The sequence below is a fragment of the Peromyscus eremicus genome, chromosome 19, assembly GCF_949786415.1.
Source record: "Peromyscus eremicus chromosome 19, PerEre_H2_v1, whole genome shotgun sequence".
Lineage (NCBI taxonomy): Eukaryota > Metazoa > Chordata > Mammalia > Rodentia > Cricetidae > Peromyscus > Peromyscus eremicus.
This window is the reverse complement of record NC_081435.1, coordinates 34,861,227-34,913,960: the sequence shown is the minus strand read 5'-3', so window position 1 is coordinate 34,913,960 and position 52,734 is coordinate 34,861,227. Positions and strand designations below refer to the sequence as shown.

The 52,734-nt window shown below is 40.2% G+C and overlaps 1 protein-coding gene across 1 annotated transcript; it reads left to right on the top strand.

Annotated features, from left to right (window-relative positions):
* The first annotated feature begins 18,366 nt into the window (after positions 1-18,366).
* On the top strand, positions 18,367-51,162 carry Ccdc112 (coiled-coil domain containing 112). The gene is made up of 10 exons (XM_059246466.1): positions 18,367-18,578; positions 31,187-31,296; positions 35,960-36,081; positions 40,277-40,366; positions 42,118-42,193; positions 43,253-43,643; positions 46,621-47,034; positions 48,457-48,552; positions 49,516-49,634; positions 50,626-51,162. Exons 1-10 carry the CDS (start codon positions 18,462-18,464, stop codon positions 50,654-50,656), a joined length of 1,566 nt encoding a protein of 521 aa, XP_059102449.1. The 5' UTR covers positions 18,367-18,461; the 3' UTR covers positions 50,657-51,162.
* The last annotated feature ends 1,572 nt before the right edge of the window (positions 51,163-52,734 follow it).

Below are 52,734 nucleotides of genomic sequence, written 5' to 3'. Positions count from 1 at the left end.
TTCTTCAAAGAGCTTCCAAAGTGAAGAAACACATTAGCTATATAAAGGTACAAATGAGTTCCTATTGGACTTCTTGGCGGCAATACCATATAGACAAAATGAACAACATCTCTATTCTTTCCTATGTGAAATTTTGAGTGGTGGGGGAAGCATGAACATGGAAGAGGATGTCCTGGTTAGGCTTTTTGTCAGATTGACACAAATCTGGGTCATCTAGGGAAAGGGAATTTCAATTGAGAAAATGCCTTCATCAAATTAGCCTGTAGGAAAGTCCATGAGGACACTTTCTTGATTAATGATGGATGTGGGAAGGTCCAGCCCATTGTGGGCAGTGCCATCCCTGGCCAGGTGGTCCTGGGGTGTAGAAGAGAGCAAAGGAGGCCAGGAGGAGCCAGGAGGAGCCAGGAGGAGCCAGGAGGAGTTAGGAGGAGCCAGGAGGAGCCAGGAAGAGCCAGTAAGTAGTGTTCTTTTATGGCTTCTGCTTCAGTTTCTGCCTCCAAGTTCCTGCCTTAAGTTCCTGTCTCAGCTTTCCTTCATGATGGACTGTGGGCTCTAAGATGAAATAAACCCTTTCCTCCTGAAGTTGCTTTTGGTCATGGTGTTTATCACAGCAATTAAAAAAACCTAACTAAATCATGTGGTTACTAGGAAAGTTGAATAGAGTTATGAGGAACATGATAAGAGAAGGTAATGGAAGGGCAGATATAATCAAAGTACATTGTGCATATGTATGAAAATATTAGTGAAACCCATTATTTCACAGAATTGATACATACTAACAATATGTTCAGTGTTCTGAGGGCAATTTTATTTCTGCCTTATTTACTCTTTCTACTGAGCAAACGTTCCTTCAAATCTGAGTAAAAAATAACATATTTTCAGACTTGTATGTGTATGAATGTTAACCTTGCATGATTCTTCTTTAAAGCAATAACTAATTTAAAATGTTGTCTTTATTGAACTCGAATCTATCGCATTTCTGTTTATAGAGTGTGTGTGTGTTCCAAAAAATACTTGTTATAGCCACTCAAAATTACTGCACAGTAGCCCAGTGTGGTGGTGCATGCCTTTAACCCTAACACTCTGGAGGCAGAGGCAGGAGGACCTCTGTGAGTTCCAGGTCAGTCTGTTCTATATAATGAGTACCAGGACAGCCAAAGGTAAGTAGAGAAGACCTGCCTCAAAAAAAAAAAAAAACTTTTTAAAAATACTGCATTGTTTTATGAAATTTTCTGAATATTTTTGTTTGAATATGTTTTCTTATAAGCTGTAGACCAACTTGTCTATTTGTTTTCTGTTTGGAGCTGGGACCATAGCTCAGTGGCACAGAACTCGCACAGTACGTGCGAAGCCCTAGGTTTGATCCCCAACACTGCAAACTATAAATAAATATAAACAAACATATTCGGCTTTGATAGCTTCATTTTATTCTTTTACATATTCAGAAAATATAATGGTGAACAAGTAGACAATGTCCTTCTAGAATGGAGATTTTTGCTTCAATTTATTCTTAGGTATCTTCTTTTTAGATATATCAAATTGGATCTTTATTCCAATTATGTCTTATTACTGTGGCAATTGATTTTTTTTCTTTTTCTTTTTCTTTTTTTCTCCTTTGAGATGGGGGCCTCAGCATATTTCCCAGGACGGTTTCGAACTCATGACCCTCCTGTCTCAGCCTCCCAAGTAGCTGAAATTACAGACACATTGACTTCCACAGGCAAATTTTGTTTCCATTGATCCCATATGTCCTTGCATTGTTTGCAATAGATTTATATCAACGTTACTGAATTGTCCAGGTATACAACTATTCACAAACAGTGATCACTGCACCAACTCCTAGTGTTTACGATCTTTTCTTATCTGATTCCATTGGTTAAATTTTGAGAAGTTTGCTAAGTGAAAGTGAACACTGTAGAAGTAGATGTTTCTTCACTGAGCAGAAGAATGGCCTTTGACAAATATTGATCTTTTCTACTTTGTATCAAGATTGTTATAAAATCAAGTATGTCAAAGGTCACTGAATGCTTTTTTTGGACTTATTTGGAGAAAATCATCTCCCATTCTTCAGTGACTTTTACCAGGCAGGTTCAATTGCAGAAAACAGAAAGAGATTTACAGACTTAAGGATTTAAGAATTTAAACAGGGATTCGATTGCTTTTGAATTACAAGTGAGCAGAAGTAGGCTGATTACACTGTAGAATGGGCCCACCAGGGCCATATGTTCCTGTCAGAATGAGAAAGTTGTGCTCCTAACCAATAATTGCTGAGTATGCCATCTTTGTATCATCTAAAATGAGAACTGAAAAGGTCTTCTTGGCACATAATAATCAAAAACTAAATGTACAGAACAAAGAAAGAATATTAAAAGCTGTAAGAGAAAAAAGACCAAGTAACATATAAAGGCAGACCTATTAGAATTACACCTTACTTCTCACTGGAGGCCCTAAAAGCCAGAAGGGCCTGAACTTTTGTTCTGCAGTCTCTCAGAGACCACAGATGCCAGCCCAGACTACCATACCCACTAAAATTTTCAATCACAATAGATGGGGAAAATAAGACATTTTATGATAAAAAACCAAATTTAAGCAGTATCTATCTAAAAGTCCATCCCTGTAGAAGGTGCTGGAAGAAAAACTCCAACCTGAAGAGGGTAGCCACACCCAAGAAAACACAAAGGATAAATATCCCAGACCAGCAAATCAAAAGAGGGGAAACACACACACACACACACACACACACACACACACACACACCACTATAACAAAACAGCAGAAGCCAACAAACACTGACCATAGATATCTTTCAACACCAATGGTCTCAATTCCCCAATAAAAAGACACAGACTAACCAAATGGATGCTGTAATAGGATCCACCCTTCTGCATCCAAGAAACACACCTTGTCATCAAGGATAAACATCAACTCAGAATAAAAGAATGGAAAGCAATATCTCCAAGCAAATGTATTTAAGAAGCAAGCTGGTGTGGCCATTTTAATATCTGACAAAATAGACTTCAAACCAAAATGAATTAGAAGAGGTAGTGAAAAACGCTACATACTCATTTAAAAAAAAAAATCCAAGAGGACATTACAATTCTTAACATCTATGCACTAAATACAAGAGCAACCATGTTTGTAAAAGACACACTACTACAGCTTAAATCACACATTGACCCTCGCACACTGACTGTGGGAGATTTTAATATCCCACTCTTGCCAAAATGTCATTCAGACCAACACCAACTGGCCCAACAGAGCAGTTCATCTAAACACAAAAGAATACACCTTCATAGAACTTTTCCCTAGATTGACTACATACTCAGAAACAAGTCTCAACAGATACAAAAAAAATTGAAATAACATCCTGCATCCTATCAGACCACCAGGGATTAAAGCTGGATACCATCAACAACAGAAACAACAGAAAGCTTACAAACTCATGGAAACTCAACAACTCACTACTGAGTGAAAAAAAAAGGAGTCAAGACAGAAATTAAGAAAGAAACGAAAGACTTTCTGGAGTTGAATGAAAATGAAAACACAACATACCCTAACCTGTGGGACACAATGAAGGTGAGTCTCAGAGGCAAGTCCACAGCACTAAGTGTCGACATAAAAGAATTGGAGAGATCCCATCCTAGTAACTTGACAGCATACCTGAAGCCTCTAGAACAGAAAGAAGAGATCACAACCAAAAGGAGTAGATGACAAGAAATAATAATCAAATATAAGGCTGAAATCAATAAAATAGAAAACAACAACAACAAAAATAATACAAAGAATCAATGAAACAAAGAGGTGGTTCTTTAAGAAAAATCAGTAAGATTGACAAATCCTTATCCAAATTTACTAAAATGCAGAGAGACTATCCAAATTAACAAAATTAAACATGAAAGGGGGGACACATCACAACAGACTGAGGCAATCCAGAGAATCATAGGACATACTTTCAAAACTTATATTTCACCAAATTGGAAAAATCTAAAAGAAATGATAATTTTCTTGATACACACCACTTATCAAACTTGAATCAAGATCAGATAGGCAATTTAAATAGACCTATAACCCTTAGTGAAACAGAAGCAGTTATTAAAGATCTGTCTACTAAAAAAGCCCAGCCAGATGGTTTTAGCACAGAATTCTACCAGACTTTCAAAGAAGTTAATGCCAACTCCTCAAATTATTTCATGAAATAAAAACCAAAGGAACATTTCCCACTGCATTTTATGAGGCCACAATTGCTGTGACTGATACTGAAGTCACATAAAGACCCAGAAAAGAAAGAAAATTACAAACTAATTTCCCTTATAAACATAGATGCAAAAGTTCTCAATAGCCAGATTAAAGGTGGCACACACCTTTAATCCTAGCACTCGGGAGGCAGAGCCAGGCAGATCTCTGTGAGTTCGAGGCTAGCCTGGGCTACCAAGTGAGTTCCAGGAAAAGGCGCAAAGCTACACAGAGAAACCCTGTCTCAAAAAAAAAAAAAAAAAAAAAGAAAAAAAAAGTTCTCCATAAAATACTTGCAAACTGAATCCAAGAACACATCAAAAAGATCATTCTCCATGATCAAGTAGGTTTCATCCCAGAGATGCAAGGATGATTCAACATCTGTAAATCGATAAATATAATCCACCATAAACACAGAAAAGGCCTTTGACAAAATTTAACACTCCTTCATGATAAAAGTCTTAGAGAGATTAGGGATACAAGGGACATATATCAACACAATAAAGGCAGTTTATAGCAAGCCCATAGCCAACATAACTTAAATAGAGAGAGACTCAAAGCAATTCCACTAAAATCAGGAACAAGACAAGGTTTTCCACTCTCTCCATACCTATTCAATATAATACTTCAAATGAAAGACTTGTATGATAAAAACTCTAAGATATCAAAGAAAGAAATTAAAGATATCAGAAGATAGAAAGGTCACCTGTGCTCACGAATCAGTAGGATTAATAAAGTAAAAATGACCACTCTGTCAAAAATAATCTACAGATTAAATGCCATCCCAATCAAAATTCCAACACAATTCTTCACAGATCTTGAAAAAACAGTTCTCAACTTTGTATGGAAACACACAAAAATTCAGGATAGATTAAACAATCCTAGATAATAAAAGAACTGTAGGAAGTATCACCACCCTGATTTCAAGTTGTATTACAGAGCTATAGTAATAAAAACAGCATGCTATAGGCATAAACACAGACACATGGAATTGAGTTGAAGACCCAGACATAAATCTACATACCTTATTTTTGATAAAGAAGCCAGAAACACACACTGGAAAGAAGACAGCATCTTCAACAAATGTTGCTGGTCAAACTGGATGGATGCATGTAGAATAATCAAAATAGATCCATATCTATCTCCCTGTACAAAACTCAACTCCAAATGGATCAAAGACCTCAACATAAAACTGGATACACTGCACTTGACACAAGAGAAAATGGGGAATAGCCTTGAACTCATTGGCACAGGAAAGGAATTTCTGAACAGAGCCAGTACAGACTTTCTGAATAGACTAGAACTTAGTGCCGTTAGCACAGGCACTAAAACCAACAATTAATAAATGTGACCTTGTGAAACTGAGAAGCTTCTGTACAGCAAAGGACACTGTCACAAGGACAGAGCGGCAGGCTATAGAATGGGAAAAGATTTTTAACAACTACACATCTGATAGAGAGCTAATGTCCAAAATATATAAAGAACTCAAAAACCTGATATCAAGGAAACAAATAACCCAATTAAAATATGAAGTATAGCTATAAACAGAAAATTATTAAAAGAGGAATCTGAAATGGCCGAGCAACACTTTAAGAATTATGTTTAACATTCTTAGTCATCAGGAATGGAACATACAAATCAAAACCACTTTGAGATTTCCTCTTACACCCATTAGAATGGCTACAACCAATAAAACAAGTGACAGTTCATGCTGGGAAGGATGTGGAGTAAGGGGAACACTGATCCATTGCTGGTGGGAGGGTGGATTTGTATAGCCACTAAGGAAATCAGTGTGGTGGCTCCTCAGAAAGATGGAAATTGATCTACCTCAAGATCCAGCTATATCACTCTTGGGCTGATGTAGGGATGCTTCATCCTACTATAGAGACCTTGGTCAGCTGTGGTCATTGCTGCTCTGTTCATAATAGTCAGATATTGGAAACAACCTAGATGTCTCTCAACAGAAGACTGGATAAAGAAAATATTGTATACTTACACAATGGAGTATTACTCACCCATTAAAAGAAATGAAATCATGAAATTTGCAGGTAAATGGATGGAACAAGAAAAAAATCACCCTGATTGAGGGAATCCAGATTCAGAAAGACCAATGTGGCGTGTATTTTCTTGTATGTAGATATTAGCTGTTAAACCAATGATAACCAAACTACAATCCATAGTAACACAGAAGTTATTACGTATAGAATAAGGGACCTAGTGACAGATAGATCTTGTTAGGAAAGGTAAATTAAATAGACAGTTATGGATGAATGGAGGGGACTGGTGTAGCGGTTTGTTTTTGCTCTTTTGGGGGGGCCCACTACCCAGCTCCCAAGTAAATCACACACGGAGGCTTATTATTACTTACAAATGCTGACCTTAGCTTGGCTTGTTTCTTGCCAGTTTTTCTTAACTTAAATTATCCCTTCTACCTTTTGCCTCTGGGCTTTTATCTTTCTCTATTTCTGTATATCTTACTTTCACTCTTACTCCATGGCTGGCTGTGTGGCTGGGTTGCTGGCCCCTGGCATCCTCCTCTCCTTGTTCTTGCTCCTTCTTCTTCCAGATTTCTCCTTCTATCTATTCTTTCTGCCTGCCAGTCCTTTCTATTTCTCTCTCTCCTGACTCACCATTGGCCATTCAGTTCTTTATTAGACCTTCAGATGTTTTAGACAGGCACAGTAACACAGCTTCACAGAGTTAAACAAACGCAACATAAACAAAAGTAACGCACCTTAAAATGATATTCTACAACATTTACCCCTTTTTATCTAAATAAAAAGAAAGGTTTTAACATAGTAAAACTATATACAACAAAAACATTACCAAGTAGAAATTACATTTACAATATTTTGTCCATTTATAGTTAGCATATTCAGGGAAAATAATGCATTATCTATCCCATCGTAGTGAATGCGAAGTTTTACAACTAATTTACTTTCTATCATAACTAAAGAAAATTGCAGCTATAACTATTGTAGATATAACAGTCTTATTAAATAAGAAACACAGAGCCAAATGCAGAGTTAAAAGCCCAAGAGGTCAGAGCAGTAGCTGAGAGCTGAGACTAAAAAACCTTCCTTACCCTTCGCTGCCGCTATCGTCCTTCCCCTCAGAAAGAGACCTACTTCCTGTGTATCTGTCTTTTTATTGACTTTCTGTTCTGCCTTCTCATTGGTTGTAAACCCAACCACATGACCTCGTCATCATTGCCTGTCTATACAGACCTCCAGGTCTTCTATTGGTTGGTATTGAGATTAAAGGCGTGTGTCTCCATGCTGGTTGTATCCTTGAACACACAGAGATCTGCCTGTCATGTGATTGGGATTAAAGGTGTGCGCCACCACTGCCCGACTCCTGCTATGGCTTGCTATTAGCTCTGACCCCCAGGAAACTTTATTTATTAACATACAAATAAAGTCACATTTCAGTACAAATAAAATATCACCATAAACTATCTATTCTTCAACTCCATCAAAGACCCAGAAGGACATAATATTAACTAACAACAGAGACAGTTGGCTGCCTGGACCATCACCCAAAGTTCCTCTGCAATGTTGGGGCATCTATCTTCAGCCTACAGGCCCACAATATCTGGCAAACTTTTCAGTGAAGCAGGAAATTTGAAGGACTGTCCTGCTTTGTTTTGGCAAAGTCCAACAGTCTTTTTCCTGTGTGTCCTGCATATCCAGTCTGCACAGCGCATTGTCAGCAGTCAAAGGCAACAGCAGTTTTTTGGTTTTTTTTTTTTTTTGCCCAGTGGCTAATCTTACCACAATGAAGCAAACTACATAAGGAGTTTCTTCAGTGCTCATCATCTCTGAAGCAAATTGGTGCTGCCAGGAGCAGATGTGTCTCATTGTCATGAAAAACCTTAGGTTAACAAAAAATTTTAAATGCCATAATCTGTAGGTCTTTGAAGTGTTTGAAAATCACTTATTTATTGAAAATATACCTATTTAACCTAGAAAACATACTAATGTGACTACAAGTTTGATTATTATAGATTTACTACTACCCTCATTTTTCACTTATACATTGCATTTTTAAATGAACTGTATGAGCACAATACCCCAAACAAGAGTAGAAATATATATACAGCATAACAATATTAACTTTAAATTTGTATCAATATACCCAAATCCTTTAAATAAGAGTAGAAACATATATACGGTGTGTTGTAACAAAAATTACCCTGAATTTGTATCAATATACAAAAGTCCTTACAAATACAAAATATTTGAGATTCATAGTTGTTTTAGTTTACAGTAGATTCAATAATCTACCCTTTTATCTTATTGTTCTTACATTCCCCTAAATGATAACAAACATCCATAGCCCACCCAGTGACCAAAAGCCTCTCATAACCCAACTCATGGGAACCTGGATGTTGTTTTCTCTAGACTGCTTCCTGTGGTCTGTGGGCGAAGGAATCTTTCTGGGCCCCTGAGAAAATCTGAGATAACGACCAAGTCCTGGGAAGATCAGCAGTAACCTTTGTTGATAGATATCACCTGTCAAGATTCAGGAAGTCTCCCCTAATCAATCATGATCAATATCATTCTTGAAGGAATCCACAGCCTCTCATCTTCTGTAGAAACAAAAGCAAAAACTCTTCTCTAAAGTACTTTTGACTTCTTTTTCAAGTTAAGGCATTCCTAAAGTATCTAGGTTGGTTCAATTTTGCAGTCTTGTTCAAAATCTCATGCCTCTTAGCAGCTATTGCTTGTTTATCAACAATCAAAAAATTCAAAATTAACACAATAACATACAGGGTTGAGACTCCCTGTGTATTTCCCATCTCTATATAGCTTATTCTTTTTTAAATTATTTTAATTCTCTCTTTAAAGACTTTATTGTTTTTAAGCTATTTCTATCTTTCTATGACTGTCCATACCCCTTTTCTTTCTTTCTTAAGCCTAAGCACATTGTAAAACACACTGGAACCTGTTTACAGGTTTTTCCATCTGGACCTCTTTTACTGCATATCTCTGGTCCTTTTTGACCCCACGAGCAAACTTCAGACTGTTAAGCTACACCTGGATCCTCCACACAATTCTCGTGGCTGGCTTTACCCACTTTTAGGTTCGTGAGAGCCAGGCCTAAAGCTTGAGGCCCCGTTGGAAGTTTGCTTGACCTGGAACTGCATTTCATACACACACACACACACCAGCTATGGAATGACAGTGCCCTGAACCATGGCAGGCATTTTTTTACTTAGTTTTTATTTTTATTTATTTATTTATTTATTTATTTATTTATTTATTTATTTATTTATTTATTTTGGTTTTTCAAGACAGGGTTTCTCTGTGTAGCTTTGCGCCTTTCCTGGAACTCGCTTTGGAGACCAGGCTGGCCTCGAACTCACAGAGATCCGCCTGCCTCTGCCTCCCAAGTGCTGATATTAAAGGTGTGCGCCACCACCACCGGGCAGTTTTTATTTTTATTTAGCATGGAAAAAGCTCTTTATGTGCTCTGCTGTATTGCAGAACTTCTAAAAGGAGCCATATCTTTTTTTTTTTAATTCTTTTCTTTTCAAACTTTCTCAGGCCCTATGGAAATTCGCGTCCCATATTGGCCATCAAAATGTTGTTGGCTGTTTTTACTCTTTTGGAGGGCCCACTACCCAGCTCCCAAATAAATCACACACAGAGGCTTATTTGCTTGTTGCTAGCCAGCTTTTCTTAACTTTAAATTATCTCAACTACCTTTTGCCTCTGGGCTCCCCCCTCACCTTACTTCTGTATATCTTACTTTCACTCTTACTCTGTGACTGACTATGTGGCTGGGTAGCTGGCCCCTGGCACCCTCCTCTTCTTGTTCTCTTGCTCCTTCTTCTTTTTTTCCTTCTAGATTTCTTCTTCTATCTATTCTCTATACCTGCCAGCCCTGCCTATTTCTCTACCCTGCCTTGCTATTGGCCAGTTCTTTATTAGGCCATCAGATATTCTACACAGGCACAGTAACATAGCTTCACAGAGTTAAACAAGTGCAACGTAAACAAAAGTAACACACCTTAAAATAATATTCTACAACAGACTGGGACAGGTGGACCAAGCGTGGAAGGGAAGGAAGAAAGAGGAATGATAGAGGGAATATGGAAAGAAACAACTAAAACTAAGGGTCATTTTGAGGGGTGGTAGGTATGGAACCCTAATAAGTAGAAGCTTCATAAAATATATAAAACATAATCGAAATGAAATCACCAAGTAACAGGGAGACAGAGTCTCAACTGGACATCTCTTGTCATCGAATGAAGCTTCCAGTACCAGGATTGTGTTACATCTAATTGAGTTGTTGGCCAAAGGGGTCCTACGGGAATTCCCAAACAACCCAGGCTGTAGCCAAGACTATAGTGTGAAAGACTAGGGTCAAAGAGACCACTGACACTGAAATGAGGAACAGGAAAGAACTCAGCTTATTTGGGAAGCAGAGAGCAGAATCTTTATTCTTAGCCCTATTATTCTGTTGTAGCTCAGATTACAAAATACATAGCGCCATAAGATACCAATCTGTAATGTTTGTATTTTTCTTACTGGACAAAGATCAGCTCCTTATATGTTACTAATTGTACTTTTTCTTAGAAGATAAATGCAAAGACCATGACACCTGACCAAGGACTCCTTGTTGGAGTGTGAAGGCAATGTTCTGTTAAAACCCTGCAGTTATCCTCTTGTTTTCAAGGGACATCTGGCAAGTGCATTGTCCTGGCCTCACACTAGTTCAGTAAATCTCCTGCGTTTCCCACTTTTTATTTAGCTATGTTTTGTAACATAAAGTTGAATACAGCTGCTCAGTGCTGAGTCGTTTTTGATGTTGGGTTTTTTTCAGACTATTAAAAAGCAACAAAAACAAGCAACAAGTCAATATAAACATTCAAGCATAGGAGGAACTTGCAATCTTAAGTTGATTAGATGGATTTAATTTCCCCAAGCTATCAGGAATACCTTTTAATAATCCATCCCCAGATAGTCCATGCAACTGTTCTGCAAATGTGTGATTAATATCAGACTGCAATTTCAGTATTTCCTGAGTCACATTACCACGATTTAATAAATGTTTTCTAACCTTATCCCAAGGGATCAGGGTCTCATTCTAATACCCAGGAATAACACGGAACTGAATCATAACTTAATGACATCTTAATGATAATTGTCTTTGTAAGCTAACAACTTGATTACCTAACATACCACAGCCCATCCTAAATCAGCGATTTCAGCATGCAGCATACTATTTATACGTCTTTGAGCATTCCATAATTTTCCTGAATCAAAACGCTGTTTTTGAATGTAATGTATATTTTGGATGCTTTGATGTAGGGTTACTCCAGCAGCAGCAGCAGTGGTGGTAACAGCAGTAATTCCTAATGCAATGGCAGTAATTAGTTCAACCATTCTTTTAGTATTTTTTTTTATTTGATCCAATGTATGATATAAAGCATAGACATGGAAGGAGATTATTCCCTAGCTTGATCCATCTGTACAGGCATCCAAACATCAATCCAAGCTCAAAGTACATAAATCCTCTGGGAGCTCAAATCAACAGGAATGCTAGAATTTACACATGTATAAAAAGAATAACTAGAACAAGACACATACCATTCAGATCAATTCTAAGTAGTTTCTCCAGTCATAAACAAGTAAGGAAGATGAACACATGCTATGCTACTATGAGATACATTTTAAAAAAGAGATCATAGTCTTATTACTAGAAGTATTTTCCCATATATTTCCTTTCCAGGCTCAAATGTTACCCAATGATGATAATTTCCAAAAATGTTCTTGAGTAGCTCTTCTCTCCATATGAGAACAGAGGGGACAGCCTGTCCTGTGCCATACTAACTGCTTAGACCCATTGCCATGGATGGTGATAGTATTATTATTACAGAACCATCTTGTATCTTTGCCTTTCTGGCTGGTGTGGGCAGAACCCACAGGGTTCCAAATATCCTGTTGTTTATCAGTCAAAAGGACAGCTATTTGAGTGGGGTCTTTTACTTAACAGAGAACGGCATTGTAGCCTACCTATTAATATTAATTAAGAAATTTTTATCAGGATAAGGGTGTAGTGGGTAGCCATTCCAGCTTTGGTCTGGAAGTTCCAACCCCCATTGAGGCTTTGGTAACTATCACGCCTACAAGGTGGGGCCAAGGGAGGGCCCTGAAGACCCGAGATCGGGATGCGCTGCGCTCTCTGTTCCTGGACCCTGGACGGTGGAGGTAGACCGTGCAGAGCTCCAGAGAACACTGCTGGACTGCAATACACCTTCCCCAGACCCTGTGACCTACCTATCCCTTCATTTGTAAGTTGCGCCACTAATAAACTTTCCTTTTAACTACGTGGAGTGGCCTTAATAATTTCACCAATATAAGGGACTAAGTTTTTTTTGACTGTTTTATTAGGTAAAAATAGCCATTCAATGATTGTATCATAATTTTGGTAAAATATACCTGTTGGAGGATGATGAGATGGAAAAGTCATGTATTCTGATACTTGTTGGGTAGATAGTCATTTGTAAATGTTTTATCTCTTGATCTATTGACCCACTATTACTAGAAAATATTTTTTGCTGTCTCTAGTATTTTTGTCATAAAATCTAAAGGCTGTTTTTCTGAAATTAATGTATCCATTTCAGCCTTGTTATGGCTGCTATTTGTATGGTAATCCTTTCCTAGCCACTCACTTTCAAGCTATTTTGCATCCTGTAAGCAAATGCTCATGTCTTACAGAAAGTACACATTTAGGTATTGCTTTTTTGCCTCATCTGACAATCTTGATCTTTCTACATAATTATTAAAATAGCCGGACTTGAATCTGTCATTTATTATTTACCCTCTATGTCTCATTTTTTTTTTTTTCAAGACAGGGTTTCTCTGGGTAGCTTTGCGCCTTTCCTGGAACTCACTTGGTAGCCCAGGCTGGCCTCGAACTCACAGAGATCCGCCTGGCTCTGCCTCCCAAGTGCTGGGATTAAAGGCGTGTGCCACCACCGCCCGGCTTATGTCTCATTCTTATTTGGTTTTTCTGTTCTCTTTTTTACTGACTTCCCTTGCCTTATTTATTTATTTTTGATTATCTTAGTTAAGATTACTACTGTTGGTGAAACACCATGACCAAAAGCAGTTTGGGGAGGAAAAGGCTTATTTGGCTTTATACTTCCACATCGCTATTCATTATCAAAGGAAGTCAGGACAGGAACTTAGACAGGGTGAGGACCAGGAGGCAGGAGCTGATGCAGAAGCCCTGGAAGGGTACAGCTTAATGGCTTGTCCCCATAGCTTGCTCAGACTGCTTTCTTATTGAATTTAGGACCATCAGTCCAGGGATGGAACCACCCACAATGGGCTGGCCCTGCCCCATCAATTACTAATTAAGAAAATGACTTATAGCCGGATCTTATGGAGGCATTTTCTCAGTTGAGGTTCCCTCCTTTTAGATGCCTCTAGCTTGTGTCAAGTTGACCTAAGACTAGCTAGCACATCCCCACTGCTGAAGACAACACCTACACAACTTATTGAACATGGATAAGTCAAGCTGGTGCCTACATAGAGCCTTCACCCCTACATTGTATCATTTATGGTACAGGAAAATACTCTGCAGGCTTTGAAAAGAAAAACGGAAACACCAATCCAGACACAAACTCTGATTTGCAATGGTGTCCTGCCTTCAAGATATGCTAGTGCAACAGTGGCACAGAGCTTGTGGGAGTAACCAACCAATGTTGGGTCTGAGATGGAACCCATACGTTACACTGCTCAAGTCACCAAGAACCTATGACTAGATAGCTCAAGGACCCAGGACTATTGTTCTAAAGAACAAAGAAGAACAACAACAACAAACATAGCAATACAATGACATTCTGTTATATTCATAGATCAGTGCCTTGGAAGGCTGTCTTCAGAGGAGCTTCCTCCTGCAGGAGATGGAAACAAACACAAAGACCTACAGCCAGACATTATGCAGAGAATGAGAGACTTTGGAATGCATATTCCTGAAGGGGATGTCTCCATCAAATTCCTCTCTTCAGAGCTCAGGGAACCCTGTGGAAAAGGAGGCAGAAAGAATGCAAGAGCCAGAGGGGATAGAGGACATCAAGAAAACAAGACCCTCTAAATCAACCTGCACAAAGCACATATGAACTCACAGAGACCGAGGCAGCATACAGAGGGCCTACAGAGTCTGTACCAGGTCCTTTGTGTATATATTATGGCTTCTAATTTATTGTTTTTATGGTGTCTTTGAGTGTGAAAATGAGTGGGTCTCTGTTTCTTCTGCCTTCTCTTGGCCTATCTTCCTTCTGTCTGTCTGTTTTGTCCAATTCCAATGTGCTAGTTCTCATTTTATCTTATTTTTTTTAAAGATTTACTTATTTTTTATGCATAGCGTTCTGTCTGCATGCATACCTGCATGCCAGAAGAGGGCATCAGATCTCATTACAGATGGGTGTGAGCCACCATATGGTTGCGGGAATTGAACTCAGGACCTCTGAAAGAGCAGCCAGTGATCTTAACTGTTGAGCCATCTCTTCAGCCCCCACTTATATTTTATTTTATTTCTATCCCTAGGAAGCCTGTTTGTTTTCTACTGAGAGTGGATATGGATGAGAGGGGAGGTTGGGAGGACCTGAAAGCTGAGGAGGGAAGAGAAATCGTAACCAGGATATACTATATGAGGGGGAAAAAATCTATTTTCAATAAAAGGAACAAAAATGAGAACCTGCCACCTCAACTCTCAGAAGGAACACACCTTCTTATCTGTTACCTCTGGATCAGGAAGGAGACACAATACCTGTTGGTCCCAGAGTCTCACTGGGCATGCTACTAGCTATCCCAGAATGGATGCTTCAGGTAGCACCTCTTACCTTATTTACTTGTTCTGAAATTAAAATTTGCACAAGTGCGTTTATCCATTCCACAAACAATCTACTTTGAGAACCCTAGCTGCAAAGGATCCTTGGAGGTAAAGATTCTAAACATTCTACCTCTGTGGTAATGGAGACTAAAATAGCTGGGTGGTGGTGGTGGTGGTGGCGGCGGCGGTGGCGGCGGCGGCAGCAGCAGCAGCAGCGGCAGTGGCACACGCCTTTAATCCCAACACTTGGGAGGCAGAGCCAGGCAGATCTCTGTGAGTTCAGGGCCAGCCTGGTCTACAGAGAGAGATCCAGGACAGGCACCAAAACTACACAGAGGAAACCCTGTCTCAAAACAAATAAACAAACAAACAAACAACAACAACAACAAAGACTAAAATAGGCACTGCGTGAGGAGCTGTCTCTACCAACCACTCTTGATATAGTGGATGCTACTAGATTTATACCCAAAGAAAACAAGTCTTTATACCAAAAGATACTTGCACCTTAGCAGCATTCATAATAGCCAGAACCAGTCTAGATGCCCTTCATTGGATGGGTGGAAAAACAAAGCATGGTATATTTATGGAATGGAAAAATACTGCATCAGATAAAAGAACGAAATCCTGTTATTTGTGCCAACATGGATAGAATTGGAGAACAATATGTTGAGTGAAACATGCCAAACACAGAAAGACAAGTGGCATATGTTCTCACTTATGTAACAGAGACCTGTAAGTCAATCTTGTAGAAGTATGAGATGGAACAGCAGATACAAGAGACAAGGAAAGGGGAAGAGAAAGGGAAGAGAGAAAGAAATTAAGATGACTTTCAGCAAGAGGAAGAGAAGGAGAAAGAAGAGGAGGGGGAGATAAGCAAAAGCTTCTGAGAGGGTAGCCAGTCCAGTTGTTCATATTAATATGTAATAGTTAAAAAATTCCAACATTGCTGGACCCCCTGACACCCTTGCCTTTCCGTTTTTGCTTTTTCTTTAAACAAGTCTTGCTGTATTAGCTCAAGTTGTCTTGGAATTTATAATCCTTCTGCCTCAGTATGTCAACTACAGTGGTTACTGGCTTGCACGAGCAAACATGGATATCATTTTCTCAGTGTACAAGTTCTTAACTTGTGCGTTTATATAAAGGATGTGGCTTCGATTTGAAATTCTCAGACAAGAGTATTTTAGTGGAAAGGGGTTTGGTTTTGTTTTACCTAGGAGCTGACGCTTCTGAGTAGTTTTCTGTGTGTCTAATAGAATATATAGATGGTATTCAGGCTTATTGTTCTATCTAACCATAATATCAAGAACTCTCAGAGTACTGTCTGAAACTCCTTTGGAAGCGGTGGACTCAAGTTCATAATTTAGGATGGAATTATTAAGTGGTATGGTCACAAAATTACAATCCACACCAAAGATGTGTCCTAGTTAGCTTTGACTGTCAACTTGACACAGCCTAGGGTCATCTGAGAGAGGAAGTGTCTAGATCAGATTGGTCTGTGGGTGCGTCTGAGGGAGATTCTTGACTTTTAATTAATGTAGGAGACCCCATTTCACTGTGGGTAGCACTATTCCCTGGGCAGGTGGTCTGGGTCGTACATGAAACTAGCCAAGCATGGGTCTGTGAGTCAGCCTTGCCTGTGTCCTGGGCTCCACCCCTGTGTCCTGGGCTCCACCCCTGTTCCCTCGGCTGGCTCCATCTCTTTTGCTTTCCCATGGTTTTGGTTGCTGTTCTTTTCTGCAGCACCAAACTTCTGCTCTTTATTGGGTCATTTGCAGCAGTATACAAATGCTAGTCTCCTAGTCCTTACCGAAAAACCCAGCGAAGTCTCTCCCATGGCTACCACATCAACCCTGGGATCATCTGTACTCCCAAGTCTTCGACTCACTCAGACAGGCTTTGTTCTCCACCACCCACTGGTTCTGCTTTTGTTCTGATGGCCCCCAGCCTCCTTTTTTGACAAAACCAACTGTCATTTCTCTGTCTTGTCACTACACTGCCAGGCTGCAGCTCTCAGTGCTGATATACATCTCCTTCTATGAACTCCCCAAACCAGACTATTTCTTCAGGCTGTTTCCTGTCTGCAGCAGCCGACTTAGAAGGTTCTAGACCCAGTCATCAGACTTCAGTTTATGTCCTTTCCAGAAATTCATCAAATCTTACTCAAAATAATCTTTTTTTCTATGTTATAATCTTCTTTGTAATGTAGATGAAGGTTTAATCCACACCTTTGGAGATGCACACGCATCTCACGGACAGCCTGTTTAACGGTTCTTCCTGTAGGCTCTGGAGTCAGGGACCTGAGTTTGTATCCTTGTCTCTTCCTATGCAGACTAGTCTTCCTTAACTTTCTCTGTGAAATGGAGACAAAACTTGCATTACACAGCTAAACCTAGCTGTTTGTGGGGATGAACTAGAAATGCATAGGCAAAGCACCCACAACAGGACTGTCACGGTACTTGCTCTTAAATGCAGGGCTTGTTTACTTGTTTATATTCCCTCCTAGAAGTCATGAGAGGAAGAATCATGCATATGGAATTCAATCAAGAATTCCCCGGATCCAGAACCGCTCCTGGCATACAACAGGAGCTGGAATGGCGAATGCATTCACTTAAATGAGGAACAGAAGTATGTATAAAAGCTAGCTCCATTGCCACTGGTTGCTTCTGAGAGGAAGACTGATTTTTCTCAACTTCCCACACAGGGTCTTTCCTCTTACGAATAAATCCTAGGAAGCAGCTATGGTGTTCCTGGCTCTGACACCTGCTTCTGCGGGGAATGATTTTTCTTTGAAAATACAGAATACATGTATCCCTAGAATTCCACCACATGCTTTAATCGTTTACTAAGTTTCATCGGCACTTACAGAAATAGAAAACAGTTCTATCGTATGAAAAACACATATGTTCGTATAACACGAATGCAATTTAAAGGAAGACAATGCATTTCTCAGCAGTTATGGGCGTGGGCGAACAGAACAGACCACCAGCACTAGCAAAGCTCATATAAATACAAAACTGAACAGAGCCGCGCTGCGCCACACCACCCCAAGTCCACCTTGCCCCCCTAGCCAGGTCCAGTACCCTCATCTCCATCCCACAAGCCGGCGTTGGCCCCGCCCCTTCCGAGCTCCGCCTTTAACTCTGTCCTGCCCTGCGCTTCCACCGGTGTTCTCAGCAGCCACGCCCTGGCATAGCCCCGCCCTCGAGCTGCCCGTCCCCACCTAACCACGCCCACTTAAGCCACGCCCCCGGAGCTGGGCGGGGTCGGCTTCGCGCCCCGCCCTAGTGGTCCAGCAGTTGGGAGCCGTCGGCGGAGCGTGGGTGAGCGCCCACTGGAGCCGATCTCGCGCAGAGGTGCGGGAGTCTCGGCGAGGGAACATGGCGGCCCTGACGACCGTGGTGGTGGCGGCGGCGGCCACGGCAGTTGCCGGGGCGGTGGCGGGGGCAGGCACGGCTGCGGGGACCGGCGTGGGAGCGGCGCCGACGCCGCAACAGGTAACGGCGGAGCCTCAGGCCTTGCTCTCGGGCGAGCCTGGCGTTTGATGGCACTTAGAGCCGGGGCCGTGCATTGGGTTCTGGGGTCGGGCCTCAGTGGACGCCCCGGCCGCCGCTTCCTCGCGCCGTGTGATAGGGACTCCCTTTCTTCAAAAATAGGAGCCAGTGATGGGAGCTCTGGATATTAAGTCGGCAGTGACCCAGGGCTACAAGCAAGCTGGCTTGGAGAGAGTCTGAGCACCAAGAGGTTGGATCTGTTGATTGCATCGGTGCAAGAAGGGACTTGATAGGTGTTTACCAAGATGGGGGTCTTAAGGACCCCATCTCTGCAGGGTGGCATGGGAATCTTTCGTTCGGATGACCAGACCCCTTTTTCTGCATGGGAATCTTTCGTTCGGATGACCAGACCCCTTTTTTTTTCTGCTTCAGTTTTTCTCTGTAGCACTTAATACCACAGGCTATGTTCCATATTTTATTCCTGTTTTAACATTATCTTTCTGCCTCCATGGAAATGAAGGGTAGGCATTTTTGGAAGCTTTAGTCTATTGTATTACTAGCTCCAAGGACTGTGCCTATTGTGTGCCCAAGACGGTGCCTTCGCGATAGTAGGCACTTACTAAATATTTGTGGATCAGTCGAGACGTGAAGGAAGGAAAGCTACTGTGAGCCGAGGACTGGCTCCATCTTCCTTTTCTAAGGGAATACGGTGTTTTTTCTAGTATGAAGTTAAGGAAATTCCATGTAGTGGAAGATTTTCATACACATCCTTTGTTTTTCTCCTTATTCTCTCTATATAACCCTCGGAATAACATATTTTAAGATGAAGTATAAAATAAAAATTTAAAATTGGTTATGTAAAATGCTTTTAAGCATATATTTTAAAAACGCATGACCATTTGGTTGTGGTACATCCCTGTAATCCCAGCATTCAGAGGCAGGGGTGGGAATGTCAGGAGTTAGAGGCAGTACGGGCTGCACAATGGGAACTTTTCTAAAAAACAAAGCAACACAAACAAACAAAATACCAAAAATAAAAGATAGCCTGATACCAGTTGTTTAATCATGTTGAATGTCTTGTCCATGAAAACTTTCTGCCATATTGTAGTTCAACATGATTTCCCCACCTACATCTATATAGCCATGTTATACATGCTGATGTACCTTTCTTACCAACTTCCTAATGCTCTTATTGCCATACACTATCATGATTCTGCTTCGGTGATTCCCTAATGTTGTATTCCCCTTTACAGAAGGTTGGATCAGAATGTCCTGTGGGTCTATTTCACTATATGACATTTAGCAATTCCTGGAGACATCATTGGTTGTCACAACAGGCAGGATGTGCTACTAACTACTAACTACTATTACTACTAAAAGGTGCTACTAACACCTAGTAGAGATCGGAAGACAGTCCCCCACTGAAAATTTTGAAAAATTATCTGTTTGGTAATGTCAATATATTGAGATTGAAAAACTCTAAACTATATACCTCATAGCTGAGACTCACAGTAATGATGAAACAGAATTTCTCGAGAATATTAAGAGTTTTGTTTTTGTTTTTTGGTTTGTTTTTCTTAGTTAAAATAGGGGCTTGGGGCCGGGCGGTGGTGGCGCACGCCTTTAATCCCAGCACTCGGGAGGCAGAGCCAGGCGGATCTCTGTGAGTTCGAGGCCAGCCTGGACTACCAAGTGAGTTCCAGGAAAGGCGCAAAGCTACACAGAGAAACCCTGTCTCGAAAAACCAAAAAAAAAAAAAAAAAAAAAAATAGGGGCTTGGAAGATGACTCCATTGGTGAAGTGCATGCTCCATAACTCTGAAGACCTGAGTTTGTGGCTGGGTGCTCCAGCATGCACCTGCAGTCCCAGTGCTGGAGAGTTGGAGGCAGATCCCTGGGGCTTGCTGGCCAGCCAGCCTCGCCAAATCAGTGAGCTCCGTTCAGTGAGAGACTTATCAAAATAAATAAATAAATAGATAAACAAACAAATAAGTAAAATAAGGTGGAGAGCAATTAAGGAAGACAGCCGATGTCAACCTCTGACCTCCTCGTGTATGTGCACCAACACATGCATGTGAAAGAGCTAGGATCATTGATGTCCTATGTTGTGATGTTTTGGACAAGCTTATGTGTTGTCTGTCCTTCATACTCCTCTTAATATCTCTGCCACCACGCACACACACTTACACATACTAAACCTGCACCCTAACACTGAACTTCAGTATTTGTCAGATAATTTATGAATATCTGTACTAACCCTCAAACCATGAATGTTTTCTGGAGAAGAGACAATTTTTATCACGATAGTCTGGTGATATTAGAAATCTCTACCCAAAGATCTAAAGTTCCTGTCACTAGAGTTCCCTTAATAAAATACCACAGATGGGGTGACTTAACAGAAATTAATTTCCCCACTCCTCCAGAGGCTTGATGTCTAAAATCTAGGTGCTGTGAGGATTAGTTTCCTGTGAGGTTTCTCTTCCTGTCTTCTTGCTGCTTCATATGGTCTTTGCTCTATGTTCATGCAGGGAGAGAGATCTCTGGTGTCTTATAGAATACTTTATGCACAGTCCATAGGATATGGAATGTTAAACATTTCTCACCTATTATGAAAAGTAAAATTATCTGTGCTTTTTAATATTTCTGTATTACATGTTCCTATTCTCTTGGAGCCTTTAGTTGTATAGTAGTTTCCTCTAAAATAAAACACTCCTTCCTAGAGAGAAACTCATTAAGTCCCAGATGTTCTAAAGGAAGGTAAAACATTGCATCCTGCATGGAAGATTTTTAAGATTCCAGATATGGGCTGCAAAGATGGCTCAAAGGTTAAGAGCACTTGTTCTTTAAGGAGAAGGCTGGGTTTGATTTCCAGCATTTCTATATGCTGACTCAAAACCATCTGTAACTGCAGTTCTGGGAGATCCAAATCCTTCTGGCCTCTGCAGACACCAGTCATATACGTGGTACACAGACATACATATAAAACAAAAGTAAATCTTAGGGGAAAAAAAAAGACTCCAGATGTTCTAAAGAAAGGTTCCCTAAGAAGCAGGAAGTAGACAACTCAGAAGCTTCAAGAAGTTCCTGAAATTGATCAAATGCACTAGGGTCCTCCCATCTTAAGCTTATATAAGTAGGAAGGACTGCTGAGAGGCACTCTCAGACTAGCCCAGGTTCCTGGAAGAGGTAGATAAGAGAAGTACCTTGAAAGAAGCAGAGACCAGCTCACTGCCTGGAAAAGTCACTGTCCAGTTGAGCTGCCTGCAGGCTGTGCAGTGAGCATCAGGTTTCCACTTTTGTGAGCTGTCACCCATGCTGGGGTGGGCTTTGGTGATGCAGCTGTCTTTGAGTCATTTCTTCTGTAAGTCACCCCTCACCCTTACTCTTGTAAGTAACCCCGATAAAACTCATTGGTTCACCGAGTTGGACTTTGGCAGTTGTCCTTACTTTGGTCTATTAGACTAAGCAGACCTTTGCTCACCTCTCTTCAGAATAGTGTCACCAGCTCCTTTCAAGGCTGACTACTATTCCCAGGTTTCCTATTTGTTCCTAGCAGCTGTTCTTTCAGCCATTTTAGTTATTGAATTCTGACTTTAAAACACTGTAAAACGTTATTATTGTTATTATGAGAGAGAGAGAGAGAGAGAGAGAGAATATTTTTGAGTACCACAAGGAGTGCATGTGGCATAGCATGTACTTCACCTGCTGAACCACCTTGGCAGCCCCCATTTTTGAAGAATAACAATATCACAATAGTGGTTTTGAACCAGGTGTTACAGCACACACAGGGCTCTATGTCCTTTGTTTTGATTCTAGTGGACTTCCCTCTAATGACCTGAATGTTATGTTTCTTGGCTGACTGGAATAGTCCCTCAATAATAACTACATTCCATGGGACCTAAGAAATGGCTCAGTGGTGCAGAGTTAGTTTTCTAGAGGCCCAGAGTTTGGCTGCTAGCACCTACATTGGTGGTGTACAACCACCTCTAACTCCAGCTCCAGGGGATCTGATGCCCTCTTCTGGCCTCTGAGGGCACCTGCATACAAGTCTCTCTCTCTCTCTCTCTCTCTCTCTCTCTCTCTCTCTCTCTCTCTCTCTCTCTCTCTCTCTCTCTCTCACACACACACACACACACACACACACACACACACACACACACACAAGCACACACACAATTTAAAAATGTTTAAAAGTTAAAAACAAAATGTACATTCCAGATTTCTCTGATTTTAAATGTCTTCAAAATGAATTTCCTGTAAAAGTCATGTACATGTATAGGGCTGTATATATGTCCAGGTGTGCAAGGCTGAGTAATGATCTCCAAGGCTCTGCACATCCTAATTTCCAGTACCTGTGAGTATATAACTTTATATCATAGATATATCAAAGACTTGACAGATGTGATTAAAGACCTTAAACTGGGAAGATGACCCTGGATTATCTGAGTGGACCCAGTGTCACCCCAAAGGTCCTTTTAAGGTAGGCAGGGAAACCAGAGTTAGTAGGAAGTACTATGACAGAGCAAGAGAGCAGTTGTGTGAGGAGAGGGTCCTGAGCCAATGAATGAGGCAACTTCTCAAAGCTGGAAAATGGAAATGGATTCTCCCTAGAAGCCTCTAGAAGGAACAAAGCCCTGCAAATACCTTAAGTTAATTAATATTTTAGTGAACAAATTATATACTTATGTGCCTCAGTTGATAAATGTATATAGTATATAATTATTAAATCAAGTTAATTAAAGTATCCATTCCATCATTTTATTTTTTTTTAGTCAGACATTTGGAAACTTATCTTTCAATTTGAGTCAACTTACTGTACCAAACTCAAAACTTCCTCCATGTACTAAGTACCTCTCATTGCTGTGACAGAATACCCAAGGACAAGCTGAGGAGATGTTTATTTGGACTCATGGTTTGAGGGGTTACTATCTTCTGAGGAGGGAAAGCATGCCTTTGGGGGTGTGAGGCAGCTGGTCCCATTGTGTCCATGGCCAGGAAGCAGAGAAAGATGAATGCTGGACTGGGCCCCTTGCCTTTTTCTTCAACCCCAGACACCAGCCCCTAGAACGATGCTGCTACCCACATACTGAGTAGTACAGTTGACCAGCAGCTGCTCACTCCCTTCCTCTCCTCCCTCCGGTTTCTGGTAACCATCGCTCTACTGTCTTTTTCTATGAAATTAGCTTTGTTAAAGAATCTCCATATGATAAGATCGTGTGGTATTTGTCCCTCTGTGTTTGGTGTGTTATACTTACTATGGTGTTCTTTAGGTTCACACCGTGACTTAGACCTGATTTGCAGAACTCTCAGAGGTTAAGTTGGTTGTGGTTCAGTCACTAGTGTGTTCAATTTCTGGTTAGTTTGTTATAGTGGTAACAGAAAGCAGGAAGAAAGACTTGAGAAGGCCTTCATCTTTGTCTGACTGGAGAGCCATGCTGGCAGAGGGAAAAGCTGAGATGGAGTGTAAGCCGCTGGCCTTAGTGTTGAACGTGTGCTGATACAGGGTACTGATATCTTCCTGTCCCCAACAGGATGAAAGAACTCATTGGCTCAAAATAGCCAGGAGAGTCTCTGATCACATTAGCAGACAGCTAAGCTAGCCAAGCGGAGCTTGGAGTGCCACATGAGACAAAGATAAAGACTTCACAAAATTAGTTCATAAATTGAATAAACATACAGCAACAAGACAAACTCCAGAAGCCTCACTTTCAGCTTTTGGCTTTGCTGCAGTGTATTGTGTCCATTTCTTAACAGAAACAAGTTATGAACTGTAAAGAAACATTGTACAATTCACATCTAGGGAGGAATAAAGCAGTAGATGAAGACTAGATATTGGATGTGCTGGACAGGCTTTATAGTCATTATGTTGGGTTTTTTGTTTACTTGTTTGTGTACTTTGAGATGGATACTTGCTGTGTTGCTCAAGCTGATTTAAAACTCATAAGTTCAAGTGTCCTTCTGCGCTGGCCTCCAGAACAGCTGGGACTGCAGATGCCCTGCCATGCCCAGCCTTCATCATCTGTATTCAAAGAACTGGAGAGAATCATACCTAACGAAGTAAAAAAAAATGTGAGAATGCTATCTCACTAATAGAACACACACACACGCACACACACGAACACACACACACACACACACACACAGAGACAGACAGACAGACAGACAGACAGACAGAATCAAATTTGGGGGGTTAAAAAGTGCAAGAACTCACAACTTCGCCAGAGAGACCCAGCCCATCCCGGGTTTAGCTGGAAGAAAAAGAAATCAGCAGACTTGAACATAGGTCAGACAGATTACACTGTCTGGAAAACACGATGATGATGAGGACAGTGAATACAACACTGTTGAGTGGCTCAGTTCGTGACGATGAAGACGTGATAGGAACCATTCCCACTGCGGAAGACCAAGAAGCACTGTGTGAAGTAGCAACTAGGGGCCAGGCTGTGATCTTCAGATACCTGCCCTAGTGACCCACTTCACCAGTTAGTTCCCACCTCGTAAAGGCCCCACAGCCTCTCAAAATAGCATCACTAGCTAGTGAACAAGCATTCAAAGCATGAACCTGTTGGAGCCATTTCAGATTCAAACTGTAACCTTCCACTCCTGGCCCTCAAAATTCACATCCATCTCATAATGCAAAATGCATTTAGTTCAACTTCAAGAGTTCCAATCCTGTTCAAAAGTTGAACTCCATAATCTGTTGATACTTAGGGCAATCTGTTAGCTGGGAGCTTATGAAGTTAAAAAAAAATAAAGTTTCTTCTAACATACAGTGGCACAGAGTAGACATTCCCATTCCAAAAGGGAATAATGGGTGGATGAACTGAGGAATAGGACCAAAGCTAGACTGGAAGCCAGAGGGCCAAATGTTAAATATTTTGGCTCCATGGCCAGCATCTGGGGCATGGGGTACCACACTTTGAGGTTCAGTGGGGTTGGGTAGCACTACCTCTCCACTCTGGCCTCTTTCTTAGCATCTAGCTTTCTTTGGTGGATATTCCACATTCCTATTGTCCATAGCATCCTTGTGTCTCTCTTATAGCTTAGACCTCAATCTCAACGCTTCATACACTTCCCTCACTGGACTCCTGGAAGGGAGTCTGACTCTGTTACGTATTGCCTGTCCTCCTAGGCTTTTCTCTGGAATCTTGTTGACCCTGTAACTCTTGTAGTCTCTATACTTGCAGACAGCATCCTGTGGATGATGCCAAGTACTGCCAGTAGTTCAAGCATTTGCCAGATCCCACTGGACTGTGACTGCAGTGGTGTCATAATTTTTGTCAGCTTGACACAAACCTAGTCATACCCAGGAAGAGGGAAACTCAGTAGAAGAATTGCTTTCATCAGATTGGCCTGTGGGCATGTCTGTGAGGGCATTTTCTTGGTTACTAATTGATGGAGAGTCCAGACCACTGTGGGCAGTGCCATGCCTAGGCAAATAGAAGAAAGGTAGCTGAACCTGAGTCAGGGGTAAGCTAGTAAGCAGCATTCCTCCATGGTCTCTGCTTGAGTTTCTAACTTGACTTTCTACCGTAAATACTCAAGACCTCCTGAACACTACTGTTTCAGTCCTTTTGTTGTTGGTTGCTGTAACAAGATCCTTGAGGCTGAGGCTAAGAAGAGATGGCTCGACCTGCTCAACATTTCATGAAGGCCCATGAAGAGCTTTAGAACAACTTGATTGATAGTAGCATTTGTGGGAGGAAGGGAGCATTCAGTCACATGGTGAATAATATATAGTGATGAGCGCTAAGTGCAACAGCTATACTGGAAAAACTCTACAGAGGCTGGGGAGATAGCTCAGTAGGTAAGAATTTTGCTGCCCAAGCATGAGGATCTGAGTTCAAATCCCCAGCACTCATAAAAAGCTGGGTGTGGCTATATGCACTTACAACCCCAGCACTATAGAGGGCAGAGACAGCATTGCTGGGGATTGCTAGCCACTAGTCTAGATCCACATTCAGTGGGAGATCCTCTCTCAAAGAAATAAGGTGGTGAATGATAGAGCAGGACATCTGATCTTCTCTGGCCTCTGTACACATGATGGGGCACACATCACACCACACACACACACACACACACACACACACACACACACACACACCAAACAAACAAAACCAGTTAATTAAAAGTCAACAACATTGAAAATTCATGTGGAAAATGCAAGGGACCTAAAACATTTTTTTTTTTTTAAGGAATGCTGTTGAGTTGCTCATAATTGTTACTTTCAAATTGCTACAAAGCTTCTGTAACTATAGCCATAACCAAATGTACTGGCTTAAAGCTTGAGTTGAAAACCAGATCTACTTGTGAGTTTCAGCAAATGCACTAAAGACAATAAGAAAAGAGCTCGTTTAACAGTTGATATTGGGCCAGTTGGAGAATCACACAACAGTTCAGTTTCTACCCATGCTGTGTGCATGAATTAATGAAGACAAGATCAGAGACCTCAGTGTTAGAAGTTAGACCAGGCACAAGTCTTTATGACCTTCAATTGGACAAAAGTTCCTTCTGTGTGACACACAAAGCCTGAGCAACCAAAGCTCAAGGAAGATCAGGTAGACTCTGTCAGGGTTAGCTGTTGTTCTCCAGTGGACATTGTCAAGAAAGTGAAGGGGCTGAGGGCTAACTCAGTGGTTTAGAATGTGCTTAGCATGTGCAAGGACATGGCTTCAATCTCCAGCATCAGAAGTGTGTGTATGTGTGTGTGTGTGTGTGTGTGTGTGTGTGTATGTGTGTGTTTTGTGTGTGAAAAGAATTGACTAGTCAGAATAGGAGAAAAATATTGAAATTATGTATTGATCAAGAGCAAAACTGCAACAACTTTAGATTAGATGTTGAATTGGTTTTTATTTACAATTCATGAATTGGAGGCTGTATCCTATCCTATTAAGTAAAAATAGAACAACAGGAAAACACATTGTTTAACATCAGGTTATTTTTCTTGTATGACCTCTTAATAATACTGTTGTTTACAACTTAATTGGAAAACCATGCATTTTCTGCTGAAAACTAAAACAAGAAGAATAGTGGTGACTAGACTGCCCTAAAAAGTGATGAAAAGATGTCCAACATCATTGGCCATCACAGACTAATCAAAACCACTCTGAGAGGGACTGTGATGTGTAATTCTTGCTGTGGGATAGTACCCTTGTACACTGGTTTAATAAAATGCTGATTGGCCAGTAGCCAGGCAGGAAGTATAGGTGGGGCCAGCAGAAGAGGAGAATGCTGGAAAGAGGAGAGCAGAATCAGGAGTCGCCAGCCAGACAGAGGAAGCAAGATGACAAGGCAGAACTGAGAAAAGGTACCAAGCCACATGGCTAAACATAGATAATAATTATGGATTAATTTAAGTGTAAGGGCTAGTCAGTGATAAGCCAGAGCTAATGGCCAAGCAGTTTTAATTAATATAAGCCTCTGTGTGTTTACTTGGGTCTGAGCAGCTATGGACTCAGTGGGACATGGGAAAACTTCTGACTACAAACTCTGTGATAGAGTGTTTGCTTCACATACTCAATGCCCCGAGTTTGATCCCCAGGACCCAAATAAAAAACACTGTGAGGTACCAGTTTATACCCATTAAGATGGCTTTAATGAAAAGGACAAACAATAATAAGTGTTGGTGAGGATACAGAGAAATTATTATCAGCACATATTAATAAAATAGTTTATTAATACCTCAAAGTGTTTTGAATCATTGGCACTATCAAGAAAGGGAATAGAGGACTCAAGAGTGGGGGAAACTGCCAGTCATATATGAATATAAAATAAGGGGATTATATTCAGAATGCATAAAGAATGATTCCAAATCTACAATAAAGAGGCTATTTAAGTTTGATAATAAGAAAGTAAAAAAAAAAAATTACCCTATGGCCCCCAAATTCTATAGCTAAATGTGTAACAAAATTTAAAACATTTTTACGTTAAAACTTGTATGAAATATTTATAGTAGCATTATTCCTATTGGCCAAATAGTAGTAATAACCCAATTGTTCATCAGTTGATGTGTGATGAGTAGGCAAATGAAAGGTAAGTCCATGTAATACAAAGTTAATTAAAAGCATAGGGTGGGCTGGGAAGATGGCGCAGTGGGAAAGTGCTTGTAGCATAAGTATGAAAACCTGAATTTGGATTCTCCAGCACCCATGTGAAAGCCAGGCATAACAGTGGATGTCTAACTGTAGGGCTGGTAGGACAAAGACAGGAGGATCCCAGGGGCCAGCCCGCCCGCCAGTGAGCTAAAGTCAATGAGTGACCTTGACTCAGAACTTAGGGTGGAGACCATTAAAAGACACTAGACACTGACCTCTGGCCTCCACACACGTATGATTGCATTCAGACATGTGAACATGTATACACTGCATGCATACCCACACAAAAGGAATGAGATATAGATCCATAGAATAATCTGAGAAAGTCTTAAAACATGCTAAGTGAAATAAGCCATTCAGAAAAGACTATGTTGTATAAGCCCATTGATCGAAAATAGTCAAATTCATAGAGTTAGAAAACCAGGAGTTGAGAGAAGGCCTCATGAGGGAGAGACTGCTAATGCTGTGATTTTATTTTGGCGTGCTGAAAATATTCTAGAGCAAGACAGTGGTGGCGTTGTATAACTTCATGAATATCTAGAAAAATCACTGGATTGCCAGCACTCTTAATAAGGAATCTTTTATGGTATATGAACTCTCATTTTAAACCTCTGTTCTTGCTCCTAGAATTGTAAAGCCTTGTTTGCTTTCTCCTCTTCTCCCACACCCCGTTTCTCAGCAGCTCCTCCTGGTCATAACTACCTTCGAGATCTACTTTGTTCCTTTTCCTGTTTCCTCTTCCTGGCCCAGGTAGTTGTCACACTCTCATACCTGGCCTGTACTACTCCATTAACTTCTTCATGGCTCTCCTTGCTTCGTCTTGTGCTTCGTCCCATCACCACACTTCCTACCAATTTATTATGTCCAAACAACAGCCAGACACAGTCTCTTAAAGAACTAAGTATGGCAGAACTCCCTAAGCATTTTCTCCGCATCAACCCCACTACCTGAGAAGTTTTGTTAAGATTTATTTTAAAGTATGTGTATGTGGGGTGGGGTATGGGTGTAGGTCCATGCACATGAGTGCAGGTGTCCACAGAGGCCAGAGGTCTAGGGTCCCCTGGAGCTGGAGTTACAGCTGGTTGTATGCCTCCCTTAGTGGGTGCTGGGAATTGAATTTAGGTCTTCTGCCGGAGCAGCGTGCACTGTCAACTGCTAAGGCATCTCTCTAGTCCCTTCGTGAGAAATTTTATGTGACGTAGGGTGTGTAGGTATATAAAACAGGCCTCCAAATCATTTACTGATAGTAAATCATAAAGAAATTTATTTTAAAACAGTTATTTGATATACACATAATTTTACCATTTATTAATGATGAAAGCAAATTTGCATACTAATAAGGTTGTAAAAGCTGTATTTCTCCTTTGTTTTGGAGATAGGTTTGAAACACCTCAGCAGGAATTCTGGGACCACTGCTCTGAAGGCTGTTCTCCCAAGAGGCACCTCTCCCCCTCCCCAAGTTCTCAAGTTGGCCCTCTCTCATTCTCACTCACCCTTCGAGACCCCATCGTGTTTAATCTCTATTTGTGTGTCAACTTCCTTTCCCGACTGACTGATGGCCTGCTGTTACCATCTCTCTTACATTGAACAACACAGATACACTCTTCAGTAAAATCCACTGTGACCTAAAACGTCTGTGTATCTGGCACATGCCTACCTATCTACTCTCATCTCTAACCACCTTTACTAATCTTTTGCCAAAATTGTCTTTCCTCTGCCAGCGAGTCTTTCTGGCCTCAGAATTTGTATAGCTGGTCCCTTGACCTAAACACATTCCCTTCTGATTGTACAATGGTTGTCTCCCTTTCTCCTTTGATGTCTTTCAAATAAACCTTGGGGGTGTTCTAACAGAAAATACAAGTGCCTCCACCTCAGCCTCTATCTACTTTCTGTTTATCCCAGTTTCTGGTGTTTTGTTTTGTTTTTGCCTGCTTTTTATTGTTTTTTCTTTTCTCTTTAAATCTGTTTTCCCTCAAGAGACTTGAAGACACTGGACCATGCTGGTATAGAATCATGCTTCCCTGCTGGTACCTGCCAGATTACAGTGTTCAGTGTATTATGATGAGTGACTTGTGAATAAATTGCATCTTTTTTTTTGTTTTTTTGTTTTTTTTGTAAACAATCCCTGGACACAACATTTCATGCTCAATTTAGTATTTTAGGATAGACTTTGTTTTGTCTATAGAGTATAGAGTATATTTTTATCTGTATGAATATTTGCCTGCAAGTGTGTGTGCATACCATGTGCGTGTCTTGTCCCTGCAGAGGCCAGAAGAGGGTATCAGAACTGGAGTTACAGACAGTTACAAGATGTCGCGTGGGTGCTAGGAACTGAACCCCAATCCTCTGTTAGAGTATTAAGTGCTCTTATCCACTAAGCCACCTCTCTAGCCCCCAAAGTATGTTTTTAAAAAATCTGGGTTGGCCACATGCTTATCTCCAGAAAACTGTTAATGCTTTATTACTCTAGACATCCCCTGCCACTTTTATCCTTATAATACTTTTGTTTCTTATGCAGAATGATGGCGGCTTTAGTACTTCAGGCGGAAGTCGTCAAAACTGGAAGCAGAAAGTTAGTCGGATGAAGAAAGCAGAATTCATACGCACAGCAGAAAAATTAAAGAATCAGTAAGTATAAGAATTTTGTCTTCAAATAATATTAGTAGCTATTTTATAATGAACAATCTAAAATCAATATAACCGTACCTTCCTCAGTCTCATATTGTTAGGAAACTTCTATTCAGTAGCCTGAAAAAAGGAGGGAGCTGTGAAATGCACAAAGAGTCTATTTAATATAAGTTAATTAGAAATGAAAAAAGTTTCACTTTTTTTCATATTTTATTTTTATTGTTTTATTTTTTTTTACCATTTTATATTGGTATATTTTAAGGAAAACAAAATAATAATGTCTATATTTTATATGTCAAATAACAGATTGAATACATTTTATTCTACAGTTTAGGTAGGCACTTTATGAATATTTTTGAGTGAGGATTATAGAGAATAAGCATCTAAGTATCTTCTCATAGTTTATGAAGTTGGAAAATGATTAATGTAGGGCCAGGCCCTTCCCTTTCATTCCTGCCTCCCCACCATTTTCCCTCCTTACAACATGTGATTCTTGCTCTCTTTTTTCAACCCACTGAGTTCATGTAGTACTGCCTCTATATGCATGGGTACAGGATCATCTATCTATTAAAGCTTGGGTAACTTTTCAGGACCTACATCCTGAGAGAAAACTTTGTCTCTCTCCTCCAGGAGCCATTAGCTGCCAATAGCTTTCCAGCCAGAGATGGGACATCATTCGTGATGGACTGGGATTTTGGCTGGCTTGGTCTTATACAAGTATTGTGTAAGCAGTCAGAGCTCCCGTGAGTTCATGTGTGCAATATCCGTGTCATGCCCAGCAAATAATGTTTCACTGAAGACATCTACTTCTAGTGCTTATAATCTTTCCCTTACGTCTTCCTCAGTGATCCCCCAGCCTTGAGGACAAGGTTGTTAAATTGATGTCCCATTTACATCTGAGCATTCTGCAGTCTCTTAATCTCTGTGTGCTGATCACTTGTGGGTCTCTGTGTCAATCTCTGCTTACTGGGAAAAAAAAAAGGCTTCTCTGGTAAGGATTGTAAGATACACTGACCTATGAGTATGAAGATAAGAACTTGGCAGACACAGTTTAATACTATGTCCATTTAGCAGAATTACAGCATTAGGTCCTCCTATAGGTCCTATGATGTAGCTAGTCATGGGTTTTGACCTAGTTAAGAGTACCTCGCATGAGTTCCGTCTTATGTAGAAGGCTTTAAATACAATCAGAAAGTAGTTGGTTACTTCCATAAAATTGATCCCACTGTTGTATCATGCCAGGCCAATTCTTATTGTAGATCACAGAATTCATAACTGAGAAAGATCACTAAATACTTTTTCATCTCCCAGTGATTAGCATGCTGTCTGTCCTAGTTAGGGTTACTATTGCTGTGATGAAGCACCATGACCAAAAGTAACTTGAGGAGAACAGAGTTTATTTGGTTTATATTTCCCCACCACTGTTCATCATCGAAGGAAGTCAGGACAGGAACTCAAGCAGGGATAGAACTTGAAGGCACGAGCTGATGCAGAGGCCGTAGAGGAGTGCTGCTTACTGGTTTGTTCCCTCTGACTTGCTCAGCCTGCTTTCTTATAAAACCCAGGACCACCAGCTCAGAGATGGCCCCATCCACAATAGACTGGGCCCCCTCACATTAATCTCTAAGAGAATGTCCTGTAGGCTTGTCTGCAGCACAGGCCTATGGAGGCATTTTCTCTATTGAGATTGCCTTCTCTTAGATGATTAGCTTGTGTCAAGTTGACATAAAACTAGTCAGCACACTGTCTTAGTTATTTTTTATTGCTTTGAATAGACACTGTGACCAAGGCAGCTTATGGTTTCAGAGGATTATAGTCTGATCATCATCTTGAGGAACATGGCAACAGGCAGGCAGGTGTGGCACTGGAACAGTAGCTGAGAACTCACATCTTGTAGGAAGCAGAGAGAGAGAACACTCTTGGAATGGCATGAATCCTTTGAAACCTCAAAGCCTGCCGCTAGTGACACACCTCTTCCAAAGAGGCCACACCTCCTACCTTCTCAGATAGTTCCACCAACTGAACCAAGTATTCAAATATATGAACTTGGGGTCCATTCTTATTTAGATCACTGCCTTCCACTCCATGGCCCCCATGGGCTTGTGGTCATATCATAATGCAAAATACATTTAGTCTAATTTCAAAAGTCTCCATGGTCTTTCACAGTATCAACACTGTTTAAAAGTTCCAAGTCTCTTCTGAGACTCAAGACAATCTCTTAAATATAACAACCTGGCTTTAAAGTTCCTGCTAAATAATTAGGTATTATTCTAATAGGTCTACCTTTGTAAATGACTCGACCTTTTCCTGTTGCAGCTTTTAATACCTTTTCATTGTTCTGTGGTTTTTGTTTTAATTATAATATGCACAAGGAGTTTCTTTTCTAGTCTTGTCTGAGTTCTTTCAGTCTCTTGTATATAGGTAGGCCTCTTTTCTCCAGGTTTGGGAAAATTTCTCCTGTGATTTTATTGAAAATATTCTCTAGGCCTTCTCCTTTTCTATGCCCATAATACAAAGGTTAGGTCTTTTCATGGTGTCTTAGAGCTCTCCCTCCATTTTATTTATTTAAAAAAAAAAATTGATCATTCACCTTCATCGAGTGATTCAATTTCTGCATCTTGTCTTCTAGCCCAGATTTTCTGTGTTCTACATGATCCATTCTACTGGCTGGTCTTTCCACTGAAGTTGTTATTTGGGTTATGAGCTTTTTATTTAAAGCATTTTTTCCAGTTTGTGTTTTCTTCAGTAATTCTCTTTGTTGAATTACATTTTCGTGTCTTGGAATGACGTTCAGCTCTCTGTTTTTGCCCTCTTGGGCACATTCATGTCTTCTTGGAGTTGTTGGAGCATATTCATTCTTCTGAATGCTTTGTCTGAAAGTTCTTTCCAGATGTTTGCAGTAGGTGCCATTATTGGGGGACTAGTGATTTGTGGAGGAGGCATGATGTCTTCAGTTTTCATGCTCTTTCTGTTTCTGTGCTGGGACATGTGCATTTGGCGTTAGTTTGTTGGTTGAGTCTTTCCTTTTGTCTGTTTCTATGTCTTTCTCCCTTTCTTTCTTCTAGAATTTTTTCTTTTTAAAATTCCAGTCCCCCTTTTTTCTTTCAATGGTGGCATTTGCAATGTTCAGTGGAGAGAAACTGAGTCATAGAAGGGTTGAGGTGCTGTTTCCCTCTGTGGGACTGGTATTAGGGGCTGGTGGCTCATCTCAAGTCTTCTTCTGAGGGTCAGGTATTGTTCTGTGTCTGTGTGGGCCTCTTGCCTGGATCTGTAGCTTTTGCTGTGGGTTGTGGAACTCTCCACCTGCCTGGGGGCCTCACCCCGAGTCAAGTCTGGTCCTGACCCTGGGTCTACAGCTTCTGCCAGGAGATGTGGAGCTTCTTGAGTGAGAGCCTGTGGGTCTAACCTGGAGTCAGATCAGGTTCCCACACCAGATCCACAGTTTGTACTGAAGCTGCTGGGCACAGGATGTAGGGCTCTTACCTGCCATCCTCAGCTAATTGAAAGCCGTTGTTTCTCCGGGGCAGTGCTGCTCTGGAGTAAAAACCACTGGAACATGTGGATTTGATCCCACTGAAGAAGGCAGTGAGTAGTTTAGTGAGGATACTGTGCCCTTGAGCTATTTTTTAATGATCTTTTAATTAATTATCCCCTGGTTTCTGTTCCTCTCAGATCTGTTCTGTACATTGTAAGATTTACTTACACTTATTTCAAATTGTTTATCATATAGTCCCTGTCTTTTCCCTTAAACAGCGGTATTTACTGAATGTTCATTGTTGTCTGTAGCATCAAAATATTAATAGTACATTTTGAAAATCTTTTGTAATGTTTCTAGTCCATGAATAGCAAAATGTAACTATCATTGCATATCCTGTATCTTCAGCAGACATTTCTGTTTGGTTACAGTAGTGTCTGATGCCCAATCAGACCTCGCTAGGATTCCCAGCCCTGACAGGGCTTTGGTAGCAGTTCTCTGTCTGTTAGAGTTGCTATTTGGATGAAATCCTTTCAGCTTCTCTGTTACCTTACCTCTTCTCACAAACGACAAAGGCCCCGGAACACGTGCACAGAGACAGTCCCCAGCCTGCAGAGCCTGTGCAGTTTCATCCATTTCTCCCAGTGTGGTTATCAATATAACCTTTTCTCTGTGCTGCAAGATGGGAAACTGGGAAACCACGGAGAGCATGCCTCTCAGGTTGTGTGCAGCGATGCTGCTGGCTAGAGACATCCTGCTGCGTACTAGATTCAAGAGTAGAGGGTGAATATTCATATTTACCTTGTGGGAGAAGGAAACAAACATTGAGAAAATTGATTTCTTTGTCAACTTAAAAAAATAAAGCCTCCTCGATAGTATATTTTATTTTGTTTTGTTTTAATTGAGGGCGGTAACTCACAAGTAGAACCTCATAGCCAGAGGCTTCTGTATTTTCAAAGGAAATATGTAACAGTTCAAATTATAGTTGGTTAAAATTGAACTTAACTAGTGAGTCCAATTTTAGCTAATATTAGCTAATATTTTGACCCCTTAACCTTATTAGTCTAAGTGACCACACTCTTCTTTTTTAAATGAATGTAAGGTACTAATTATTTTGAATGTCTTCATATATTAAACAACTAAAATATATTTAAATTGTATTTATACCATTTGTTTCTTTTCCTAAAGAGTTATTGTCATTGAAAAAGATAAACACAGCCATTTCTACAACCAAAGAGGCGACTTCAGAACTGAGCATAGCATGCTGGAAGAATTGGAAAATAAACTGATAAACAGCAGGAAGACAGAAAGTAAGTTGGGTTCATGATGAATTACAAACTGTTGAATGATCTAGAGTATAGTGTTGCCCTGTGTTGTACTTGCGCATTGACTATGTTGTGGTTTTGTGGAGATTCATGGCCAGTGACAAGTCTGTCTCTTAAGGACATGTATTTATTTTATTTTGACATTACTGTTCAGTCAATCTAACTGAATTGTTTTCTAATTCTGTTTCTTTCACATTAATAGGAAAGACTTGATTTTGAGTTGATAAGTCAGCAAATGCCATTGATATTTAAAAGACCAACATACTTTGTGTCCTGTGCTGTCTGGTCCTAGCTCATCACCCTGGCATTGTTGACTGGGCTCTAGACCCAGTAAATGTCAGCAGAGTCAGAGCTCACACCACTAGCTGTACAAAGCACTAACACTGAGTCATGCCCAGGCCCGAGTTCCACAGTTTCTACCTCAGGAGACCCATGTCTGATACTGAGATGAAATACAGGAGAAGTGAATATGTTGTTGTTTGTTATGCAGATTAATCACTGTCATAGTGTGGAAGAATACAGTTAGATTCTGCATGTTGCAAAAATCCTTATAATACAAAAGCTACTTAGCATTGCTTACAGAAAAAAATAATGGCCTTTACTAAGCTTTATAACATTGATTTTCTTGGTAGAGATTAAACTGCTCCTGATACTGTCTTATCACAGTTTAAAACGTTTCTAGTGATTTTCCCCTTCTAAATGTAAGGTCATACCATTTTAAAAAGTCCTCTTCTGTCATGTAGCAGCAAGACTCACTCTCCCGCTTCTTCTGGAATGAGAATAGGAAGAGAATAGAAATGTCACCTGTCAAGTTTCCATTCTTGACTTCACAGAAATCTAGATGGTGGTGTCTTAATTACTGCTGCTTTCCCTTCTGTAGGCACGGGCAGGCTGATCTTTCATTTCTTGCCTGTGTCCTTAAACAGAATCTAAACTTGTATATTTTTAGGGAATTGTTTTGCCCTTTCTTTTGCTTCTTTGAAACAAAGTCCTGTGGACCAGACTGACTTTGAGCTCCCTATTGTGGTGATATATTGTGTCCTCCAATATATTTTGCATCCTAATAAACTTATCTGGAGTCAGAGAACAGAACAGCCACTAGATAGACATAGAGGCCAGAAAATGGTGGCACACACGCCTTTAATCCTATCACTTGGGAGGCAGAGATCCATCCAGATCTCTGTGAGTTCAAAGCCACACTGGAAACAGCTAGGCATGGTGACTCACGCCTTTAATCCCAGGAAGCGATGGCAGGAAGCAGAAAGGTAAATAAGGCGTGAAAACCAGGAACTAGAGTTAGTTAAGCTTTTAGGCTTTTAGTAGCAGTTCAGCTGAGATCCATTCAGATGAGGACTCAGAGGCTTCCAGTCTGAGGACCAGGATCAGCTGAGGAATTGGCGAGGTGAGGCTGTGGCTGGTTCAGTTTCTCTGATCTTTCAGTGTTCACCCAGTACCTGGCTCCAGGCTTGTTTTTATTAATAAGACCTTTAAGATTCTTTCTACACCCTGTATTGCCAGTGCTGACCTCAAACTCTTGAGCCTCCTGCCCACTTCCCAAATGCTGGCATTGCGGACACATGCCACCATGTCCAACTCATTTTTCTCCCTTTTCCGTGCAGCTTTAACTTTCTTTACTGTTTCCTGTTCTTCAGTTTGCCATTCATTATTAATACTGTGTACCTATCTAAGAAAGGAGGGAACACCTGGTCTCCATGCAAAGAGACACACTCTTCTTCATGGATCACAGCTCTGAAGAAGTAAATAAGTATTCCTTACCTCAGGGATCATACCTGGGTTTTTGATAAATACCTGCACTTTTTATTGCCTGTGGATGGCTGTACAGTGTTTCATTTCCAAATGACAAAATAAGATTGCATAAGGTAACTGATGAGCTGTGGCAAAAATTAGCCACTTGCTAATTATTTAACTTTGCTCATAAGTTACTTTCTTTCCTTCCTTCACTGGTTTCCACCCCTGTCCATCACCCACCCTGGCTGTGTTGCCTCCTGAGTGCTACAGTTTACCCGCCAGCACCACTACCTTCTGCCTCAGGAGACTTTCTTGACTTAAAACCCCAATAGAGGACCAAGCTTTTCTAGTAAAGGGATGCTATTTCTATGTCTTCTTGAACTTGGTAATTTCGTAGAGTGAAACTTTAAAAGTGGAACTAAGGAGCTGGAGAGATGGTTGGGCACGCACTGCTTTTGCAGAAGACCCATCCTGGGAGGCTCCCGACCCCCTGCAAGTTCAGCTCCATGGGATTCGATGCCCTTGTCTGGCCTCCACTGGGACTACACACACACATGTGAGCGCGCACACACAGAGAAACATAAAAATCAAGATAAATGGGGACTTACACACATGTGAGCGTGTGCGCACACACACCGATACATATAAATCAAGATAAATAGGGACTTACACACATGTGAGATATTCGTATTTGGAGGCTTAATCTGGATCTTGTCCCTGGCTCCAAACCTATTGATAAATAAAAACCAAAAACTGTTCCCTCAGTGATCTAGCACTTGTCAGCCCTGAAAAAAGTTGCCTTCAGGATTTTTGTAATGAAGGCTTTGGTGTTTCATGTTGTGACAAGTTGCAAAAACAAAACGAAACAAAAGAGCCAAGGAAGCCGCACAGACTGCTAGATTATGACAGAATGGTGCTGTTATTTGCATAGATGTGAATGGGTGCGAGTGTTATACCATACGTCTGCTAATCTAAATAAACACACTAGCATGATTATTTCAGAAATGAGGAAAGAATAAGCAGCGTTTCTGGTGCTAAGCATCTGAACATGTCCCAGGTCATTATTTTGTTCTTATACTTTTCATTACTCACCTACCCTTTTACTTCTGGGTGGTTCTTTGGTTATTCTTGGCAACTTGTGGCGTAGAAACCAGTAGATGCCACACATACCTTTTAAGAGCATGTGTTTAGGTAAAATTAATACGTAATGAGAAATTTGTCACTCTCCATAGAATTAATACTAGTCATGGGTTGAAGAGACAACTTGAGGGGCCAAGTTCTGCTCGTTAATTGCCACATGAAAATCAGGTGTGAAGGTGTGTCTCTGCAACGTCAGTGCTGTGGGAGTGCACACAGCGGATCCCCAGAATTCACTGCTCAGCCGGGCTGGCTGGATTGATGAGCTCCAGGTTCAGTGAGAAACCTTGCCTCAAAAATTAACAGTGGAGGGCCCAGTAAGATGGCTTGGCAGGTAGAGGTGCTCGTCTTCTGACTGGAGTGTGCTGTCCGGGACCCACATGGTGGAAGGAGAAAGCCAACTCCCAGAAATTATCCTATGACCTCCACACATGCACTGTGACATGTGACACATATATAAATAAATGTAATGCATTTTTTTGAAAAGAAGATGTAGGTCTACCCTCTTACTAAAAAGTTAGTAAGTTAGAGAACAATAGAGTAAGACACCTGACATTGGCCCCTGGCCTCCACACACATGCCCACACATGTGCATGCACACATGCACAGATAAGATTACATCCAACACATACACACACACACACACACACACACACACACACACACACACACACACAAAGAATTAATGTTGGTTAGACAGTTTAATATTTCCAAAATCAAGTTAAAATCAATTTTTGTTTCCAGAAATTATAACAAGTTAAAAAGAAAGATGCATTTTAAAGAACAAAATGTGAGCCGAGTGCTGGTGGCACACGCCTCTAATACCAGCACTCAGGAAGCAGAGGCAGGAGGATCTCTGTGAGTTCAAGCCTAGCCTTGTCTACAGATTGAGTTCTAGGACAGCCAGGGCTACACAGAGAAACCCTGTCATGAAAAACCAAAAACCAAACAAACAAAAAAGAAAATAACAAAAAAGATAACAAAACATGTTAAGCTTAAGTTACTTGGCATGCTTTTAAAACAATAGTCAGTAAGTCTGTCTCCACAGAAGGAAAAAAGATACATCTTCATGTCACGTTTCCAGTAAGTGGAACCAATGATCTTTTCAAATATTTGGGAAACTGAGATGCTTTATTTAGAGCAACGATACCTGATGTTCAGATGGTTCGGACATCAATGGCTGCTGCTGACTTGTTCCTGCTGTCTTTCACTAAAGGACTGTCCGGCGTTTATCTGCAGGGGCCTGATTATAGCCACACTCGTCACAGAATTAAGTATGGACTTTTCCTTTCAGGAGCAAAAATCCAGCAACAGTTGGCCAAAATACATAACAATGTGAAGAAACTTCAGCACCAGCTGAAAGATGTGAAGCCTACACCTGATTGTAAGAAGAATTCAGTATAAGATTCTCTTTTATGTGTCGCTGTTTTCTGTTGGTGCATTAGAAAAATGTATGCTTTTCTAGTGAATGTCTCTTCTTTCCATTTGATATAGTGGACCCAGCCCTACTTCATTCAAAGTAAGGGTAGAGTTGAGAAGTGTAGTATCAGAGCTTAAAGGCTTATTTTCAGCCTTTGAACTGCCATTCAGTCCTTAACATTGTCAGATAGGCAGGAGAGACACTGTAAGGTGGGAACACTGTGGCCCAGGCAGGTTCAGATTTGGCCAACCAAGTAGAAAAAGATTGGTTTCCCAAATCCTAGCCCTTATCCTGCGTATCCTATCATTGGCTTTTTGGGAAAACGAAACAAAACAAAACAACAAAACAAAACAAAACAAAAAACACCCTTTCGGAAGTATTTCAAATATGTAAGGAATGGTTTGACTCTACTGGGACAAATGCTAGTTTTGGGGAGGGAGAAAAAAATCACATTCCCACCTTCTGTTTCAAAATTCATTCCTGATTGGTGCTCAAGATGTGTGGACTCAGAATATACTGGATCAAAACCTCAGTCTGTCATTTATTAGTTAGGGCACTTAGGCAAAAACTAGATCTCTCTGAGCTTTCATGTCTTGGGCTGTGCAGTGGAGATCGTGGACCTTCTGGTAGGGTTTGGGGCAGGGTGGGACGGAACAGTGCTCCAGAGTATGGGTGCAGTGCTGGAGTGTGGCAAATGGGGGAAGAATGGATGGCATCCATTCAATTAAATGAGGCCATAGTGTGCTAGAGGGAACGAACATGCGACAACTTCATGATAATATTCTGTTATATAAGAGAAGAACAAAACTCTAAAGAAAAAATGACTGTAATTACTTTAAAAACACTTAAATCCATAAATATTGTTGAGAGACAAATTAGAGAAGTGTATCTATATATGTAATTTAATAATTGAGTATTTGTAAGATATATAGAATTTCTACAAATTAGGGCAACCAAGATAAACAGTAATAGGAAAATGGACCAAGATTATAAGGCACACAGTGTATCAAAAGAAATATAAAACTCAGGTGAAACAAATGTCCATGCTTATTAATAATCACAAAAATGTCAGCTAGATTGATGACATGTCCTTACCTTCTTTTGGAAGTGATTTAAAATACATGGGGGGAAGGCATATGTATATATGCGCAAGGATTTTTACTGTACTGTTGTGCATATTTAAAGGTTCATCAACAGGAAAATTAAATGAATCAGATAGTTTTAGATAATGAAATACCATATGTAGCCATAGAAAAAGAGAGGCAGTAGTATGTATACTTGCATGCAAAGTTAAGCATAACTGTTTTTGGTTGTTTGTTTAGGTCTCAATATGTAGTTCTGGCTGCCCTCCAACTCACAGATTCACCTGCCTCCATGTTCCAAGTGCTGGGATTAAAGGTGTACACCGCAGTGCCTGAGTGTTCACATTTTTTAACCAAAATATTTTCTTAAATAAAAATTTGTGAGTCAAACAATAGTATGTGTAGTATGAAATAATTTTTATAACAGTAATACTGATTATAGGATTTAATAGTATGGGCATGTAGGAAAATACCTTTAATAAGAAATTGTAATCACAAAAAATTTACTTGTTAGTGGTTTTCTTAATTTCTTGGGCTAAGAAATGTTTTTAAATTAGGGGCAGTCCATATTTTCTCCTAATTATTAACTCAGCTATATTGAAATATGACATGGTGGTTTTATTTTTTTTACAGTTGTTGAAAAGCTCAGAGAAATGATGGAAGAAATTGAAAATGCAATCAATACTTTTAAAGAAGAACAGAGACTGATGTATGTTTTAAAACTCATTTAACATAAAGTTTTGATCTTGATTTTCTAATAACTCACTTTTAGGTTGTCACCTATGAATGTACTATAAGTTGTCTCTGTCATTTCTAGAATTTTGGAAGTTTCTTACAATGCACTTCCTGTTTACTTAGGTAATATTATATCTGTTTGGGTTCTTTGATTTGATGGAGTTGAAGACTGGATAGTTATAATTATAGTTTTCCTTAGTTGTGATAAAAGGTAAATTAGATATAAAACTTTAGGATTACAAATATAGGATAAATGACAGAATATCTTCTTTACTTTTACCAAATACAAATAGACTAGATATTATAACTAATTCTACTTGATAACTGTTTTATTATACATAATTTTGCTATGTTAAAGTTAAAACCTTTCTTTTTGATTAGACAGAAAAGGGGAAGTGCTATGGGATGTCTTTCTGTATGCTGTGAATATGTGTTGTTCTCATTGGTTGATAAATAAAGCTGTTTGGCCAATGGCAAGGCAGAATAGGTTTGACAGTACATTCAAACTGAAGACAGAGAGGAAGAAGGGTGGAGTCAGAGGGGAGATGCCAGCCTGCCGCCCAAGGAGCAACAAGATGCCAGCATACCAGTAACACCATGGCAATGTGGCAACATATAGATTAATAAAAATGGGTTAATTTAAGATGAAAGAGCTAGCTAGCAAGAAGCCTGAGCCATAGGCCATACAGTTTGTAATTAATATAATTACTTGGAACCGAGCATCTGTGGGACCGGGCAGGACACAGGAAAACTTCTGGCAACAATAAGTCTACTAGTCTATCTTCTGTCCTAGAGTTTAGACAGCCTTTCATACTTAAACTAGATTTTCATTTATCTTGGACACCAGAAGATCACAAATGAAAGTTTGAAAGATTGTTTAAGTCTGAGAAAACCAACTTCTTTTAAGGCTCAGATAAGAATATTGTTAATATTAGAAATGTCAACAAGTGGAATCAGAGATGATTAAACTTGCAGGAAAGTGAAGGGTTAATATGGATTCGTTGAATTCAAGCTTCATTTTTCTTCATTTTAGATATGAAGAGCTTATTCAAGAAGAGAAAACGACTAATAATGAGTTGAGTGCCGTCTCTAGAAAAATTGACTCTTGGGCTTTGGGTAACTCAGAAACAGAGAAAGCTTTCCGAGCGATCTCAAGCAAAGTTCCTGTAGACAAAGTGACACCGAGTACTCTTCCAGAAGAAGTGGTCGAATTTGAAAAATTCCTTCAGCAAACAGGAGGGCGGCAGGGGGGCTGGGATGACTTTGACCACCAGAACTTCGTGAGAGTGAGAAGCAAACATAAGGGGAAGCCGGCATTCATGAAGGAGGTTGTAGAACACCTTCCAGGAAGAACACTGGATGAAGTTCAGCAACATGAGAAGTGGTATCAGAAGTTCCTGGCTCTAGAGGAAAGGAAGAAAGAGGTAATAGTGGTTCTAACAGCTGTTGTGCATCGTGTGTGTCTGTGTGCAGGTGCTGTGCAAACTCTTCACCGTCTCATGAACCTTTCCCAGACAGCATGAAGTCAGCTCATGGTCTCTTAGAGCAGAAACCAAGACACTGAGTAATTGGGGAACTTTTTCTCAGTGGTACACCTGCAGTTGAACTTCTATCACAAGACATTACACAATGTACCATCCACGTCTGTCTCTTCACTCCCGGGATGGGGTTGATTCAGGGCCATACAGACTGCAGGAAGAGGTCATCTTAGCAGAGGCTACAGTCATTTCTGGGGGAAAACACTGTTTAAAGACTCAAGTTTTAGCTACCCTAAGAGGATTGTAGCAAATATACCAAAAGTTCGTTTTCAAATAAATATTAGCCTGGCTTTTACTTAGGTCAAGGTTTCTCAGCCTTGGCTAGCAGCATCTGGTGCTGAGTAATTGTTGTGGTGGCTGTCTTGTCTGTGGTAGAGTGGTTAGCAGTGTCACTGGGCTCCAGCAACCAATGTGTCCTTCATTATAATCAACAGATGAGTCTCTGTTGTCGGGGGAGCAGATCACCCTCGGTTGAGAACCCCTAATCTGGAGAAAATGGGTTATCTGTTGAAAAGTCTGAGGGATTTGTGGTAGAGCATGTGTGTTTGCTGCTGTTGTTTGAGGTCGGCTGTGTGACCTTTAACTTGTTTGGGTTAGCAGGAATACGTGGTCTTTTCTACAGATGACATATCCACAAAGCCCTGAAAAATAATGATCTCATGTATGATCTGAAGTTTAGAGAAGGCCGTGGGACTTTCTGTTTTTGCTCTCATTGTTTTATCCCATCTAAAATAAGATGAATGTGAGGAGATTGACTTTAGGAGTCTTAAGAAATTTCTAGTATATAGATAAAGATAATTTTTAAAGACTCAAAATCTAAGAAATGTGTAGGCCTTTCTTCTACCAATGCTCAGAACTCTAGATTTTCAAAGTGATCCCACGCACAGAGTCAGCATTGCCCTGGAACCTGTTAGAACTTGGAAGACCTCAACCCCTGACCCTGCTGGAACTCTGGACCTAACAAGCTAGTTTTTAGCCAGTTTACGTTGCTTGCCAGCTTTGTGGAATACCCTATTTCAGAAAGGAACAGACACTGTGCTCCTTAGAATAGAAGCAAGCCTCTCCAGTCCCACATTACTTTTACGCCCAATCAATCTATTTCCTCTGTTTCATAGATATGATGTAAGGCTCAGGTAGAAGGCAGTTGATCAAAGAGAAGTAGTTCACATGTTAGAGGAGAGGGAAGTTGGGGCAAGTGTTAAATATACTGAGTTGTAAGATTCTGAGTACAGCATTTACTACCCCTACTTCTAATTCCTTTAATATAGCCCATGTTTTGGATAAATAATGATAATTACATTTTCAATCATGCTCTGGAGTACCCTTGAGTAACTTCTCTTTTATGTATATCTCCTTTGACAAAATATTCCTAGATCAAAGGCTACCATCTTCTTGTCAACCCCTGGAGTTGACAAGTGATCCCCTGGAGCATTCACTAACAGTGTTTCCACCATGCCCTATAGAGTGCCTATGCTGTGTCTCCCCCACAACTGTGCCACTCAGAGCTGACCCATGGACTGGATTTCAGTCTGTAAACCTTGAGCACTCTGCCATGAGATAAGGTGACTCTGTGACAGTTGGCTGCCCAGTAAGGAAGAAGTACATTCTGTCACAAATTCCTGATATGTTTGAGGGCTGCAGTATTGAGTGGCACTGTCTAGATAGTATTTGGGATTGCTAATCATCTCTTAATCCTATAGCTTTGCTTTTCATATTATCTCACTATGTAGAATTTATTGAATGAATGATACACTGTAAGGAAAGATGAGGAAGTAGATTCCTGACCTGGATGGGGCTGAGAAATACAGTAGGTAGTAGCATACTATATGGCATAAAGGTTGCTGGAATTTTAAATAATCTTTACATATTCATATAAGAGATGGAACTTTTAAATTTTTTTTCCTCAATTATGAAGCATCATTTATCAGGTACCAACTCATTTAATTGTTACAATAACCCTGTGTAAGAATTACTTCCTATCATTTTATGAATGTCTTAGTTACTTTTCTGTTGCCATGACAAAATACCATGACCAAGGCAACTTATAAAAGAAAGCATTTGATTTGGGGTGTATTGCTCCAGGGGGTTAGAGTCCATGACCATCATGGCAGGAGACAGAGAGGCATGGTACCAGAACAGTACCTGAGAGCTTACATCTTGATTCACAAGCATGAGGCAGAAAGCGGGGCTAACTAGGAATGGTGTGTGCAATTGAAACCTCAGCCCATGACCAGTAACACATATCACAACAAGACTACACCTTCCAGTCCTTCTGGGGACTGCTCCACCAGCTGGGACTAAGCATTCAAATGTGTGAGCCTATGGCTGGCCATTCTCATTCAAACCACCAAGTAGATAGGGGAGCATAGACGAGTGACTCTTTCAGACTCACACCTAATAAATGGCAAAGCCAAAATCGATTCCGAAGTAATATGGCTTCAGGGCTCATGCCCTTCACTGTCCCGCTTTTAATGCATCTTCTAATACTAACTGGTAGGAGAAAGGCCTCCTAGAAAACATTATATGCCTAGAAAGAGAATTTGAAAGCAAAATGAGTCAGTTAGAGGAAAGTAGCAGGACCCAAGAATGATGGAGGAGATGGAGGAGCATTCCTGCATGCAGGAAAAGGCCAAATATCCCAGGGTCCAGAAGTTTACAGGATACAGTAATTTTAAAAAATGTGAGTAGAAAAAATTGGCACTGGTTTAAAACAAAACCTAAAAACCTGAACATCCATCATCCACAAATCAATATATTTTCTAGGAAGCTAGAACTGCTGAGGTTGTATTAAATGCCACGGACTGATTTAAAAAAGAAAAGAAAAAATGTTGGTTTTTGTTTTGTTTTCCTTTGATCATTTTAGTCTATTCAGAATTGGAAAACCAAAAAGCAGCAAAAGAAAGAGGAGATCCTCAAGTTAAAAGAGAAGGCAGACACCACAGCTATGGCCTCTCATAGCAAACCAGAAGATACTCAAAAGCAGAAAGAGGAACAGAGAAAGAAGCAGAAATTGGCGGTTGAAGCTTGGAAGAAGCAGAAAAGTATAGAGATGTCAATGAAGCATGCTTCCCAGCTCAAGGAAGAAGAGGAGAGAGAGAGGAAGCAGCAGAAAGAGCGCCAGCGGCAGTTCAAGTTAAAACTACTTCTGGAAAGTTACACGCAGCAGAAGAGAGAGCAGGAGGAGTTCCTGAGGCTCGAGAGGGAGATAAAGGAGAAGTCGGAGAAGGCGGAAAAAAGGAAGACTGCTGCTCACGAGATTTCCAGGTTTCAAGAAAGAGTGAGTAAACACCCTTCCTAAGTAATTCATGGATGGGATTCATGAAGGCGTTATTTCCAGGTTTGCTTACACAGGCAGTGAGCTCATCCCATCCTCTGACACAGCACACCTGCGCTGGCATCCCTGTAACTGAGCACATTTCACTCCCTAACTTCTAGTAAGTTATAATTAGTGGAAAAGATGTGCAAGTCAAGTGATAGTGTCCTGGTTAGATTTTTCGTTAAGTTGACCCAAGCAAGGGTCATCTGGGAAGAGGGGACCTCAGTTGAGAAAGTGCCTCCATTAGATTGGCCTGTAGGCACATCTGTGGGGCGTCGTCTTTATGCTGACTGATTTGGGAGGGTGCGGCCCACTGTGCGCTGTGCCACCTCTGCCCTAATTTCCCGCAGTGATGAACTACACCTGTCAGCTGAAATAAACCCTTTCCTCCCTCAAGCTGCTTTTGGTCATGGTGTTTAGCACACCACTAGAAACCTACTTAGAACAAATGGTGAGGAAGTTAAGGTATAGACAGAGTACTTCAGGGGGTAGATAATACAGAGGTGCTTACCAGAGCTCTGATTGATAGAGAGAAGGTGATGCTCGAATTGAGTCTTCTCTAACAGGAGGGAGAGCATGACTCGGGGCTTGGAGAAGTGTCAACAGTGTTGTTTGTAGGGAAGCTAGAAACACTTGAGTATACTGCTGGGGATGTAGTTCAATGGAAGATGGCTTGCCTAGCGTGTTGGAGGCTCTAGGTTCAATTCCTAGACACACACACAGAGTTATACTTCAGTATCTTTGGAACATCGAGGAACACATGGGAACCAACAGGCGAGGAGGCTATGAGCCAGGCTGAATGTATTGTGTAAGCAAGACAGGGAAGGTTATTCTAAGATACACAAAGCATAAACAAAGTAGCTGTCAGTGAGTAAAAATGTTATGAATTGCTAATGTGCATAGCAGTGACATTCATAAAGGGAGAGGTACAAAGGAAAACAGATAAAAATACACGAGTGGTGTGAACTTCAGTGCATTTCTTTTAGTTTATATGTACAAATGATATTGAGTAACAGAAGATCTCGTGCTTACTCATTCCCCCCACAAAGTAAGCAGGCTCCATGAAAAAAGAAAGATTGAGAAAAAGAAAATAAAATTGAAACTAGGAAAGTATGGGAGAGACCCCAGACTAGACATACCTTTGTTAGTAAGGGAAACCTGGTCTAGACTGAACCTCTGAGTAGAGTAAATGAGGTCTAGATGAAAGGGATGCAGAAAGGGTCTGCATGGCTGCGGTCAGGACCAGTTCTCAGCCTGCGTTTGAAAACTCCACCTTCGAAGGAGTGTTGGCAGCTGAGGTCCTTTAAATTGTAAACACTTACGGAAGCAAATTTGAGTTAACTTTGTTTTCTTAATGTCGTCTTTTTGTTGGTACCTCTTTAGGATTTACAGAAACTTGAATTGAAAATTCTAGATAGACAGTCAAAAGAAGAGGAAAAGGCAGAAAAACACAGGCGACTGGCGAAATTGAAAGAAAAGGTACTCTCTTCTGTTGTGTTGGTTTCTGAGACAGCTTGCTATGTAGCCCAGGCTAGCTTTGAATGCACAGCTGTGTGCCTTCATGCCCTGCTTTAATTTATCTTTACTTCTTAGACTGACTTTCTCAACCAACTATAACCATCATTTTTTCACACTAATGAAGTATATATTTCCTCACTTATATAACGTGTGTAATTATATGATACTTCAGTCAGATTAAGCATAGTCATCTCTTCAGATATTTACCATTTCTTTATGACAAAACTAGTCAAAATCATTTCTCTTAGCTCTCTGAAATCTACAGTAGAGAATATCTGTAATCAGGCCGGCAGCATAGCACACCAGAACTTCTTACCTTTCCCTGGCTCCCTCCTCGTTGTCCTGATTGCTTGACTTTAAGGAGAGTGGCAGATCGACTCCCTTTCTGTCTCATTGTTCTCTCTGCTTTACATTGCATACGTACATTCCACAGAGCACAACTTAGTACATTCTTAGCAATTATTATTGGAGCTCTGCCATTGACTGTAGAAGCACTCTTCTTTGACCCTGAATTTTCTGTCTTGTCCCCGTCATCATTCTTCTGAAGCTCCGTTCTGCGTCTGTGTAGTTGTGGGCATTGCTTAGTCTCACTGCTAACTGCTCAGAACCTATGTGGTGCCACATGGGTCAAGTAGACGACTTTATTGGTGTTATTTATATTTATATTGCTCTTACACTAAGCTGTAGTCTATTTCCCATAATTAAAATAGAAATGAAATAACAGAACTAGGAAAGGATAAATTAGCAGTTTATTAATTGATGTTAGTGGTATAAGCACAATGAAAGCTTATTTTGGACATATTAGTTAATGTTTGGGTAATAGCCAAGTGTAATTTTTAAAACTGCTTTGTGTTACTAAAGATTTTACTTAGTACACATTTAGTTCATATATGTTAATTGATACTGTTCTACTTCTGATTACAGGTTGAAAATAATGTCAGTAGAGATCCCTCTAGGCTTTATAAACCTACCAAAGGCTGGGAAGAACGAACCAAAAAGATAGGCCCATCAGGCTCTGGGCCACTTCTCCATATCCCGCACAGGTGAGAAGGTAGTAGAAGGTGATCATTTATAAAGATTTATAATGTTTTTACCTCATGCAGTGTTATGCATGTTTATATTTTATGCAGTTTCTGAATATAATTTTTCATATAGCAGATTGACAAAGCATATCTATATTTTTAACTTTTTATTATATATGTATTGTGTGTTGTGTGTGTATGGTCATGTGAGTGCTATGGTTGCTGTGGTGTACATGTGACTGTCAGAGGATAACTTGGGTTTGTGTCTCTTTTTCCATCATGTGGTCTCAGAAATCCAACTTGAGCTGTCAGGCTTGGTTGGAAGTGCCTTAACCCACTTTACCCACAGAGCTATCTCACCAATACTGTATATACTTTAAGTTGCCATTACAGACTTGAAAAAAGTACTGTCAGTCTATGGTGTGTTTCCCCAGCTGCCCATTTCCTTAAAGGGGCACCTCTCTTTTAATCAGTTGTTTTTTATTGTTTTGATCTTTATGGTGATATTTTATTTGTACTGAAATGTGATTTTATTTGTATGTTAATAAATAAAGTTGCCTGGGGGTCAGAGCTAATAACAAGCCATAGCAGAGCTGGGCGTTCATGGCACACGCCTTTAATCCCAGCACTTGATAGGCAGAGCTAGGTAGATCTCTGTGTGGTCAAGGATACAGCCAGCATTGGAGACACACGCCTTTAATCTCAATACCAACCATAGAAGACCTGGAGGTCTGTACAGACAGGCAGTGACGAGGTAGTCATGTGGTTGGGTTTACAACCAATGAGACGGCAGAACAGAAAGTATATATAAAGACAAACACACAGGAAGTAGATCTCTCTTGGCTGAAGAGGATCGCTGAAGCAGGAAGTGTAAGGCTCTTAGCTCTGACCTCTTGGGCTTTTATCTTTACGTTGGCTCTGTGTTTCTTATTTAATAAGACGGTTACTTCTACAGATCTTATTTATATTTATAATTGCATATTTATAATTGCTTTTCTCTTTTTCTCTTTAGGGCCATTCCAAGCTGGCGACAAGGAATCTAGAGGGACTATGAGATAATGCAATTGCTAGTCACTTGATGAATGTCAGGAGAAGGTGGTTAACTTTGCTATTTAAATGTTACTAGCTTAGTCAGGTTGGTTATTGTGCTGTGTATGAATTGAGAAGTTTTAAGTGTCATGGAGCATTGTCAATATTTTCATTCTACAAAGATGGTGTATGTTGGCCTAGTGTTGATATGAATGTTATTTAAATAGGTTTGTGTTACGAACATTATTCCATTTAAATACTCAAAATATTTTAAAAATAGTTTGTTTTTATCATGGCTTAGTAAAATAATTTGGGAGAATCAGTCTTTTTTAAGCCAAAATTTTGTAACTTTTATAACTCAGAAGTAACTAAGCTTGAGTAACAAAGACATAAGTGTCTTTTTAAAAGAGTTGTTCAATAACTTAGTACATTTTCTAAGTTTAACAAAATGGTAATTTGTCAGTTGTTTCGTTTTTGTGTAATGAATATTTTGTATTTGATTAAAGCATGCTTTATTTTATATGGAGACTATTTTAAATAACCTCTCTTGCTACATGTACCTTCTTCATATAGTATGATGTCATCCTCCAGGTTTCCTGCAACTATGTCAAATTTCTTTTCAGGCTTTCTGGAGCCACAGATTTATAAAATCTTTGTATCTTACTGGGTGGTACAGTTTTCTTCTGCTTGCCCCAAATTAGGAACAGTCTTTCTTCTGAAATAAGCTGGTTTTAAACAGTACACTGACAGTTTTAGACTGAAAAGTAGAAAATTTTTTAACACAATTCAGTTTTTTATATTAAAACATTTTATGTCATTCTAACTTTGATTAGGTTTCAACTTATAAGGAAAGTACTATATACATAAAATATAAGAAATTTACTTCTTACAATTTTATCTTCAAATGCCTTTAATTATTATACACACACACACACACACACACACACACACACACACATATATATATATATATATATATTATTTGAGACATACAGACTGAATATCCCAGAAATTAGTAGGATTAGTGATCTAAATCTTTCCTTTCATAACAGTTAATAGTTACATAAGTATATAGACTCAAAGTATATAGATTTCAAATTTTAGAAAGTAAATTCTAATTGTATAGTTAATGGTGCACAATGAGAAAGTGTCCTTAACTGGAAATGCCCATTTTATTTGCTTGTTTTCCATGACTCTTTTAAATAATCTGAAACTATTGAGAAATATACAAGATGAAGGAATTCAACAAAACTGAACTACTACCTAAGATACAGGAAAGTAAACCTAGTATTGCACAAAAATGCACCTTTCAGCTGCCTGCATCAAAGCTAAGCATGCTGGTTGATGGATTCTTACTGTTTTAGTCTTCATTATCTTTAGTACCAGTGTTGGGATTGAACCTAGAGCCCTAAGCATGCCAACTACATGCTCCACGTGCTTTACTTCCAGCCTTGTTTGTAATTTAGTGTGTGTGTGTGTGTGTGTGTGTGTGTGTGTGTGTGTGTGTGTGTGTAAGCATGATATGCTGGGGGCAGACGTTCATGTGCCACAATATGCTGGGTTATATCAAAGGACACCTTGGTGGAGTTGGTTCTCTCCTCCCACCTTTATGTTGATCCCTAGGATTGAATTCAGGTTTCCAAGCTTGTGCAACTGCTGAGTACCAAAAATTACCCACGGTGCTTTGGAGTTGAGTGATAAATATATATAACACTAACCCACAGGGCACATTTTGTAAGAAACTGATTTTCTACAGTTATAAGTACATCCAGATTTCTACTTACTTTGTTTTCAAAGAATCTTGTTAGGCTTAATCTTTCATAGACTCCTTCCTCATGAGTGCCTTGTAAACTTAAAGGAAATAGTACATGGCCAAGGCAACTTTAATTCTATTTTTGCGTGAATAAGGTTTTATTGAAATAGTTTTGCCCATTGGTTATACATTGTCTGTGGCTAATTATGAGTTATAGTGAAATTGCAACTGAAGGCGTGAATAGTTGTGACAGACTATCTGATCTATAAAGCCTAACATTCTTATGGTCTGGTGTGGGAGCTCGAAGCTCAGGACTTTTGGAATCTCCTGGTTCCACCT

Excerpts from the sequence above, each read along its gene's own strand:
- Ccdc112 (XM_059246466.1), top strand. The coding sequence starts at position 18,462 with ATGGCGGCCCTGACGACCGTGGTGGTGGCGGCGGCGGCCACGGCAGTT. Across the intron at positions 31,297-35,959 it reads GCAGAAAAATTAAAGAATCA|AGTTATTGTCATTGAAAAAG; the intron begins GTAAGTATAAGA and ends CTTTTCCTAAAG. Across the intron at positions 36,082-40,276 it reads AAACAGCAGGAAGACAGAAA|GAGCAAAAATCCAGCAACAG; the intron begins GTAAGTTGGGTT and ends TTTTCCTTTCAG.